Source organism: Lathyrus oleraceus, chromosome 2 (assembly GCF_024323335.1).
Source record: "Lathyrus oleraceus cultivar Zhongwan6 chromosome 2, CAAS_Psat_ZW6_1.0, whole genome shotgun sequence".
Classification (NCBI taxonomy): Eukaryota; Viridiplantae; Streptophyta; class Magnoliopsida; order Fabales; family Fabaceae; genus Lathyrus; species Lathyrus oleraceus.
Window position 1 is genome coordinate 337,679,881 of NC_066580.1, and position 72,089 is coordinate 337,751,969.

At 41.1% G+C, this 72,089-nt stretch overlaps 1 protein-coding gene, 3 long non-coding RNA genes and 2 other non-coding genes across 13 annotated transcripts in view; 5 read left to right on the forward strand and 1 right to left on the reverse strand.

Annotated features, from left to right (window-relative positions):
• Positions 1 to 375: 375 nt before the first annotated feature.
• LOC127124944 (small nucleolar RNA R71) lies at positions 376 to 482 on the reverse strand. The gene has a single exon (XR_007804418.1). It is a non-coding gene; the product is annotated as a small nucleolar RNA R71 (small nucleolar RNA).
• A 14,432-nt stretch (positions 483 to 14,914) lies between these two features.
• On the forward strand, positions 14,915 to 15,631 carry LOC127123119 (uncharacterized). The gene has a single exon (XM_051053376.1). It carries the CDS (start codon positions 14,915 to 14,917, stop codon positions 15,629 to 15,631), a length of 717 nt encoding a protein of 238 aa, XP_050909333.1.
• Positions 15,632 to 44,373: 28,742 nt separating this feature from the next.
• LOC127124946 (small nucleolar RNA R71) lies at positions 44,374 to 44,480 on the forward strand. The gene has a single exon (XR_007804420.1). It is a non-coding gene; the product is annotated as a small nucleolar RNA R71 (small nucleolar RNA).
• Positions 44,481 to 48,321: 3,841 nt separating this feature from the next.
• On the forward strand, positions 48,322 to 51,209 carry LOC127119387 (uncharacterized). 3 transcript variants are annotated; one of them, XR_007802788.1, is made up of 7 exons: positions 48,322 to 48,594; positions 48,748 to 48,848; positions 49,098 to 49,222; positions 49,346 to 50,340; positions 50,467 to 50,644; positions 50,761 to 51,067; positions 51,146 to 51,209. It is a non-coding gene; the product is annotated as an uncharacterized LOC127119387 (long non-coding RNA). The 3 variants fall into 3 exon arrangements; XR_007802787.1 differs by having other exon boundaries at positions 48,996 to 49,222; positions 50,761 to 51,203; XR_007802786.1 differs by having other exon boundaries at positions 50,761 to 51,203.
• Positions 51,208 to 52,927, forward strand: LOC127119388 (uncharacterized). Its single transcript, XR_007802789.1, has 3 exons — positions 51,208 to 51,435; positions 51,538 to 51,944; positions 52,308 to 52,927. It is a non-coding gene; the product is annotated as an uncharacterized LOC127119388 (long non-coding RNA).
• Positions 52,928 to 70,095: 17,168 nt separating this feature from the next.
• Positions 70,096 to 72,089, forward strand: part of LOC127119390 (uncharacterized) — a 4,609-nt gene continuing 2,615 nt past the window's right edge. For 4 of the 6 annotated variants that reach the window (XR_007802790.1, XR_007802794.1, XR_007802791.1 and 1 more), the window contains exons 1-4: positions 70,096 to 70,368; positions 70,521 to 70,621; positions 70,871 to 70,995; positions 71,119 to 72,089. The exon at positions 71,119 to 72,089 is cut by the window's right edge and continues 24 nt beyond it. This is a non-coding gene — a long non-coding RNA (uncharacterized LOC127119390). Of the gene's footprint in view, positions 70,369 to 70,520; positions 70,622 to 70,768; positions 70,996 to 71,118 lie in introns of all 6 variants that reach the window. The other 2 variants (XR_007802795.1, XR_007802792.1) reach the window with 2 other exon arrangements.

Consider the following 72,089-nt stretch of genomic DNA (forward strand, 5'->3'; position numbering starts at 1 on the left):
AAAGAAAAAAAAGTATTATACAACCAAAGACCTCTTAAGAATTTCGCCCAACCATCCAACGAAGAACCTAGTTCTAGTATAGTAAACCCAACCATCCCAGCTAATAATTTCGAACTTAAACCCTCCCTACTAAGACAATTCGCAGGTCTCGCTACTAAGAACCCAAACCAAAATTTAAAAATATTTCTCCAATTAGCAGGCACTTTTAAAACCAATGGAGCTTCTCCTGAGGCGATCCGTTTAAGATTATTCCCTTTTTCCCTCAGAGATAAAGCCATATCATGGTTAGATTCCCTTCCACCCAATTCCATTACGACTTGGGATAACCTTAGAAGAGTATTCCTTGCTAGATACTTTCCCCCGAGTAAGACCGCCGTTCTTCGAAACCACATAACTAGATTTACCCAGAACCAAGGAGAATCACTATTCGAAGCTTGGGAGAGATATAAAGAGTTGTTAAGAGCATGCCCACATCATGGTTTAGAAAATTGGTTAATCATTCAGACCTTCTATAATGGACTTCACTATAACACTAAGATGACCATCGACGCTGCCGCAGGCGGTGCGCTGATGAACAAACCTTACCCTGAAGCTAGTGCCCTTATCGAAAATATGGCTCAAAACCATCAATCATGGGGATTCGAACGAGCGACAGTTGAGAAGAAGGAAGCCCAAGGAGGAGTACATGAACTAAGCTCTATAGACATGATGCAAGCTAAAATGGACGCATTAGCCCTTAAGGTCGAGCATATGTGCATAAACCCGAATACTGCAGCTGCAGTTTCCTCGGATTGTGAGATATGTGGAACCAAAGGACACCAATCTGCAGAATGCAGCCTATTAAATGAAACCCACTTTGAGCAAGTGAACTACACCCAAGGGAACCCATATTCAAATACCTATAACCCTGGATGGAGGAATCACCCGAACTTCTCCTATAAGAACAATAACCAAATCCAAAATAATGCACCTCCGAGACAATCAGGTTATCAAGCCCCAAGATCAAATCAACCTATGCAACCCGTACCACCAAAGTCGAGCCTTGAGAAAATTATGGAAAATTTTATCACTGCTCAAACCCAATAAAATAAAGAGTTCATGAACCAAAACATTCACGTTAATGAACTGATTACCCAGTTAGGAACCAAGGTTGACTAAATAGTTACTAATACCAAGATGCTTGAAACCCAGATCTCTCAGGTAGCTTTAAACCAAGCCCCCCAAACCACACCTGGAGGACAGTTCCCTGGACAACCTCAACAGAATCCGAGAGGGCAAGCCAATTCCATTACCTTATGAAGTGGGAACGCTTATGATGAGCCACCAAACCCAAGATTGAGTGAACCCAAAACTTCTAAGGAATATACCGAACCCACGGACGAAGTAAAAGAACTAGAGGAATCTGAAAACCAGGAAGGTCAATAAAAAGGAGAAGAACCTAAAGATAAAACTTACGTACCACCCCCGCCATATAAACCACCTATACCATATCCGCAAAAACTCAAACAAACCCAGATCAATAACCAGTATCAGAAATTTATTAAGGTTATAGAAAAACTTCACGTAGAAATCCCTTTCACAAAAGCCATCACCCAAATACCTTCTTATGCAAAGTTTCTCAAAGACATCCTTACCAACAAACGTAGACTCGACGATCCGAAACCCTTGGAATACAGTTCTATTTCCGAGAATAAGTTAGCCAAAAAAGATAAAGATCCTGGAAATTTCTCCATTCCTTGTCTTTTGGGTAGTCATGTTATCGAAAAAGCTTTTCTAGACTTAGGAGCTAGTGTGAGCTTAATGCCTTTAGCAGTTTGTGAAAGGTTAAACTTGGGAGAATTACAGCCTACTAAGATGTCACTTCAGTTAGCCGATAAATCTGTTAAGTATCCAATAGGAATTTTAGAAGATGTCCCTGTTAGGATAGGTCAGTTATTTATCCCTACTGATTTTGTTGTCATGGACATCAAAGAGGACAATGAAATACCAATCCTTCTAGGTAGACTATTCTTATCAACTGCAGGAGCCATAATAGATGTCAAGAGAGGAAAGTTGACCTTTGAGGTAGGTGACGAGAAAATAGAATTTATACTTTCGAAATTTCTTATGGCACCTATACTGGGAGACGCATGTTATGCCTTAGATATCATTGATGAATGCGTTAGGGAATTAGAACAAGAAGAAATCATAAAAATAATTAAGTTACCATCAACTCTCATACTGGAAGATGATGACTTTAGGAAACCCTTCATCAATGATAACCTTTACGAATGTTTATCCCTTACCCCAGATCCTATGCCATGCCCTAAGAAACCAACCTTAGAACTTAAGGAGCTTCCTAAGAACCTGAGATATGAGTTCCTCGATGAAGAGATGAACCGTCCAGTTATAGTCAGTGCTACCTTGAGCCAAGAGGAAACAAACCAACTTTTAAATGTTTTACGAAGATATCCCTCAGCCTTAGGATATAATATCTCTGACCTGAAAGGTATAAGCCCATCTGTATGCATGCATCGGATTTCACTCGAAGAAGATTCAAAACCCTCCAGAGAACATCCGAGAAGAATAAACCCTATAATGAGTGATGTTGTTAAAAAAGAAGTTCTTAAGCTACTTGAGGCAGGTATAATCTATCAGATCTCGGATAGTAAGTGGGTGAGCCCTGTGCATGTAGTACCTAAAAAGGGAGGCATCACAGTCGTGCAAAACGATAAAGGTGAACATGTAGCAAAACGGTTAGAAGGAGGATGGTGGATGTGTATAGATTATAGAAAATTAAATAAAGCAACCAGGAAGGATCATTTCCCTTTACCATTTATAGACCAGATGTTGGAGCGTCTAGCCAGACACTCTTACTTCTGCTATCTAGATGGATACTCTGGATTCTTCCAAATACCTATCCACCCCGAAGATCAAGAAAAAACTACCTTTACACGCCCTTATGGAACTTTTGCCTACAGACGAATGCCATTCGGCCTCTGTAACGCCCCAACTTCTTTCCAACGCTGCATGATGTCAATCTTTGTAGATTACCTAGATGGTATCATGGAAGTGTTTATGGATGATTTCTCGGTTTGTGGAGTTGATTTTCATAATTGTCTTGCTAACCTTGAGAAAATCCTGGAGAGATGCGTGGAGGTGAACCTCGTGCTAAATTGGGAAAAGTGTCATTTCATGGTGACCGAAGGAATTGTTTTGGAACATATAATTTCTGAAAAAAGTATAGAGGTAGATAGAGCTAAGATAGAAGTTATAGAAAACCTAAAACCACCCAAAACTATCAGAGAAGTCCGAAGTTTCCTTGGACACGCTGGATTCTACCGGCGTTTTATCAAGGACTTCTCCAAAATAACTAAACCTTTAACTGGCCTTTTAATGAAAGATGCTGAATTCCTTTTTGATGGAAAATGTAATGAAGCATTTAATCTTTTAAAGCAAGCATTAATATCAGCACCTATTATGAAACCCCCTGATTGGTCAGAACCTTTTGAGATAATGTGCGACGCTAGTGATTATGCCGTTGGAGCCGTTCTAGGACAAAGGAAAGATAAAAAATTACATGCAATTTATTATGCCAGTAGAACCCTAGATGTTGCCCAACTCAACTACGCAACAACTGAAAAGGAATTACTCGTTGTAGTTTTCGCTATAGACAAATTTAGATCTTATCTAGTAGGAGCAGAAATTATAGTTTACACCGATCATGCTGCCATTCGTTACCTATTAAGTAAAAAAGATGCCAAGCCCAGGTTACTCCGATGGATTCTGTTACTACAAGAGTTTGATTTAGATATAAGAGATAAAAAAGGCACTGAAAATGTAGTAGTTGATCACCTTTCTAGGCTAGAACATCTAAAACCAGACTTAGTACCCATAAATGATGATTTCGCCTATGATAGACTGATAGCTAGACTAGAAACCATTGAAGATGATAGCCTAGGCCCTCATGAGCACTTCCAAAATTCCTTAGCAGTAAGTAACATACCATGGTATGCAGACATTGTTAATTACCTAGTTGCTGATATCGTACCCCCTGATCTTGACTACCACTGCAAGAAGAAGTTCTTCAACGACGTGAGAAACTTTTATTGGGACGAACCACTCCTTTTCAAAAGGGGTAAAGATGGCATTTTTCATCGTTGCGTTCCAGAAGAGGAGGTAAAAAGTATAATTGAACATTATCACTCTGCACCCTATGGTGGACATGCGAGCACCTCTAAGACATACGCCAAGATTCTTCAAGCTGGCCTATTCTGGCCTACCATGTGGCGGGATGTCCATGATTGCATTGTCAAATGTGATAGATGTCAACGCACTGGAAACATTTCAAGGCGTGACGAAATGCCTCTAAGAAACATTCAGGAAGTAGAACTCTTCGACGTATGGGGTATAGATTTCATGGGACCTTTCCCACCATTCTTAGGAAACAGGTACATCTTAGTAGTTGTGGACTACGTGTCTAAGTGGATTCAAGCTATAGCTGCACCCACAAACGACACTAGGGTGGTGATCAAGTTATTTAAGAACTATATATTCCCTAGATTTGGAACACCACGTTTAGTCATAAGCGATGGAGGATCACACTTCATATCGAGAATATTTGATAAACTTTTAAGAAAATATGGAGTTAGGCATAGAGTAGCAACACCATACCACCCACAGACTAGTGGCCAAGTAGAAGTATCCAATAGGGAGATAAAACAAATCCTAGAAAAAACTGTTTCAATCTCTAGGAGAGACTGGTCTCAGAAGCTTCAAGAAGCATTATGGGCCTACCGAACCGCTTTCAAAACCCCTATAGGAACAACTCCCTACCAACTAGTCTATGGAAAATCCTGTCACTTACCTTTCGAATTAGAGCATAAGGCCTATTATGCCATTAAAACTTTGAATTTAGACTACCTGACCGCTGGTGAAAAGCGTATCCTTGACATTCACAAACTAGAAGAACTCAGGCAATCTGCCTACGACAATGCCAAGATATACAAAGAGAGAACAAAAGCTTGGCACGACAAAAGAATAGTAAAGAAAGATTTCAATATAGGTGACCCTGTTCTCTTGTTCAACTCTAAGTTACGACTTTTCCCTGGGAAGCTACGCTCAAGATGGACTGGCCCTTTCGAAGTATCCAAGATTTTGAGATCCGGAGCCGTAGAAATCAAGAACGAAACCTGTAGTCCATTCATTGTAAATGGACAAAGACTGAAGCTCTACGAAGGAGGAGACATTCCAATAGACTACTTAAGCCACACTCTGATTGATCCACCGATCCCTACTACAGGTGTATAAATTTCGATCGTCAAGCTAATGACGTTAAATAAGCGCTGCTTGGGAGGCAACCCATGGTTTCTTACCTTGTTTTACTTTTTTGCATTTACTTTATTTTATTTTATTTTTATTTTTTATCATATTTTCATCGAGACTAAATATTTGAAATGTTTGTATTTTCAGGATCCCTTTTCCTAACTTTTACAGGATGCAGGACTTCGACGATATGCACGTATCCTATAGAGATGATGCCCAGAGAGAGCGCTACATAGCTCTTTACCAGCGCCCTATGGTGCCCACACATTATCCAGATCAGCACTGCATGGAAGCCCTTGGTATTGAGCCGAGTATCCGATTTATGAGCCACCAGCTCCATTGGGACGAGTTCGCTGACGACCTGAGCAACACCTACAGGAACTTGACATTGGAGTTCCTCAGTTCATTTGATTATGACCCTTACTCTAGACCGGATGGGTATACTGCTTTCAGACTTTTTGGGATCGAGTACTCTTTCAGCTAGAAGGAGTTCGGTGACCTATTGGGCTTCCAGACCACCCTTGACGCTATCCCTGAGACACCGATGGGATACTTTCTGGGGAAGGAAGTGGAAAAGTTCTGGAGTGACATCTCAGGTGGAGGGAGTCAGGATCCTTCTACTCAGTTATCCCAGGCTATACACAACCCTGCTTTTAGATACTTCCAGATGATACTGGCACACTCCTTCTTAGGGAGACCGGATGCTGAGACGTTACTAATTGAGGAGGAGATATTCCTACTATTTTGTGCATCCCAGTCTCGCCCAGTGGCATGTGGGAACTTCCTGTTGTGTGGCCTCAGCGGTGTTTCCAGATCGTCTGAAGGAGTCATTCATGTAAGAGGGATCATCACACAGATCGCCATCACCTTAGATCTATCTCGTAAGTTGTTACATCTCCGGACCTACTGTGGGTACACTACCATGGATATCGACTTTTGCTTGACCAGAGGGTTGATGAGGAGATCCTCCTTCAACCCAAGACAGTTCATATTGCGGGTCGATAGCGAGGCGATTCATTATTTTACACTGCCTGATCCTATGATGACTAGTGTTCATGACCCATCTAACTGGAGTTATGCATTGGAGCGCCAGGGAGAGACTATCGAGGAGCCCAAATCCCCACCTGTTGCTGAGTATACCCCTACACCGCCTTCACCTAGGATCACTGTATTCTCTAACAATTTATCATTGCAGACCCCAGACATCCGCACCCAGATTGCAGAGTGTCGTAGAGAGATTGCCGAGCTTAGGCAGGAGGTGGCGGACCTTACCTTACAGATGGGAGTATTAGATCTCACACACGCTACCGAGGCTGACTATTTATACCAGGAGATCACCGAGCTTCGCTAGGAGATAGCCATGCTCCGTGGATCTACTCAGGCAGACGAACCCCTACTATTTGATTTTACCATCTCATTTTATTTTGTCTCATTTATGCTTATATTTTTCGCATTTATCTAACTTATTTTATATCATTGCATTTGGGATATTTTCTTAACTATGTCAGCACATTGATATTTCCACATCTATATATATATATATATATATATATATATATATATATATATATATATATATATATATATATATATATATATATATATATATATATATATATATATATATATATATGTGTGTGTGTGTGTGTTTTATGTTTGTTTATTATATTTACATTTTTATTATAGTTAAATTATACTAATTATTTATTTATTTATTAGTCTAATGTTTTAAATTTTAATTTTATAAAATTATGCAAGCCTTATGTCAATAGGAAATTACAATGCAAATGCTATCCGGACCCCCCAACCAAAAAGAGAACGAGAAGCCCAAGCCAAATGACCAAAATCCAGTCCAGCCGAATTTAGCCTTGTGGTGCCCGCCACAACGTCTGTATAAGCTCGGGGCAGACTCACATTTTCCATCATTTCATACCTTCAAACCTCAAAAACCCATTTTTCCACCTTGCAAAAACGCCCTTGAACCCCACAAAAGCTCCCACATTTCTCATCTTCACACCATACAAATCATTTTCCAACTTCCATTTTCATTTTCATCCGTCGAATTTCATAAAAATCCCACCTTTTTACAAACCCATCTTCATCTTATTCATCGCATTGCAAGAGCTAAATAATGGAGTTCAATGGATTTATCCTTCGAGGAGGGAAACCGGGAGATAGGCAAAGGAAGATTATCGAAAGATTGCAAAATCGGGAAATTCTTATGACAAGGTATGTGGATAAAAATTGTCTTTACACTTTGGATATCTACCATAGCATTTTTTATTTATTAGATAATTTAGGCTTGCATACTATCTTTTCAAACAAAGAACCTACCTTTGAGCGATTGACAATCGAATTTTTAAGTTCTTTAATTTATATTGTCAATCCTAACACTGCTAGCACAGTTGGTACTGTCAAATTTAGAATGTTTGCTGTTGAATATGAATTCAGTACCGACGAACTAGCAAGCCTGTTAGGTATTCCTCATGGGGACGGTTCTATTTGTGAGGCCCCTTTGGATTCAGATAGGTCGGTCGAGGTGTTTTCCTTCTGGCAGAGATTGTCAAACACTTCCATAAATTCTTTTGGAGGAATTCTTGCCTCGACCATCCATAACCCGGCCATCAGAGTTTTTAGATATATGTTGGCATGTACTATTTTTGGCCGGGAGAATCCAAACAAGGTCAACGCTCGAGAACTTCTATTTTTGCAAGGAAGCCTCACAAATAGAAGAATTAATTCGGTCCCGTTTATGCTCGCTCATATGGCTTTAACTCTTAATAAAGCGGGACCTATAGTTTTCGGAGGACTCATTACGTCTATTACTCGGGCGCTTAACCTGGACAATGAGATAGCTACCCTAGATCCCTTACCTCCTCGCACAATCAACCTAAAATTTCTGAGAGATATGAAATTGTGCCGATTGAGGAGAGAAGGAGGTTATGTGCTTATGGTTCATGGTATAGCTATCCCATCTGTTGTTTTACCATGCACTAGACATACTGATGTACGTAATGAAAGGAATTGGACCTATGTTTTAGATGCTCCACCTGTTTTGGGTCCACTTCTTCCTAATGTTCCTGATGAGGAGGGACACGACACTGATGAAGAATATGATCGGAGAGAGCGATCTCCCATGCCTCATGTGTCCCCCTATCACCCTTCACCATCACACACCGCACCATCTTCTTCTTTTGCAGGTTCTGCTCCTGGCTTTTATATTACAGAGGAGATGTGGCGTGACCACAAGGCTAGAGAGCAAAGGCGTGATGACCTACTCTCTACCATTAAGCAACAACTGGCGGATAACATGAGCTTCATGCAAGAATCGCAGCGGAGGACAGATAGATCCTATGAGACTATTGTACAGTCCCTGCTTACGATCACAAATGAGCAACCCCGTCAGCAGCACTACCACCGTCAACATACTGCACTCATAGAAGCCACTCAGGGTTCCATTTTGGGTAACCTTTGAGAGGTGAGGACTGCTCAGGATGCCTTACAGGCCAGGATGGATCAGAGAGACCGTCGTCATAGCCGATCCCGTCGTCCACCTCAGGATGGAGAACGCACTAGTGGTCAGCAGTAGGATGTCAGGTGACTCTCCCCTTATCTTATTTCGAAACATTGGGGACAATGTTCGATTTAAGTGTGGGAGGAGACTTTATCGCTTTCTATTTTTCTTTACTGTTTTTAGTTAGCTTGTTTATTTTTATTGCTTTTTGTTTACTTTATTTCATTTTGCTTTTAGTTTGAGTGTTTTAGATAATGCATGAGTCTGACGAGTCACCAAGTATAGTGTATCTTTAGTACAGTCTAATCTCCCCACTCCTTTAGCCCTACCAAAAAAAATTTGCAAAAGAAAACGGTGTTATTCTGAAAGTTTTTGAGTTTTTAAAGACGGGTTTAAGTAAGGATGCGGTGACTTGGGAGAACTTTTTGAAACATCAGTATTGTTTTAGAACCATAGACTTCATGAATATAGGAATCACTCCCAAAACCCCATATAGCATGGCCTTAATCATCATTTCAGTATAAGTCCTCAGTAGTTTATTCCAGCAGTCAGCTCCGGCCTACGCATCCTCTACGTAGGGGACCGATGAACATAAGTAAATAATCCAGTGAAATAAATAAAAGAAAGCAAAAAGGAAACTCGGGTATAGGTGACCCTTACAAAGTCATTTAAATCAAAAAAGTTGTAAAAATCTGCTACAAAAAGAAAAATAAAGAAAAAGAAAAACTCACCCGATGTTAGTTGGTTCAGAGGTATCTGGCGCTGAACTCGGTAGGGCGGATTATGATCCAATCCCCCATAACTGCAGTTGGGTCAAATAAACGGGTTTACACAAATTTATGTGTCAGGAACCCCATGTTTGGATCATAATCACTAACAGGTCACTCTGCTATGAAGCATGTACGGATAACGGGCTTAATGTGATTGCGCCTGAATGAAAAGGATACAAAAAGAGATGAAGAGGCAAGCCTAGGTATTGTGGGATAATATGGGTTGGTTAATATAGGAATGGAGTTTATGTCCGTGTTTACAGATAAGTGTCATCATGATACCCTTAGTTCACTCAGTTAGTACCTATCACTGCATTCCGACTTGAACTTAGAAATCTTTTAGCCCAAATCACTCGTTGACACCAGTTTTTCTTCCATGAGCTTTTTAGTGTTTTGCTTGAGGACAAGCAAGGGTTTAAGTGTGGGAGAATTTGATGACACTGAAATTCACCGTATTTTCGACTCCGATTTCGCATGCATTTTAGTTGTTTTCAGGTTTTTAGTCTAATCGGAGCCCCGATAGAGAAAAAGAGTGAAAACGAGCTAAAAACCCTAAAATTCAGCATTTTACACTTGTGGCTCCCACTGTGGCTGGCACCATGGGTCCAGCCATGACGTGTCACGACTCAACTTCTCTCAACTGTCACGTCTCCCACTATCTCCATTTGGGCGCCACACTTTGCTCTTATGGCGGGCGCCATGGGGTTGTGGCGGGCGCCACAAGAAGGAAGTTTTTCCCTCCCAATTTCAAACTGAAGGGCATCCTTGTCTTTTCCATTATTTTACTTGCCTATAAATAGAGACTCGAATTCATTTGTTTAATCATCCAAACTTAGAGCATATGCAAACTTAGAGCAAACTTAGTTTCACTTAGGCATATATTCAGTATATTAAAAGTGGTAATCGCTTCGCATTGAGGTGTTACCACAATTGTGTAATCAAGTCTGTGATCAAGTCTGTAATCGAGTTTGGAGCACTTTGGAAGGAAGTTAATCCTGCCGCCGTTTTCATTTCCGCTTCGTATTTTATTCAACCCTCCGATTGGAGCAGGTTTTTATTGCTTTGCCTTTATCTATTTTATTTTCCCGCACTCGCTTTACTTTATTTATTTTCCCGCACTGTCTTTACTTTATTTATTTTCCCGCACTGTCTTTACTTTATTTATTTCTCGCACTCGCTTTACTTTATTTATTTTCCCGCACTGTCTTTACTTTATTTATTTCTCGCACTCGCTTTACTTTCATTTATTTCTCGCACTACTTTTATTTACTTTCCGCACTCGCACTACTTTTATTTACTTTCCGCACTCGCACTACTTTTATTTAAATTAAAATGCGCCTTTACTTTACCATGTCTAACTAAATCTATAAAGGTTAGAATGTAAGGACCGTAATTGAACCGATAATCCGTACAATTGTTCGTAGAAACACTTAAGGGCTATTTTAACTTTCAACTTAAGTTTTCCTGCACTTAATTTCCTTTGGGTAAGATCGAAAGCCGTCCAACGTCTTTTTAAACTTAGTTGTTTTTAACTATTTCAAATACAGCGAAAGCGTTTTGTTTAGTTCATTAGGAGTTTTTAACTTAAGAAGAAAAGTGATTTTAAAACTATTTTTGGACGCGTTTATAAGTTTAGAGTCTGGTTCGTGAGAACCTCTTTTGGTTAAGAAATCCAGGTTAAAATACTTTTCAACTTAGTCAAGATACTATATTTCTTAAAAATAGGTTTACTACTCTAACGCAATACGCACCTTTTTATAAGTGACAAAAAGAGGGTTTGATTACGGAGTACAACTCGGTTCTGAATACGCGAAAGCGACAGTTCCTGTTAAATTGGTTCTTTTCAAAGTAGGAAACACTGTCCATAAGTAGTTCTATTAGCAAGTACTTGGATTATTAATTGATTATGTGAATTACATTCGAGCCTATCTTTATTAATTGAACTTAATCTAATACTTTACTTTTCATTGCACACTCTAAAAACCCCTATTTTGATTACCTTAGATAAACACCATAACAATAGATAACGATAGATTGAAACTTGGTCTATGTGGATTCGACAATCTTTTATATTACTCTGACGTGTTCGTATACTTGCGAAAAGCACGCATCAACTTTCTCTGTTTAACCACCAAGAACCAACTTGCAAACTTGAAGTTCTCTTGATCTTTTGGAATCATGAAGGATCATATATGCATAAGATAATGTATAATTAATTATCCTTTGATATATTTGATCAAATGTTGAAGAAACTTATTGAGGAAGTCACACAAGATATCCATATGAATTAGGGCTTCCATGGCAAACAAGCTGCAAACTCTTGATGATTTCTTGATCAAAATGATAAATGAAGATCATGGGGATCCATATAGATGTCTATAACCAATGTGAACCATCTCTTAATTGATCTCCTTGCATTGAGGGTCTCAAACCCTAGTTGTGAGCTTGATGAGGCATTAATGGATGCACACACTACCTACAAAAGAAACAAAGCTATACATAGACATATTTTTGGTACTTTGGTTAGTAAACAAAGAAAAAAAGTATTATACAATCAAATGTGCTTGGTTATCTCTCCCAACGCAAACCCAATGAACGAGTGGTAAGGAGGATGCCAAGGTGTGATCCCAAAGCCAATGCAGATGATGAGATAGCATGAGGGATCTTAGGGTCAAAATTGGGGTCTTACAAGTAACTTTGATCTTGGAATCATTTTCATATGACAAAAATTGTAGGAGATAGGGTCTAGGGAACCCTAGTTTTGACTAGTTGACTTTCTCTGGTCAACCTCTTTGAACCAACTCGCAATCTTGAAATTATCTTGATCTTTAGGGCTCATGGAGGATCATATATGCATAATATGATGTGTAATGAATTATCCCTTGATATATTTGACCAATTGTTGAATAAACTTGTTGAGGAAGTCACACAAGATACCTAAATGAATTAGGACTTCCAAGGAAAACAAGCTTCAAACTCTTGATGAATTTTTGATCAAAATGATAAATAAAGAACATGAGGATTCATATATGATGTTTAGAACCAATGGTGAATCATTAACTGATTGATCTCTTTCTGTGAGGGTCTCAAACTCTAGTTGTGGGTTTGATAGGGCATAGGTGGATGCATACACTACCTACAAAAGAAACAAAGCTATACATAGACATATTTTTGGTGTTTTGGTTAGTAAATAAAAGAAAATTAAGTATGATACAATCAAATGTGCTTGGTGATCTCTCCCAATGCAAATCCAATGAATGAGGGGTAAGAAGGATGCCAAGGTGTGATCCCAAAACCAATGCAAATGATGAGATAATATGAGGGTTCTTAGGGTCAAAATTGGGGTCTTACACTATTCATCTAAAGAAATCTGATGTAGATGCTAATCTCACTATCAAAGGAGGTATCAGATGGTTAACTTCAAAATTTATGATTGAGAAAGCCTTTTCTTTTGCTAATGCTGGTAGCATGATGGCCTTTGAAACTATTCTTGCCTTACTCATCTATGGTTTGGTCTTGTTACCTAACATTGACAATTTTGTTGATGTTAATGCTATTAAGATCTTTTTGGTTGGGAATCCAGTTCCAAATTTGCTTGGTGATACCTATTTCTCCATCCATCAAGCACTTCTAAAGGAAGTGGAACTATTGTTTGTTGTGCACCTTTGTTGTACAAGTGGTTTATTTTGAACTTGCCGCAGTCTCCTATCTTCAAAGAACATGTGGGTTTTTTAAGGTGGTCTCAAAGACTGATGTCTCTCACCAATGGTGACATCACTTGGTATTCTTCTATTTACGATGATGTCGAGATTATTGATAGTTGCGGGGAGTTCTCTAATGTTCCTCTTCTTGGTACATAAGGAGGAATCAACTACAATCCGACTTTGGCAAGACCTCAACTGGGATTCACTATAAGGGATCGATCTAATAACACTTTGTTAGAAGGTTTATTTATCCAAGAAGGGAAATACACTTAAGGATTGAAGTCTAGGATGGTGCATGCTTGGCATAAAACTCATAGGGAAAGGAAAAAGTGAGCTTGGATTAAAGAATTATGTAGCTTTGGAGCCTTACACTAGTTGGGTGAAGAAGAGAGCAAAACAAACACAAGAAGCCTTACGCTTATGAGAGCCTATGTCTTTAGTGGTGGTCAAATAACCCACTATTCATATTGAAGGCATAGATGGGTTACAAGAAGCTTTGGTCAGGATGAAGCAAGAATATGATACTTAGGAAGATAAGTTTGACGTTTTAAACCTTGAGAAGATGGAATTGGAGAAGAAGTTGAAGGAAAATGACGACTTGATAGAGTTGCTTGAGCAACATGGTATGAAGAGGTCACGTAACCAAGAGGATTTATTTTCCTGTAACATTTCATCATCTACTCATCTTCCTACTTCCAGTGTTTGGAAAGGCATTATAGATCAACTCGTGATAGAGAAGGATGCCCTGGAGATCAACTATGAGAGAGAGATCAAAAGACTTCACAAGAAGTACCAGCTTGAAGTTAGGTCATTATCAGATATGATTCCATAGACCTAGTTTCTTTTCTCTTATGTTTTAGGATTATTAAGATTGTATTTTAGATCATAACGCTTTCCATTATTAGTAAAATAAGATTTTTAGTATTTTAAAATGTGTTATTTCCTTTAGGATGTTTGCAATTTACTTTCTATCTTGAAATTCCTTGAAAAATTTGCATTTGCATTTGCATATCATGCATCATATTGCATCCTGTCTTGATTTGTGTAAGTTTAATAGGTGTCTTATTTCTTCCTTTTCTTGGTCTTCATTCAGACAAGTTGTCTCACCAGTACAACACTCGTGCTAATCAACTAAAGAAGATGGATCGTTTAGAGTAAGAAAATAGTGAACTCTGCGAGGAAGTGACTACTTTGAGGGACAACTTTGAAAGGCTCACTACTATGACGGAAGCTTTGGTGGCTGCTCAGAATCTGCTTCAGAGGACTGTGATTTCTAAAATCACTTTTGTGCCCATTTCTGTGACTCCAGTCAGTGCTCCGTAACACCAGATGCCTCCTGGTTTCCCTTATGGTATTCCTCATCACTATGTGCCATAAGGATATCAACCAACCGTTGAAGTCCTGTTGCTCAACTTGTTATGTCTGTACCACCTCTCATGGTCCATGCTACTCCTTATGTGGAAGAACTTATTTTCCATGTTGATTAGAGTGAACGTGTTGGTGTCTATGAAAGGATGGATGCATTTCAAGATCAGTTTCAAGCTATGCAGAAAGAGATTCAAGCTCTGAGAGGAAAATAATTATTTGGGAAGAATGCTCATGATCTACGCTTAGTTCGTAATATGAAGATTCCTCAAAAGTCCAAATTGCCAGATTTCGAGAAATATAAGGGAAACTCTTGTCCTTTGAGTCACTTGGTAATGTATGCTCGCAAGATATTGACTCAAATTGATAACCATCAACTGTTGATTCATTACTTTCAAGATAATTTTACTGGTGATACTTTGAAGTGGTACATGGGACTTGATAGCACCCAGATTTGTACTTTAAACGATCTAGGTGAAGCTTTTGTTCGTCAGTACAAGTATAATATTGACATGACGTCGGACCGAGATCAACTTCGTACTATGTTCCAAAAGGATAAGGAAACTTTCAAAGAGTATACACAAAGATGTCGCGAGATTGTTGCGCAAGTCAATCCTCTATTAGAAGAGAAAGAGATGAAAAAGTTGTTTTTGAAGACTTTGAGTCCATTTTACTATGACAGAAGGGTTGTAAGTGCTCCTAGTGATTTTACCGAGATGGTCAACATGGGGATGAGACTAGAAGAGGGCGTCCATGAAGGACGATTGAAAAAGAGTGGTTCGTCTAACAATTCTAGGATATATAGAAATGGTTTGTCCAAAAAGAAGGAACATGATACTAATGCTATTTTGCAAGAGAAGCGTATGAGATCTCTGAGAAGCAATCGACGTCATCAGCATATGGTGTCTGTTACCCCGATTATTAATCCTTCTCTAGTTGTTCAAGTAGCACCAAATTATCAACCACATTTTTAATAGCATACCTATCAACAGAATCATCAACAGAACTGTGTCCACAGACCAGCGCAATTTGATTCGATTCCGATGTCCTATATGGAATTATTTCCTGCTTTGATTCAAAATAATTTGGTACAGACAAGGACTCTGCTAGCTATTCCAAAGGAACTTCCATGGTGGTATAAATCTAATCATCATTGTGCATCCCATAAAGGTGCACCCGATCATGATATTGAAAATTGTTTTGCTTTGAAAGTTGAGGTGAGAAGACTAGTACAAAGTGGTATTTTGTCTTTTAAAGACTCCAATCTTAATGTGCAAGTCAATCTGTGGCCTAAACATGGTGGTGCAACTGTGAATATGGTTGAGGGATGTCCTGGAAAGTACAGTGTCTTTGATGTCAATCTGATTAGAAGATCCTTGGTCGAGATGCATGCGACTTTGTGTGAGCTGAATTATTATGAGCACGAACATGTTTCTTTCCGTATCTGTTCAAGAGACCCTCGAGGGTGTGCTGTGGTGAAGAGAGATTTACAAGAGATGCTGGATAAAAATCTTATTCAGATTACTAGAGATATGGATGAAGATGGGTATGATGTGAATGTCCTAGTTGCTCATTTTAATATCCCTAAACTGGTTGTGATTGCCTATAGTAGTCAAAATTATGTCTTTTCTCCTTTGGTTATTCGTTTGGCGGGTCATACGCCCTATGAATCTGACAGAGTTGTTCCTTACAAATACAATGCTACAATGTTGGAAGATGGAAAGGAAGTTCCAATCCCTTCATTTTCCTCTGTTGTGAATATTACTGATGTAAGTGGTGTAACCCGAAGTGGTCGAGTATTTGCTCTTACGGATCCTAAAAGGATTGAAGATACTTTGGTGGGTAAGCAAGCTCAGGTGGAAACTCTTGTTGTGCAGTTTGGCCAGTCCAGCGGTGTAAACCAGAAATCTAATCATGATGAAGTGCTGAAGTTGATTAAGAGAAGTGAATTTAACGTGGTTGATCAATTATTTCATACCATATCCAAAATATACGTCTTATCTTTGATGATGAATTCAGAAGCTCACAGAGAGGCTTTGCAGAAGGTCTTGGAGCAAGCCTATGTGGATCATGATGTGACAATTGGTCAATTCGATGGCATTTTCGCCAATATTACTGCGTGTAACAACCTGAGCTTTAGTGATTAAGAATTCCCTGAACAAGGGAGGAATCATAATTTGGCTTTGTAGATTTCCATGAATTGCCGAGAAGATGTTATGTCTAATGTACTGGTTGACACTGGTTCTTCTTTGAATATTATGCCAAAGTTTACTCTGTCCAAGCTCTCTTATCAAGGTGCTCTGAAGAAAACTGTTATTAAAGAGGTTGATCTCCCGATGAAGATAAGTCTGTGCTTATTTCAGATTACGTTTTAAGTGATGGATATCCATCACGCCTATAGTTGTCTCCTGGGTCATCCATGGATTCACGAAGTTGGGGCAGTGACGTCAAATCTCCATCATAAGTTAAAATTTGTGAAGAATGGAAAGTTAGTAATTATGGGTGGAGAGCATGCCATGTTGGTGAGTCATCTCTCTTTATTCTCGTACATTTATGCTGACGAAGTTGTGGGAACTCCGTTCCAAGCTATTTCTGTTGTTGATAATGTTGTTAAAAAGAATGGGGTATCCAAGACTTCTTTGAAAGACGCCCAACAAGTTGTAGAAAATGGTCAGTCTATTGGATAGGGTCAAGTTGCCGAACTTGCTGAAAACAAGAACAAAGTTGGTTTAGGCTCATCGCCTGGTTCAACCCATAGAGATTTGAAACATATTTGAGAAGTTTTTCACAATGTTGGTTTCATCCACTCCAAAGATCAATTTGCTGCTGCAATTCTGTAAGATGATCAAGAATAAGAAGCGCCAAAATTTGTGATGCACAAATTGATGTGCCAGAATTGAACTATTGTTGATGTTCCCTCTATTGTTCACTTGTCAAAGTAATATGTTCGATATGCCCAAGGTGAAAGTTAATCTATGTGGGATTTGTTTCAAATTTTATCATTATTAATAAAATGTTATTTTGTTTATCCATATTATGTTTTCTCTTTTTGCTTTTTTCTTCTTCTACAAAATGGTAACATAAAAAACCAAGATAATAATCACTTTTTATATCTGCATAATACTTGTGCATTTATTTGTTCATGTTCTAAAATAAAGCATAAAATAATTGTGCAGATTAATTGTTAAACCCATTGAAAACAATGACTCTATGCCCTCTCCCAACTTTGAATTCCCTGTGTTTGAAATGCAAGAATAGGATGTTGAAGATATTCCTTATGAGATTTCCCTTTTTCTTGAGCACGAGAAGAAGACCATTCAGACTCATAAAGAGCCTTTGGAAGTGATTAATTTGGGGCACTGCTTTTCCCAGATGTTAAGAAGAGAATGGTAGAGCTTCTTAGAGAATATGTGGATGTTTTTGCTTGGTTTTATCAAGATATGTCAAGTCTTGATACTGATATTGTGGAGCATAGATTTACATTGAAGCCAGAGTGTCCGCCAGTTAAACAGAAGTTGAAAAGAACTAATCCTGATATGGCTGTTAAGATCAAAGAGGCGGTTTAAAAGTAGATTGATGATGGTTTGCTTGTTACTTATGAGTATCCTTAATGGGTGGTCAACATTGTGCCTATTCCGAAGAAGGACGAAAAAGTTAGGATGTGTGTTGATTATAGAGATTTGAACAAAGCTATCCCAAACGATGATTTTCCTCTTCCACACATTGACATGTTGGTAGATAATACAACTAAGTTCAATGTCTTCTCCTTTATGGATGGGTTCTCCGATTATAATCAGATCAAGATGGCACCCGAGGACATGGAAAAGACAACATTTATTACACCCTGGGGAACATTCCAATCTAGAGGCTTGTGGCGGGCGCCATAGTCCTCACATGGGTGCCAAAACTGTGTGTGGCAGACGTTGCATGCAGTGTGGTATGCTCCCATGTCTGTTCTAGTTTATTGCTTTGACCATAATTTTTATTTGAATTTTAGTTTACCGGCATGTAATAATGGTTTAATAACTAGTTAGAAGAGAACAAACATAATATATAGGTAGGAATAATAAACATGATAGAGTAAAATGAAATTAAAACGGAAAATTGAAGAATAAAAGAATGGAGTAGACAGGAAAAGATGATATAATTCGTCTACTGGAATAAAAAGAAATGAAGTAATTAAATAAATTCTCAATGTGCAAAAACAAATAACAAGAAAATTCCAAATAAGAAAATAAAATAAATGTCAGTGAACTAGTAATATTCCAATAAATTAGCCATTACGGCGACTGCTGGTAGGAGGAGCGAACGAGTAGAAGTGCTAGTAAATGTGATCCAGGTTCTCTGTCACTACATCCAAAAAGTCGTGGAATCCACACGCAGGGTGCTTAGCTCGCCTCTCAGATTGGCGACGTCTGTCTGAACAGCTTCGATGGCAGCAACATGATCGGTGAGAGGTGCAGTAGGTATAACTGGAGCATATGATTCAGCGTTAGAGAGATAATTGTCATAGTGGTCGTAGATTTGAGGTGTCTCTGGAGGAGAAGGTGGTGCATCTGGTGGTCCAACCAAATCATAGAGCCGGTTATTCCTATCATGTAGACTCGTCCTATGGTCTGGCAGGGTAAATAGGTGTACTACTTGGCGGTTAATTAGAAATTCAAACGCATCTGGACCTAGATTCCTAATGATACTGGTGTTGAAGCAAAAGTCGATATTCATTGGTCGTATTCCACCTAAAGGGTTAAGCCTGATAAGTGGATGTCTCAGTCTGATGGAATTTTCTATCATGGTCACTAAGCCTCCCACTAAGATTGGTCCATAGTCTTCCTGTGCTATATGTTACAAATTAGCTATCATGAATGTAGTGAAGGATAAGGGCGATCCAAAATGCAACATAATTAAAAAAAATCTCCTTTAGTGATCCTTACGAATGGGCATGATCAGTGATAGAATTGTTACTTCTTATGACGAATGAAACCTTTGATGCAGATCTACGGAGCGATCACGAACTTTGAACGGTGACAACGCCTCTACTTAGTCCACATGAACGGATTCCTTCAATCTCAGTGCTAGTTGCTACGAATGAAGGCTTTGAGTGTGTGTGTGTGTGTGTGTGTGTGAGAGAGAGAGAGAGAGAGAGAGAGAGAGAGAGAAATGAAATTGCAACTGCACAAATGCTTCTGCACAAGGGTTCTACTTATAGAACCACTTGTGTGGGATGCAAGCTAAAAAAAAGCCCACTTAAGTGTATATGGCCCATATCTTATAATATGCCAAAATCACTTAAGCGCGTGGTACCTTACCATATTCCGTATTATACTTAAGTACACCGTACCTTACGATGTTCTACAATTCACTTAAGTGCACCATATCTTATGGTGTTCCTTAGTTACTTTATCTCTCATCAATTTTTCCTTTTGTATGTGACCCTATAGGTTTTCGCGGCATTGGAAATCATATTAAATCACGTATTTAACATAATAAACAATGAGCGGTATCAAGCAACACATCACTACTATACAAGACACGAAAATGTCATGTGTTCTGACAAATCCTTTTGTGATAATACTTATGTGTACAATTACCCTTTTCCTCTTATGTCTATATTGAACACAAGGCATATACCATGTCATCCTTGTCCAGTTCAATATTGGGCCCATAGACATTTATCCTGTTACGCGGGATGGAAAAATTCTATCTAGGTCACTCATGTCCCTTAGCATGCTTCATGGAGTACCCATCAACTGTCTTTATGGTCATCCAGTTACGGACAATGTTTGATCAGCAATAAGGCACTCGACTCTACATCTTGGGTCCATAGTGGTTTCAGGTTGAAGGGTGGTATACACCATTATCACCATGAGAATAACTTATGACACTTTGCATAACATTCTATATAGTATTCTCATAGTGGGTCAATCGAGTATAAATATTATTCTTAATATTCATACTCATGTTTAAGACTTGATAACTCCTTATCCATGATCTATGAGATGTGATCATCAGTCTATATACATAATAGTCTTAATGATTTAATGTTATCCCACTTCATAATAAAGCTCGACTACAGATACTTTAAGAATAGTGTCCTTATGTTTAATGTGATATGATGATTAAGTCACACTTGATACATTAAACAGACTAGCTATTCTAGGGACTTTATTAAACAAACATAATAAAGAAAAAGCCTTTTATTATGAATAAATAATTCGATACAAGTACCAAAAGTATTAGCCTCTAGGGCTTACACCAAGAATATACCACTAGCACTAGAGCCAATCAGGCATACCCCTAATGCCCATAGATCTAGTATGGCCATCATGCTTCTGCTGTGTAAGAGGCTTTGTCAGTGGGTCAACAATATTGTCAAGTGTAGGTACTCTGCATATTTTCACATCTCCTCTATCTATTATCTCTCGAATGAGGTGATAACGCCTAAGTATGTGTTTGGATCGTTGGTGACATCTAGGCTCCTTAGCTTGTGCGATAGCACCATTGTTATCACAATAGAGACCAATGGGATCCACAATGCTAGGAACTATGCCAAGTTCACTAATGAACTTTTTGATCCAAACAACTTCCTTTGCTGCACTTGAGGCAACAATATACTCGGCCTTGGTTGTAGAATCAGCAACTATATCTTGCTTTGAACTTTTCCATCTTACAGCGCCACCGTTTAAGCAAAACACATAACCAGATTGCGATCTAAAGTCATCCTTATCTGTCTGGAAGCTAGCATCGGTGTATCCAATTACAGCAAGCTCTTCCTGACCTTCATATATCAAGAATGAGTCCTTAGTCCTTCTCAAATACTTAAGGATATTCTTGACACCTACCCAATGAGCATCACCGAGGTCAGATTGGTATCTACTCATTGCACTTAAATCAAACGAGACATCTGGTCGAGTACATAACATGGCATACATGATAGGTCCTATTGCAGATGCATATGGAATCTTATTCATGCGATCCCTTTCTTCCTTAGTTGAAGGGGATTGTGTTTTTGATAGACACAAGCCATGTTGCATAGGTATGAACCCTTTCTTGGAATCATGCATATTAAAGTGTCTCGGCACTTTGTCTATGTATGTATTCTGACTTAGCCCAAACAGTTTTTGTGATCTATCTCTATAGATCCTGATTCCTAATATATAAGCTATTTCACCCAGGTCCTTCATAGAAAAGCATTTCCCCAACCAAGACTTTACTTGTTATAGGGTAGGGACATCATTTCCAATGAGTAATATGTCATCTGCATATAATACCAGGAAGACGATCATGCTCCCATTAACCTTCTTGTAGACACAAGGCTCATCTTCATTCTTGATGAATCCGTATTGTTTTACTGTTTCATCAAAACGAAGATTCCAACTTCTGGAAGCTTTCTTCAATCCATAGACTGATCTTTGTAACTTACATATCTTTTGGGCTTCTTCTGGTATGTCAAATCCTTCAGGTTGTGTCATGTACACATCCTGAAGAAGATTCCCATTAAGGAAAGCAATTTTGACATTCATCTGCCATATTTCATAATCATGATATGCAGCGATAACAAGTAAAATCCAAACAGATTTAAGCATTGCAACTGGTGAAAAGGTTTCATCATAGTCAACCCCATGAATTTGTTTATATCCTTTTGCAACCAGTCTTGCCTTATAGGTATGTACCTTACCATCCATGTCAGTCTTATTTTTGAAGACCCACTTGCATCCTATAGGGTTAACTCCTACAGGAGGCTCTACCAAGGTCCAAACCTGGTTTGTGTACATGGAATCCATTTTAGATTTCATGGCTTCTAGCCACTTCTCAGACTCTGGACCAGTTATGGCCTCTTGGTAGGTCACAGACTCATCTTGATCCATGAGTAATACTTCACCTTGATCAGTTATGAGATATCCATATCTCTCGGGTAGGTGACGTATCCTGCTTGACCTACGTTGGTCTTGTTCTACTTGAGCAGATTGCTCTTCCACAACTACTTGTGTTTCCTGCTCTAATTCCTCCATAGGTGTATCAATGCTTTGTAATTCTTGAATTTCTTCAAGCTCTACTTTCCTCCCACTGATTCCTTGGAAATAAAATCCTTTTCTAGGAAAACTCCAGTTCGAGCGACAAACACTTTGCCCTCAGAAGGATTGTAGAAGTAATACCCTTTTGTTTCTTTAGGATACCCCACAAATAAGCATTTGTCAGATTTGGGCTCAAGCTTAGTTGAAATTTGTCGTTTCACATAAACTTCGCAACCCCAAATCTTCATGTAAGACATATGTGGTTTCTTACCACTCCATATCTCATATGGTGTCTTCTCAACCTTTTTGGATGGAACGCGGTTAAATGTGTAAGTTGTTGTCAATAATGCATGTCCCCAAAAGGGGTTTGGAAGATCGGCGTGAATCATCATGGATCGGAACATGTCTAATAGGGTTCGATTTCTTCTCTCAGATACACCATTCCATTGGGGTGTTTCAGGAGGAGTAAGTTGGGATAGGATCCCACACTCTTTCAGATGGTCATTAAACCCTAGGCTTAAATACTCACCACCTCGATGTGATCGAAGAGTTTTAATATTCTTACCTATTTGGTTTTGTACTTCATTCTTGAATTCCTTGAACTTTTCAAAGGACTCTGATTTGTGTTTCATTAAATACACATAACCATATTTACTGAAATCATTAGTAAATGTGATGAAGTACTAAAAACCTCCCTTGGATGGTATGTTCAGTGGTCCACATACATCAGTATGTATGAGGGCCAAAAGATCATTAGCTATTTCACCTTTTCCTGCGAATGGAGACTTTGTCATCTTTCCAATTAAACAAGATCTTCATGTCTCATACGATTCATAATCAAAAGAGTCCAAGAGTCCATCTTTATGGAGTTTGGAAATGCGTTTCTCATTTATGTGGCCTAATCGACAATGCCCAAGGTAAGTTGGATTTAACTCATTAGGTTTCATCCTTTTAGTATTAATGTTATAAATAGGCATTTCAATATCAAGGACATATAGTCCATTGTTCATTTGTATAGTAGCATAGAATATCCATTCAAATAAATTGAGCAACAATTGTTCTTTATTATAAATGAAAAACCAAACTTGTACAAACAAGAAACAAAAATAATATTCCTGCTAATAGAAGGTACATAATAACAGTTCTCTAATTGAATTATTAAACCACTAGGTAAAGTTAATACATAAGTTCCTACGGCTAAAGTAGTAACCTTTGCCCCATTGCCAACTTGTAGGTCAACTTCACCTTTTGCCAAATCTCTACTCCTTTTTAGCCCCTGCACATTGGTACAAATGTGAGAACCGCATCCAGTATCTAATACCCATGATGCAGAAGTAGATAAATTAATTTCAATAACAAAAATACCTGAAGTTGAAGTCTCTACTCCATTCTTCTTATCTTCCAGGTGCTTTGGGCAGTTTCTCTTCCAGTGTCCGGTCTTACCGCATTGGAAGCAGGTGTCTTCCTTTGTTATGCCTCCACTAGGCTTCAAAGCAGCAACAATGGATTTGGGTTTGGAAACTTCCTTGCCTTTCCCTTTATCGCCCTGCTTGGTGGGTCTTTTATTTTGTCTCTTTCCATTTCCGATCATCAGAATGGACTTCCCTTTTGACTTCAGAATCTGCTCAGCAGTTCTTAACATGGCTAGCAATTCAGGAAGAGATTTGTCCATATCATTCATATTTAAATTAAGGACAAATTGACTGAATCTATCTGGCAACGATTGCAAGATCAAATCAGTCGTAAGTTCCTTTCCGAGGGGAAAACCCAACCTCTCAAGGTTCTCCACATACCCAATCATCTTGAGCACATGGGGACCCATAGGGGCTCCCTTAGCTAACTTTCCTTGAAAAAGGGCTTTTTAAACTTCAAACTTTTCATGCCTTTCTTGCTTTTGATAGAGCATCTTCAGGTGTTCGATCATATCGAACGCTGCCATATTCTCATGTTGCTTTTGCAACTCTGAGTTCATGGTAGCTAGCATGAGGCAAACAGTTTCATTGGCATCATCAAAATGCTTCTTATAAGCATCTCTTTCTGCCTTAGGTGCATAACTAGGAGGTTCCTCTTCAGGAACAGGTTTCTCCAAGACATACAGCTTTCTATCATGTTTGAGGACAATCCTCATATTTCGGTGTCAATCCAGAAAATTTGTCCCAGACAATTTTTCCTTGTCAAGGATTGATCGCAAAATGTTGTTAGAGGTGTTTGTTGTCATGGTAATCTACATGAAAATAATGAAAATATAAGTATCAATAACATATTTAATTAGGCCTTTAATTAAATATGCTCCCACTATTTTACTCAAAACAAATGACCCTCACCATTTGATTTGGAAAATCCCGTTGGAAGATTTTCTAGTGGATCGAGATCCACATTTCACTTTGTTTTAAGTCCGCGTATGAGGATTACACAAAACTAGGTTATTTAGGTAGGAACTCCTTCCAATTGTATCTAATACAACTCTTGAATATTTTAGTTAGGTGAATAACTCCTTATTCCAATCCATCACATGGATCATTTCCAACTCTTGCTTCTAAACATATATAATCTTATTATAATTTATTTAGTTAAGTTTGACCCATTGTTTTAGCAATTGGATATTACAATTATCCCATCGCACCTTAGTAATATAGAACATGCACCTCGCGTAGGCGAAACCTACATTATTCGATACTAGTCTTCATGAGTGCTAAAACTTGGAAAGCATAAACTTAATATTTAATTTGAGGGAATTTGCAATTATTCTGATCTCACTGGCTTATTTATCATATAAATCGTCTCTCACAGCATCAACATACATTCACATGCATCAACAAATATAATGAAACAGTTATGGCCCCTAGTGCAATTGTTCTCCCAAGCCAATGAGAGAACCTAAGCTAACCTAATAACGATCTAAGCTTCTCCAAGCAAGATCTTCATGGTTTTCCTCCTTTGATATTGAATTCTCTTTATTCATAATATTACATTACATAAAAGAAACTCGTTTTACATACGAGGGAGTGAGATGAGAAAAGAAGTTACATTAAGAGATTAAAAGAGAGGCACGACCTGCAGGTCGTATTTTAAAATCCCAAAACAAAATAAAGGAAAACTAAGGCCATAACCGATCACCACAAGACAATAATAATAAATGCATTATTATTAATTTAAATTCTGTTAATTAATTAAAACCAAATTAAACTTCGGCAACCGATCACACTACGCAAAGTTAGCCGGGAGTTAACCTAATGCACCAATTTCAGACCGTCAAACACACCTCGATTGTTAATTCAGTATGATTGATCAATACGTCATTGCTTCACCATACTAATGTCAGATCAAGAAGCAAATGACCATTGATCGCTCAAAGGAAAATAACCATTAAGTGTTTGAATGAACGAAACAGAAACAGTATATCATATATACTGTATTTTGCATCAGTATTACTTATATCATATATATAACTTGATCGATCTCAATTGTGTAACCTATGGACGATCGATGTATCGCTGCTTCACCATACTAACGTCAGATTCCAAAGCATAGTCAACATCAATCATCCAAATCGTACACACATGATGCCAAATTTAATTACTCATTTATTCTTTGATTCATTTTGTCTTTTAATCATATTAATATAGAAAATACAGAAAATAAACAGCTATCAGATGCATGGTTTCATAAGTGGCTCTGATACCACTGAAGGAGAAGGGCAATCCAAAATGCAGTGGAATTTAAAAAAATTCTCTTTTAGTGATCTTTACGAATGGGTATGATCAGTGATAGAATCGTTACCTCTTATGGCAATTGAAACCTTTGATACAGATCTACGGAGCGATCACGAACGTTTAACAGTGGCAACGCCTCTACTCAGTCCATAAGAACAGATTCCTTCAATCTCTGTGCTAGCTTCTACGAATGAAGGCTTTGAGTGAGTGAGAGAGAGAGAGAGAGATAGAGAGAGAGAGAGAGAGAGAGAGAGAGAGAGAGAGAAAACAAAATTGCAACTGCACAAATGCTTCTGCACAAGGGTTCTATTTATAGAACCACTTGTGTGGGCTGCAAGCTAAAAAAAAGCTCACTTAAATGTATGTGGCCCATATCTTATAATATGCCAAACTCACTTAAGCGCGTAGTACCTTACCATATTTCGTATTCTACTTAAGTACACCGTACCTTATGATATTCTACAATTCACTTAAGTGCACAGTATCTTACGGTGTTCCTTAGTTACTTTATCTCTCATCAATTTGTCCTTTTGTGTGTGACACTGTAGGTTTTCACAACATTGACAATCATATTAAATCACATATTTAACATAATAAACAGTGAGCGGTATCTAGCGACACATCACTGCTACCCAAGACACAAAAATGTCATGTGATATGACAAATCCTTTTGTAATAATACTTATGTGTATAATTATCCTTTTGCCCTTATGTCTATATTGAACACAAGGCATAGTCTGTGTCATCCTTGTCCAGTTCAATATTGGGCCCATAGACATTTATCCTGTTACGCGGGATGGGAAAATATCATCTAGGTCACTCATGTCCCTTAGCATGCTTCGCGGAGTACCCATCAACTGTCTTTATGGTCATCCAGTTACGGTCAACATTTGATCAGCAACAAGGCACTCGACTCTACATCTTGGGTCCATAGTGGTTTCAGGTTGAAGGGTGGTATACACCATTATCACCATGAGAATAACTTATGACACTTTGCATAACATTCTATGTAGTATTCTCATAGTGGGTCAATCCAGTATAAATATTACTCTTAATATTCATACCTATGTTTAAGACTTGATAACTCCTTATCCATGATCCATGAGATGTGATCATCAGTCTATATACATAATAGTCTTAATGCTTTAATGTTATTCCACTTCACAATAAAGCTCGACTACGGATACTTTAAGAATAGTGTCCTTATGTTTAATGTGATCTCATGATTAAGTCACACTTGATACATTAAACGGACTAGCTATTCTAGGGACTTTATTAAACAAATATAATAAATAAAAAGCCTTTTATTATTAATAAATAATTCGATACAAGTACCAAAAGTATTGGCCTCTATGGCTTACACCAACATGTAGCGGTGTTAACAGGTCGGGCATGTGATGCACAATACATTATAAAGAGTTCGTCTTTGGACATGAAGGTTTTGTTCTATTCCTTTCCAAATAAGGTGTGAGCTAGGATCTTATGAAAGTAACGAATGACAAGGTTATGGATGTTCTCTGAATCCATAAGGTCCGGCTCGGAATGGTCGTTTCCTGTGATGTTACCCCAAAGGAGATCTAACTAATGGTCTACAAGCTTTTCTTCCTGGGTAATGGTAAAGGTATCAGAACCATTAGGGCATCCTAAGAGTTCAGCCATTTCTCTATGGGTGTAGCGGTAGTCATTATCGAATAACCTAAAGGTGATGAGGCCTTTGTTAAATCACGTACCATGGTTTGGCAGGTACACTAGGGAGCTTAGGAATTCTAAAGTCAACCTATTGTAGGAACTAAGTTTTTGTTTGATGGCGAAGGTGTCCCAGCCTAGTTGGTTAATTAGGAACATAACACTATCTCTTATATCTAATTTGGTCATGGTGCGTCCATCTAGGTATAAAGTTAGTGTCATTTCTCTCTGAGTTAGAGCCTCAAAATGTCTCCTTTGAGCTTTACCTCTGAAGACTATATCCATGTAATCTACTTGTTGCATTGTGATGGTCAGTATCTAGATAAAATCAAGTAGATAACAACATTAAGTTAGTCATGGTCAATAACAAAGAAAGGTACCGATTAACTTTATGAGAAATAAGAAAGAAAGAAAGAATGAAAAATAAGCAGTAGTAATAATTATAAATTTGGATAATTAAATTAAATAGTTAAAGATAGAGTGTGGGTTGTCTCCCACCAAGTGCTTTGTTTATTGTCGTAAGCTCGACAGAAATAGGATAGGTGTTATTCTTTTGAATGAGCGTGAAGCTCTACAAGCTTTAAATTTGCAATGAAATCATTGTTATCAATGTTGTGCTAATGTTTCAAACATTGGTCGTTTACTATGAATGGTTCGCTTATTTTTCCCTTTATCTCTATTGCTCCATTTGGGAAGATATTGGTAATTTCGAAGGGACTGGACCACCTAGAACGGAGTTTTCCGGGAAAGAGTCTGAGGCGGGAGTTAAACAGAAGTACTTTGTCGCCTTCCTTAAACTTTTTCCTTGATATGCGATTGTCGTGCCATTTTTTAGTTCTTTCTTTATAGATTCGGGCATTCTTATACGCATCTAGTCTAAGTTCTTCTAGTTCATGGATATCTAATATTCTTTTTTCGCCTGCGGCAGTATAATTGAGATTAAGGGTCTTAATGGCCCAATATGCTTTATGTTCTAATTCTACCGGCAGATGACATGATTTTCCATAAACTAGCTTAAAAGGTGTAGTTCCTATTGGGGTCTTATAAGCTGTCCTATATGCCCACAGGGCTTCTGGTAATTTTGAGGACCAATCTTTCATAGAGGTGGCAACCGTCTTTTCTAAGACTTGTTTAATTTCTCGGTTTGAGACTTCTAATTGCCCACTCGTATGTGGATGATAGGGTGTTGCTACGCGGTGCCGGACTCCATATTTCAGTAATAGCTTTTCAAAAATCCTTGAAATGAAATGGGAGCTACAAGTCTCGGCACTCCAAATCTAGGGAAGATTATACGCTTAAAGAGTCTAATTACCACTCATGTGTCATTCGTTGGAGAGGCTATGGCCTCAATCCATTTTGATACGTAATCGACCGCAACAAGGATATACTTGTTACCAAAAGAAGATGGGAAAGGTTCCATAAAATCGATTCCCCAAACATCGAAGACTTCTACTTCCAAAATGCCTTTAAGTGGCATTTCGTCGCGTCTAGATATGTTGCCAGTGTGTTGACACCGATCGTAATTTGTGATCGCGATGTGGACATCTTTCCACAGAGTGGGCCAAAATATGTAGGCTTGTAAGATCTTAGCGCAAGTCTTCGAGGTGCTTGCATGTCCTCCATAGGGAGCAGAATGACAGTGGGAGATTACATTTTCTACCTCATCTTCGGGGACACATCGACGGAAAATGCCATCGGCGCCTCTCTTGAAAAGCAGAGGCTCATCCCAATAGTAATGTTTAAGATCGTGGAAGAATTTTTTCTTTTGTTTGTAAGTCAAGTCTGGTGGAAGCACCCCAACTGCTAAGTAGTTGACGAAGTCAGCGTACCATGGTAATGTGGTTTTAGTGTAAATTGCTTCCACTACCTCGTTTGTTTTGGTATCCTTATGGGTTAACGCATATTTATCTATATTGCTTTCCAGTTAGGTTATGAGTCTTTCGTATGGGAAATCATCGTTTATAGGCACTCGTTCAGGTTCAATACCTTCCATTCTTCACAAGTGATTGGCCATAATATTTTCAGTGCCCCTTTTATCCTTGATATCTAGGTCAAACTCTAGTAATAGTAAGATCCACCTTAGGAATCTTGGTTTGGTGTCCTTTTTGTTTAACAGGTACCTAATTGTAGAATGGTCGGTATAGATAATTATCTTTGCTCCTACTAGGTAGGAACAGAATTTATCCAGAGCGAACACTACAGATAAAAGTTCCTTTTCTGTGGTGGCATAGTTCATTTGTGCAGGGTCTAGGGTTTTACTTGCATAGTATATTTCATGAATATTGCGCCTACAGCATAGTCACTAGCGTCACACATGATTTCAAAGGGTAGTCTCCAATCGTGTGGTTGCATGATAGCTGCGGTAATAAGAGTTGTTTTCAGTTGTTCAAACGCCGCTAGGCATTTGTCATCAAAGATGAATTCGGCGTATTTCATCAATAATTCAGTCAGTGGTTTTATGATTTTTGAGAAATCTTTAATGAATCGTTGATAGAAATCGGCGTGTCCTAAGAAGCTTCGTATTTCTCTTATGGTTTTCGGAGGCTGAAGCTATAGACGATACTTGTTGTCTACTAGATATCATTGACTTATTTTGGCCTATAACTTCTATATGCATTGACTATTATTCAAATTGACTATTACAGGTCTAGGAATTCGTACCTTAGATTTTTGGGTAACGTCTTAAGTTCTAGGGCTGGTGCCTTTAGGAATTGCGTAAAAATGAATTCGATTTTTTCCTCACCAACTTCAAAGGTTATCTTACCTTTATTAACATCTATAATAGATGTGGCTGTAGCTAGGAATGGTCTTCCTAATGTGATATGGATGTTGGAATCCTCTTTTATATCCATGATTACAAAATCAGTAGGAATATAGAATTGTCCTATGCGTACCAGACCGTTTTCTAGCATACCTATGGGAAATTTAATAGAACATCCACAAGTTGTACGGACATCCTCGTAGGTCTTAGTTCTCCCATTTTTAGCCTTTCGCATATGGACAATGGCATTAAACTAATATTGGCTCCTAAGTCGTATAGTGCTTTGTCTATAACAAACTTTCTGATTACACAGGGTATGGAGAAACTACCTGGGTCTTTCAGCTTATAAGGCATATTGTTTTATATTATGACGCTACACTCAGTAGTAAGTGTAACAATTTCGTTATACTCTATCTTCTTTGTCGCAACCTGAAAAATGGAATGCGAAAAAAAAACCGGCGAAGAAAGACAGGAGAGTCGTCACCGTGCGTTATTTATCCCAAAGGAGGGAAAGAAAACGTTCAAAGTAAACCTGAAAAAAGGAAATGACAAGACAGGGTCTCGCAACCAAATCTTGGGTTCGGGAGTCGATTATGCGAAGGGAAGGTATTAGCACCCTTACGCATCCGTAGTACTCTAAGGGATCCACTTTTGTAGTTCTTGTCTAAAGAGTCTTCGTAGCTCAGCTACCTAGGGGTTAAGGGTATGTGTGCTTGCTAAGACATCGCGTCTTATGCCTACGTATCTCATCTGGAATGAGAATCAGAGCAAGCCGTAGTTCGGCTAACTACGGGGTTATGGATTGGGTTTTGAACGAACGACGTTACTACGGAATCTACCGGATGCTCGACCTTTGGAGACTTACTCACCTGTAGTAGAAGGAGTAAACGTGTGTTTAGGAGAAGAAAAATCAATGAAGGGTTAGGGTTGCTCATACAAAAGGAGTCCTAGACAAAGGAACCTGAAAAAATAAATAATACACACACAAAAACATTGCCTCATATCGAGGTCTTCCAGCTAGGAAAGAAGTAAAATGCGGGAAAAATGTAAAAGTACCACGCGGATAAAGATTCGAAGTAACAACAATTAAAGGAATGGGAAACCCAGGGATCCTTCCAAGCTAAACACCATCAAAGAAAGTGAGTCAGTACAGGTAATCGGAATGAAACCTCCAGGCGGTATCCCACAAATAAAGTGGAACACCAGGCAAACCATCTCTGCAAGAGTCATATGAGCCCTCACAAAACAAAACTCAACAAACAGGTTAGAGAAACAAAATAGGGTAACCAAGAGTTGCCCCCAAATCAAAATGTAACCACATGAATCATGCCATTAAAATTCACAAAAAGCTCACAAAAAGCAACCAAGGGTAGGAGGCCTAAACCTCTTGTCAAACACATGCATCAAAAGGGTATCAAATTCACCCATAATACCTCATACATTTAGAGCATTCAAATTAAAGGCATAAAGATGATTGATATAGGGCAAACCTGATTAGAGAGATCGGTTGAAATCAAATGGCACGGCTGGATTTGCAAACCAATGTTAGGGTTTGCTTGAGCTGAAAGTGTGTGAGTCAGAATGAACCTTTCAGAGTTGCCTGGAGGTTGCTGCAGATTAATTCTCACTCTCTCTGTCTATGTTTCTCTCCAGGTTTTGTCCAGGGTTTTGTTCCAAGAAAACCTCAGAGTGTTTTGCTTCTCTTCCTTTTCTGTCTGTTCTCCCTCTTTTATAACCTGATTTTCATGGCTTTGTGGGCTCAAATGAGAGAGGTTCAAGTCCAAGATTTTTCTATTACATTTTATTTATTTATTTAATTAATTAATTTTTTATTTTTTTTTTCGTTTTTTTTTGCATAACACGTGGGCTTCGCCTAGCGAGCATGACAGCTCATGAACAAACCTCTGCTCCTTCAAGATTAACGTTTTGGCTGACGAATAGACCCCTGTTGGAAGTAACTCAAGTCTTTCCCTTGTGTTGACTGATCATCTAAATGGAACCCACAAAGTGTCCTGGATGATGTTCAAGCTTCTTGGAGCTAATCCCGATTGACATGATGAAATGCAATGTATCTAATGTTAAATGACCTAAAAATGAATGCGTGAATAAGGAGGGCAGATTTTGGGGTGTTACAGCTGCCCCTATTCAGTTATCAGCTAACCCGAGCAGGATGAAAGCGAACAGCTTATCAGACAAACAGGGTGAGCTGTGATTGAATACCAAAGACAGACCGAAAATTTGCGCTCCGAGAACACCACAAAAATGCTGAAATACACTGCGCTGTTTATTTCTCTTCCGATCCTCTGGCTGAATCTGAATCAGTCTTCTGACTTAATCTGGAGTTTCGATCCTCTGGCTGAATCTATACTCAATTTAGTACTCTGGTTGGATGTTAATTTTGATCCTCGGGCTGGATACGGTTTCAATCTTCTGGCTAGATCTTCTTCGATCTTCTGGCTAGATCTTCTTCGATCTTCTGGCTAGATCTCATTTGTTTCGATTCTCTGGCTGAATCTATTTTCTTTGATTCTCTGGCTGAATCTACTTCGATCTTCTGGCTATATCTGAATTGTTTCAATTCTCTGGATGAATCTATTTCCGGTCCTCGGGCTAGACCTGACTTCGATCTTCTGGCTAGATCTTCTTCGATCTTCTGGCTAGATCTCCTTTGTTTCGATTCTCTGGCTGAATCTATTTTCTTTGATTCTCTGGCTGAATCTACTTCGATCTTCTGGCTAGATCTGAATTGTTTCGATTCTCTGGATGAATCTATTTATTTTTCGGTCTTCGGGCTAGACCTAACTTTGATCTTCTGGCTAGATCTGGATTGTTTTGATGATAAATTCCCATCATCAGGATCTCGCATCTAGGGCATGCGCTGGTTGACCCTCTTTCGAAATCTACAATCTTCATGTTAGATATGCAGCTTCGAGAATATCCCACTTTTGGGCTTCGTACATATTCTTCAGGCTAGAACATGTTATAACGACTCTTCGATTAGACTTTGTTTTTTAAATACGATCCGCGGGCTGGATCCTCTTGTAGGTTTATTTTCTGTTGAGCTGTCAATCTATTCCTCCAGCTGGCTTGCTGGGGAAATAACGCTCGTAGTCGACTCTCTGGCTGAATCTTCGAAATGACCCTCAGGCTGGATCTCTGGAAAACGATTCTCAGGCTGAATCTTCGAAATGACCCTCATGTTGGGTCACACACACACTTGATCCTCTGGCCGAATCTCATGACTTTGGTTGTAAAGTAATTTTTCAGTTTGCTTTGAAGAACCTGTTTATCAGCTTATGTGTATGTTTGATATGCATGCAAATGCAAATGCAAATGTTATGCATGGTGCAAAAGAAAAAAGAAATCTGCTTGGGGAAGCAACTCTAGCAGGGAGCGAATCGCTGTATCAATCCTTGAATGCTCTGTGGGGAACGATCCATCTGCCGGGACCGGGGAGCCACCGAAAATAAATCGGCCTTTTTTGAAAAGTTGACCTTGCTGGAGAAGTATCAACTATTGAAACTTTGCTTGGCGAGGCTCTGCGAGGAGAGTCTGTGAGGAAAGCACTTCCTGGGGAAATGTCGTAGGAATCGACCTTTGCTGGGGATATGAACTTGCTAATCATCCTCAGGCTGGGATTTAAAACAAATCTATTAAAAAAATAATCTGCTGGGGACGAGATGAACACTGGGAACACCACCCTCTTGTCTGGGTGGTATGCGACTACACCGCTGTCGCTGGGAAGATACAGTCTGGCACTGTCGACTCTGCTGGGGATATATAGTTTGGATACTGTTAACTCTATTGGGGATATACAGTCTGGATACTGTCAACTCTACTGGGGAACCTGCTCTGCAGAGGAGAGGCTTTGTCAACCGCTTGGGGGTGAGGATTCATGACTTGGCATCCGGTTCCTGTGACCTGTAACCAAAAAATACACGTATGCCCCGAGGAATTACTCGGTTTGAATTCACCGTCCGGGATTAAGCACATTCAAAGCAATTTTGACTGTTTTCTTGCACAAGTCATCTGCAAAAGTCACCATTACATTCAGATGCAATATGTTTCCTCAAGAATTCAGACATCTTTTGCAAACAAACTGATAAATGAAAAGTAAAGAGGCTTTTTAACTGAACTATTCGACTTTTGTTGGTTGAAAAATTTGTGCCAGGAATAGGCGAGTACATCAGGAAGCTGATCCCTGGAAAGAGGCGATCGCTATAAATTGAACAAGAGAAATTATCCTAATGGCAATATGGAAACGGGGCCCCACCGAGTTTCGACTCTGCTATGGCTCGTATGTCCTCAAGACACTCTGCTCATCTTGCTTTCTGAAGTGGATGATTAGTCGATCTTTTACCTTCGAAGATTGCCGGATTGAATGAAACGGTGATATAACACGGATGAACTCAGATCGCAATTACTCGCTTATTCCCTAACTTTTGCGTGGACCGCCCTTTTGGGTTTTCAATCCACCGGGATACCCTTTTTTGCCTTAGCCGCCCTTTCGGGTTTTCGACTCACCGGGTGTACATTTTTTTTTATATCCCTAATTTTTGCCCGAACCTCTTCATTCTTTTTTTTGGTTCGTCGGGATGCCCCTTTTTTGCCTGGACTATTCTTTTTACTGTCCAGCGGGTCTATTTTATGCGAAGTATTTTTCAACTGCGTTTGAGTTTACAGGGGACGGGAAGTCTTCGCCATCCATGGTTGTTAGCATCAGAGCTCCGCCAGAGAAAACTCTTTTAACCACGTATGGACCCTCGTTGTTCGGTGTCCATTTGCCCCTGTGATCTGTGTTGGGAGGAAGAACTCTTTTGAGTACCAATTCACCGACTCGATACTCCCGAGGGCGCACTTTCTGATCAAACGCTCTCTTCGTCCGTCTCTGATATAGCTGGCCATGGCATATAGTTGCAAGTCTCTTTTCCTCAACTAGGCTTAGCTGATTGTATCGAGAACGGACCCATTCTGGTTCGTTCGGCTTCATTATTGGTGCAGGGAAAAGTTATTCTGGCACAAAATGGCATATGAACCCCCTCCGGTGTGATCAACACTGCACCAACTCCGCAACCATTGACGTTGACCGCCCCATCAAACATCATAATCCATTTGGATTCAGGGTCAGACCCCTCCTCCAGGAGTGGTTCCTCGCAATCTTTCGATTTGAGAAACATGATGTCCTCATCAAGAAAGTTGAACCTCATAGGTTGGTAATCATCAATCGGTTGCGCGGCAAGATAGCCTGACAAGACACTTCCTTTGATGGCTTTTTGTGAAGTGTATTGGATGTCATACTCTGTCAGCATCATTTGCCACCTAGCAACCCTGCTGGCTTTTCAAAAATATACTTGACTTGATCCATCTTTGATATCAATAGAGTCGTGTGAGTCAACATATACTGTCTTAGTCGGCGAGCAGCCCATGCCAAAGCGCAGCAAGTTTTCTCGAGCAGTGAGTATCTTTGTTCACAGTCGGTAAACTTTTTGCTAAGGTAGTATATTGCATGCTCTTTTCGACCTGACTCGTCATGCTGACCGAGCACACAACCCATTGACCTTTCTAACACAGTCAAGTACATGATCAACTGTCTTTTCCTCTCGGCCTGTAGACTGGCCCCGATCTTGATCTCTTTCTTGTCGTCTTCGGTACCAATGTTGATGGTCTCAACCACCTCCTGATAAGGTGTGATAGCTCGGTCCTCCTGTTTCAACAACCTGGCTAACTCCTCAGGCAATTCACAATCTTCCTCAACCCCTTCTTCAGCTTGATAGATAGGATTGTCGAAGTCATACTTGGCCATAGCAGTGTCGTTAGCAGTGAGATCCGGGTGATCAGTTTTACGAGGTGTTTTTTAGAAAGAAAAACGAAAAAGAAACATGAAAAAGAAACATTGCCGTTTTTGTAAAAGTAAAAATAATTGAAAGAAAGAGAACACAAAATTGTTTGCAAAAGTTGTCCTTTATTGATGATGAAAATAATTGCGAAATGTAACTAAATGGATGGCCCTACAGATGAGTCATTACACCTTGGTCAAAGTGTAAGACTTTGTTATGCATGTGATAAAAGGAAAACAATAAAAATTACTCCTTCAGTAGAGTAAACCGGACGACTTTTTCAGACGACCAATTGTCGAGCTTTTCTCTTGGGACACACGGGCGAATCCAGCTATCTAAGTCACAGTCGATGTCAGCCTCGTCTTCATCTGCATCATTGACGGTGTGGGGAGAAACCAAACCCCCGCTGGAGAAACTACCGGCTTCATTCTTCTGAGACCCCGGAGTATACCCCAATCCAAACTTGTCTTCTTTTATGATTGACTCCACAAATTTGCCCCAGCCTTGGGCATTACCAGCCTTAACCACTTCAACAGCTTGCTTGTATGAAGAGATAGAAGTCCCGACCTTCTCAGACTCAGGTGAAAAGACAGTTTCGGGCGCGACCTCACTGATGTTTATGGCTTCGAAGCCCTGACACAGCATCTCATACATCTCGCCATCCATCTCCACATACTTAAATGTAAACCGGTGGCTAACAAAAATATCCTCTTCACCACAGACGGTGACGATCTGACCTTCTAGTCCATATTTGAGCTTCTGGTGGAGAGTAGAAGTAACAGCACTGGCAGCATGAATCCAGGGCCGACCTAGCAGACAGCTATAAGCAGGCTGGATATCCATCACATAAAAGGTACTTTTGAATACCTACGGTCCAATCTTAACTGGAAACTCAACTTCGCCACAAACAGCTCGCTTAGAGCCATCAAAAGCCCTAACAACTAAATTACTCGGCCTCAGGGTGGCGTCATCGCAATCCAACTTCGTTAAGGCTTTCTTTGGGAGAACATTCAGAGAAGAACCTGTATCAACCAAAACATGGGAAAGCACCGTCCCTTTGCATTCCATTGTGATATGCAAGGCTTTGTTGTGATTCCTGCCCTCAGATGTTAGGTCATAATCGGTGAAACCTAACGCATGGCTAGTGTGTACATTCGAAACTACCGACTCCAGCTGGTCAACAGTTATCTCTGGGGGAACATAAGCCATATTCAGTACTTTCAATAAGGCTGCTCTGTGTGCCTCAGAGCACATCAATAGTGAGAGAATGGAGATCTTTGAGGGTGTCTGATTTAGCTGGTCGACTACCTTGTAGTCACTTTTCTTGATAATCCTCATAAACTCATCCATTTCCTTCTCGAATGCGGTCTTAGGAGGAGCTTCCTCGGTAGTAACCTCTTTGGTGGATACCTGTTTTCCTTTAGCCTTGGCAGCTGCCTCAGCTTCAGCATTCGTGCGCAATGTTGATGGTGCAAATAGGCGTCCACTGCGAGTTAAGCCACCAATTCCTCCAACATTGTCTACAGAGGAGCTACCAATGTCAATGTCTTCTTCGTTAACTTTCTGCCCCTGGCAGTAGATATCAGCCCCATAGTGCCACGGGATAGCACTGTCTTTCTCATACGGAACAGGTCCTGGTACTATGATGGTAACCGGACCAATCAAAGTCGGTTGAGGGTTGTCAGAGTAAATTGGTGCTGGACTTTCTGGGAAATATATTGTTGTCGGAGTAGGTCTCTCGGGAACATATATTTCTTCAGGAGTGAAATAAAACATTACAGTCGACACATCATTCTTCACTGGACGAGTCTGATCGAACTGAAGACAACCTTCATCTATCAGTTGCCGAATACCCCTTCTCAAACTATCACATCCGTTCTCAGCGTCTTGACAATTTCTGCACTCTTCCCCACAGCCCGGGAAAATCCGTCCTTTCAAGAGTCGGTCTTTGACCACCGATAGCGAAGTCTTCACTTTAGTCACATCAGAAACCAAATTCAAAGTTTCCCCACTATCAACAGCATTAATCCTCTGCCCGCCGTGAGTTGGCATCGGGTTTTGGATAACATTAGGCACCGGAGAAAAATTGATGGCCTGGGCATCTCTCAAATCTTGTACCTTTAGCTAGAGAGCCTTGCAATTATATGTAGTATGGCCAGGTGCGTTGGAGTGAAAAGCACATCTGGCGTTGACATCATAACCTCTAGGCAGATTGTTGGGATCGGCCGGTGGGGCCAGAGTTCTCAACGTAACCAGATTCATGTCAATCAGCTTAGGAAGTAATACAGAATAAGGCATTGGGATTGGCTCAATGACCCGGTCCGCCTGCCTTGGACGTTGTTGATAGGGTCTCTGCTGACCCGGATTACCTCCTTGTTGTTGATTGTTGTACCTGGGTTGCTGTTGCGGATGATACTGCGGTTGAGGAACAGGTGTTGGAATAGTGACTGCGACCACTTGATCTTGATAATAATTAGGGCGTCCTCTGCCCCTGCCTCTGCCGGCATATACAACGCTCGTCTCACCTTCTCTTCTTCGCTGACCGTTACCAGCAAACGGTTTCTTGAGAACTGATGAGTTGGAAGCACTGTTGTCTTGAATTCGGCCCATCTTCAACAGACTCTCGATCCTTTCTCTAGCAATCATTATCTCTGCAAAGCTGATTGACGGGCAAGCAGCCAATCTCTCGATATAATTGCCTTGAAGAGTGTTCATGAACATGTCTGCCATCTCCCTTTCAGACATAGGGGGTTGGACGGATGCAACAATCTGTCTCCAACACTGAGCATATTCTCTAAAGGTTTCCTTGGCAGTCTGAGACATTCCTTGCAACAAGGTCCGATTTGGAGCCATGTCCAAGTTGTATTGATATTGCTTGACAAAAGCCTCTGCCAAGTCTTTCCAGCTCTTGATGGTAGTACGAGACAAATGAGAATACCATTCACGAGAAGCTCCAGTTAAACTGTCTTCAAAATAGTACATCCACAACTTTTCATCTTCAGTGTGAGCTCCCAACCTTCCCAGATAAGATTGGAGATGTGTGCGTGGGCAAGAAGCCCCGTTGTATTTCTCAAAATTAGGGGGTTTGAACTTGTGAGGGATCCTTACTCCCTGAACCAGACCAAGATTGGTGACATCAAAACCTAAGGAATTTAGAGACTCCAAAGATTTGAGCTTCTCAGCAAGCTCATCCATACGGCGAGTGGTCTCGAGGGCCTCGTCGTGCAAAGAAAATTGATCATACTGACAATCTTCAGTAACGGGGCACCCGTTAATCCGAATCCCTTGATTCACATTGTACCTTCCGCCAATACCATTCCCAACATTTCCCGTGTTGCCAACATTACCCGGGTTTCCATCAACACTTGCGTTACCCACGTTTCCAGTGTTCACAGGGTTATCAGCGTTCCCAGGGTTACCAGGGTTACCGAGGTTCCCCTCAGCACTTGGTATTTCCACCTCTAGATCGATCCTCGGTTGCTCAACCAATTCCTTCAGCTTCGCATGGCCTTCTGCCATACCAGTCATCAATGTCATGAACTGATCCATCCTTTCACGCATATTAGCCAGTTCTTTCTGTATCTGGTCCATTGCTAGTCGTGGACGGTTTTCCTTTGTCGGGTACCTGTGAACTCGCTTGGGACCAATAACTGATTGCAACAGGGAACAAACATTAGACACTGCGGTGACACCTGCAAAACAAACAAGGGTTAGTATGTATGGTATGCGATGCACTGCTTATTCGATTTTAAGGCCCCCCCTTAAAAGGGGAATACCCTGCAAATGAATAAGCATGAGATGTTGGATGCAAATATGCAGATGATGCTATGCAATGCAATGGCATGTCAATCAGAATTGCTGGATCCGCTTGAACATCTGTCAGGTTGCACTGCCTGGAGAGAAATTAAGAGGATCAAGCAAAGCACACCAAACAAAGGTCATGGGATGGATCATGTTATCCTTAATATCAACCATCCATTTTTGGTGGATTATGGTTTACACCTTATTAACACCCAAGTTTCATTGATATTAAGGATACCTGAACGGATCAACCATGAATCAAGGGTTTGTTGCAAGTCACGAGCATGGAGTTTAGGTTAAGAACCACCCAAAGGGAGTGTAATAAGGTTTAAACCTGTCAAACATGTTCTACAAAAGGTTCCCGTAGTCATAATCCCATCTTTCAGATATTATCGGAGGAACGACTACTCGTATTCCAAAAATATTCTCAAGAGAGACTCTTATGAGTGTAGTATCGCGTAATAATCGTATCAAATCTTACACTTGAACGACTTTCGCACTACGTCCTACGAATAGGCCAAGATGGGTTTGGTAAACTAAGGTCCTTGGCTTCTAAGGTCTATATTGGAAAAAGTAATGTCTAACCACAACTTACTTGTGTGACATTATTGATCCCAACATGACCTCCACCAAGTGAATGGGCTTGCAAGTCAACTTGCTAAGGAATAACTCCACACAAGTCAACAAGACTATGCCATTCTCCTATCCTAAGTGCACTCGAGTTCGGGTATAGAACTCATCTCACAAACAGAACCAGCAGATACGGCAGTCATATGTACACAATGCAATAAAGTAGGTAAATGCTGAAAGATAAATAACTGTACAAAAGAATAAACACCCAATAAACAAACAACCTACAAAAGCTAGGAGGGACTCGCTTAGGGAAACCGGGTCCCCAACAAAGTCGCCAGCTGTCGCAACCTGAAAAATGGAATGCGAAAAAAAAACAACCGGTGAAGAAAGACAGGAGAGTCGCCAACGTGCGTTATTTATCCCAAAGGAGGGAAAGGAAACGCTCGAAGTAAACCTGAAAAAAGGAAAGGACAAGACAGGGTCTCGCAACCAAATCTTGGGTTCGGGAGTCGATTATGTGAAGGGAAGGTATTAGCACCCCTACGCATCTGTAGTACTCTACGGCATCCACTTTTGTAGTTCTTGTCTAAAGGGTGTGAGTTTATCTTGTGTTGTTTACTAAAAAAGGGGTTTAAATGAAAATGACTCACGCGGATGTCGCATCCACTGCATACGTATCTCATCTGAATATGAGAATCAGAGTCTTCGTAGCTCGGCTACCTAGGGGTTAAGGGTATGTGTGCTCGCTAAGACATCGCGTCTTATGCCTACGTATCTCATCTGGAATGAGAATCAGAGCAAGCCGTAGTTCGGCTAACTACGGGGTTATGGATTGGGTTTTGAATGAACGACGTTACTACGCAATCTACTGGATGCTCAACCTTTGGAGACTTACTCACCTGTAGTAGAAGGAGTAAACGTGTGTTTAGGAGAAGAAAAATCAATGAAGGGTTAGGGTTGCTCATGCAAAAGGAGTCCTAGACAAAGGAACCTGTAAAAAAAATAAAAAAAAATAAACACACAAAAACATTGCCTCCTATCGAGGTCTTTCAGCTAGGAAAGCAGTAAAATGCGGGAAAAATGTAAAAGTACCATGCGGATAAAGATCCGAAGTAACAGCAATTAGAGGAATGGGAAACCCAGGGATCCTTCCAAGCTAAACACCATCAAAGAAAGTGAGTCAGTACAGGTAATCGGAATGAAGCCTCCAGGCGGTATCCCACAAATAAAGTGGAACACCAGGCAAACCATCTCTGCAAGAGTCATATGAGCCCTCACAAAACAAAACTCAACAAACAGGTTAGAGAAACAAAATAGGGTAACCAAGAGTTTCCCCCAAATCAAAATGTAACCACATGAATCATGCCATTAAAATTCACAAAAAGCTCACAAAAAGCAACCAAGGGTAGGAGGCCTAAACCTCTTGTCAAACACATGCATCAAAAGGGTATCAAATTCACCCATAATACCTCATACATTTAGAGCATTCAAATTAAAGGCATAAAGATGGTGGATATAGGTAAAACCTTATTGGAGAGTCGGTTGAAATCAAATGGCACGGCTGGATTTGCAAACCAACGTTAGGGTTTGCTTGAGCTGAAAGTGTGTGAGTCAGAATGAACCTTTCAGAGTTGCCTAGAGGTTGCTGCAGATGAATTCTCACTCTCTCTGTCTAGGTTTCTCTCCAGGTTTTGTCCAGGGTTTTGTTCCAAGGAAACCTCAGAGTGTTTTGCTTCTCTTCCTTTTTCTGTTTGTTCTCCCTCTTTTATAACCTGATTTTCATGGCTTTGTGGGCTCAAATGAGAGAGGTCCAAGTCCAAGATTTTTCTATTATATTTTATTTATTTATTTATTTATTTATTTAATTCTTTTTCTTTTTCTTTTTCTTTTCTTTTTTTTTGCATGACACGTGGGCTTCGCCTAGCGAGCATGACAGCTCATGAACAAACCTCTGCTCCTTCAAGATTAACGTTTTGACTGACGAATAGACCCCTGTTGGAAGTAACTCAAGTCTTTCCCTTGTGTTGACTGATCATCTAAATAGAACCCACAAAGTGTCCTGGATGATGTTCAAGCTTCTTGGAGCTAATCCCGATTGACATGATAAAATGCAATGTATCTAATGTTAAATGACCTAAAAATGAATGCGTGAATAAGGAGGGAAAATTTTGGGGTGTTACATTCTTCTTGTTAGATAAGATTTCTTTGAGAAACTTAGCATATGAGGGAATTTGAGTGATGGCTTCTGTAAAGGGTATTGTGATATTCAATTGTTTTAGAAGCTCTACGAATTTTTTAAATTTCCCTACACTTTTAGATTTAACAAGTCTTTGAGGATAAGGGATATGGGGTTTATACGGTGGTGGAGGAACATAAGGTTCTTCTTTCACTACGACCTCCTCATTTTTATCTTCCTCTTTATCGTGTTCCTTCTCAGTTTCCTTACCAGGGTCTTGGTGCATGGATGGGTTTTGAATTCTAGGGTCGGCCGGTCCGTCTAGTTCTGTCCCACTTCATAGTATAATAGCATTTACATGACCTTTCGAGTTTGGTTGCGGATGTACAGGGGATGTGCTTGTAGGAGCAGCAGTAGGTGCTTGTTGTTGAGCCACTTGCGAGATTTGTGTTTCCAACATTTTGTTGTGGGTGGCTAACACGTCTACCTTGTTTGCTAACTGCTTGATTTGCTCACTAGTGTATATGTTTTGATTTAGGAAATCCTTATTTGTTTGGGCTTGGGTATCGATGAAGCTTTCCATCATTATTTCTAGGTTTGACTTCCTAGGCGCATTTTGAGTATTTGTGGCAGCTTTATGATATCCTGGTGGTACAACAGGTACTTGGTTAGGTGTATACAATGCATTATTGTTTTTGTACGAAAAGTTAAGAGGGTTCTTCCAACTTGGGTTATAGGTGTTTGAGTAAGGGTTTCCTTGAGCATAGTTCACCTGGTCTGTGGAGGTTCCTGTCAAGAGTTGACATTCTGGGGCATCATGCCCCAAAACTCCGTATATCTCGCAGTTTGGTGCTATGGCAACCTTGGTGGTTACGGGTGTTATGGTCAAGTTGTTTATCTTTTGAGTAAGAGCATCTACCTTGGCATTAATATGGTCAAGACTGCTCAATTCGTACATGTCGCCTTTCGTTAGAGGTTTCTCTACAGAGGTTCTTTCATTTCCCCACTAGTAATGATTATGGGCCATACTTTGGATGAGTTGATAGGCCTCATTGTAGGGTTTATCCATCAGTGTGCCACCTGCAGCGATGTCTATTATCAATCTTGTTTTGTACAAGAGACCGTTGTAAAAGGTATGGATGATCAACCATTCTTCTAGACCGTGATGTGGACAAAGCCTCATCTTGTCTTTGTATCTCTCCCAAGCTTCAAAAAGTGATTCATTATCTTTTTGTTTAAACCCGTTTATTTGGGCTCTTAGCATAGCCGTCCTACTAGGTGGGAAATATCGGGCTAAGAAAACTTTCTTCGACTCGTTCCACGTAGTGACAGAGTTGGATGGTAGAGACTGGAGCCAAGCTTTAGCTCTATCTCTTAATGAGAATGGGAAACGACGTAGTCTTATAGCTTCTGGGCTGACACCATTCGCTTTCACAATGTCTGCGTATTGCAAAAATAGTGACAAATGTAGGTTCAGGTCCTCCGTGGGACTACCTGAAAATTGGTTTTGTTGTACAACTGACAACAGCGAAGGTTTTAGCTCGAAATTATTGGCCTCGATGGCAGGGGCAGCGATGCTGTAATGTGGTTCATCCTGCGAAGGGATTGCATAGTACTTAAGAGGACGGTCTTGCACTCCTTCGGCCATCTCTGGTTGAATAATTGATTCAGAAATAGGGATGTTAAGGTCGGGAAGATTTAGCTTGATACGATGTTCTCATATCAAGTCTCGTATTTTGCGTTCTAATCTAAGATAACGCTCAGGTTCTTCAAACGGTAGCTTTAATTTCTCGCCTTGAGAGCGAGTACTTGGCATACACTCGACAAATGTAGAAAGGGAAAAAGAATTGTTTGCCTTAGTCTATACTGGGCAATATCGGAGTTACGATATCGACTAAATTAGTCTCCGACAACGGCGCCAAAAACTTGACCACGACTTAGTAAGTCTATGGGAATCGTGACTACAAGTGCACAGTCCTATCGTGTAGTTTTAAAGATTATCAAACCCATAAGGACTAATAATCGAACGTATCGTTGTCTAATGTTACTATGTAAATCTAAGGTTGCTGATCGTTCTAAGATTGGAGAGATGAAGAGAAGAAACTATAGCATAAAGAGAATATCAATAAGGATATGCGATAAAAAGATATTGGTATATAACGCATCAAACTTCGGGGATTCGATAGATGTTTGGTGTAATCTTATTGGTCAAAATGTTCTTCAGTAGAAATTATTTATAGAAAGGACTTAGTCTCACACTCTCGTTTTTATTGACTCTAACCATACTCCTAAACTAGAATGATTGGCTCTCGCGGTCTCATTTTGAATTTAAAAGTAATTTTTGAATATGAATAAATTCTAATTAATGCTAAAGCGCTCTCGTTGTGTTTAGGATTAATGCCTAGTTTCAGCTATCCGGTTAAAATCTCAAACTCTCGTTCTTGTTGACCTTAACCTTAGTTTGTTTTGTACTCTCGTACGTAATTTTTTTTTAATAAAATAAGAAACTAAAACCGAAAAAATAAGTTTTATAAAAATCAATGTCGCAACCCGAAAAATACGGTCTGCGAAAAAACAACCGGCGAGAAAGAAAACAGAAGAGTCGCCACCGTGCGTTATTTATCCCAAAGGAGGGAAAGGAAACGCTCGAAGTAAACCTGAAGAGAAAGGAAAGGAAAAGACAAGGTCTCGCAACCAAATCTTGGGTTCGGGAGTCGATTATGCGAAGGGAAGGTATTAGCACCCCTACGCATCCGTAGTACTCTACGGGATCCACTCTTGTTTGTTCTTGTCTAAAGGGTGTATGTTTATCTAATGTACTATTTACTAAAAGAGAGGGTCAAAGAAAATGACTCGCACGGATGTCGCATCCACTGCATACGTATCTCATCTGAATATGAGAATCAGAGTCTTCGTAGCTCGGCTACCTATGGGTTAAAGAGGAGTGTGCTCGCTAAGACGTCGCGTCTTATGCCTACGTATCTCATCGGGAATGAGAATCAGAGCAAAACGTAGTTCAGCTACACTAACGGGAACAAAAGTCTCGATTGCAACTAGGGCAAGAGAAAGGGAATGTCTCGATCGCAACGAGGGCGAGAGAAAGGATCGCAACAAAGGCGAAAGCGAACAAGGATTAGTTGTTAGTCGTTAGTCAAACTCGGCAAGACATCGCATCTTGTGCCTACGTATCTCATCTGAACATGAGAATCAGAGTTGCCGTAGTTCGGCCACATAGGGATTGCCATCTGAACATGGCACCTACACACAAAAAGGTGGCAAACATGGAGCCCGACTGCCAATCACTGGACTTACATCAGCATCCGAACCAAAACACACACAAAGGGCAAACGTGGAGTCCGACTGCCAATCACTGGACTTACATCAGCATCCGAACCCAACAAACCCACACTGGAACCCGAATGCCACTCGATGGACTTACATCAACTTCCAAGCACACAACAAGAACAACAAACAACAGATTGCCAAGGAGTCGGGAACTCGAGCCTAGCAATTGTTAAACAAACACACACAAAAAGGAAAAAAGGTGCCCGGAGTGGTCTCGCACGACCACCTGCCTACATACCTCGTCTGGAACAAGGATCAGGGCGATGTAGTTCCCCTACATAGGGGATTGAAACACACGCAAAAAAGAAAAGGGTGCCCGGAGAGATCTCGCACGATCTCCTGCCTACGTACCTCATCTGGTATGAGAATCAGGGCGACGTAGTTCCCCTACATAGGGGTTGCCATCTGAATATGGACTTAGAAATGAGGACACCAGTTGTGTCAAAGGAGAGTGGGCGATGTGTTCACATCCTAGCAGTAGGTGTCGCAGCTCGCTGAATCGAGTCTTAGGCAGTTACCTCTTTGCAATAGAACGGACTACATGCCACAAGATCGGAGACGCTCGGAAAGGTCTAGAAGTGGGGGAAGCTCTGCCCTAGAGTTGTCATGCAATGTGTACTTAAGTGTTAGGATTTACAAATGGGAATATCTACCTAATGTTGGCATGCAAAGAATATGGGACTCCTACCTATGTTATCATACAAAAAGATATGGGAATCCTACCTATGTTATCATACAAAGGGTTCTATCTAATGGGTGCTACCTAATCGGAACAAGAATCGACGAATGGAGCGAGGAGAAGCGTTAGGGATAAGGGTAGATGGCGATGCACGAAGCAATCGACTTACAAGGTTGATGGCGATGCATAAAGCAATCGACTTACAAAAGGGTGGATGAATACGTGCTGGTTCTGTTAGGTTTTGGAAAATGATTACTCGACGTTGGATCGAGGTTTTGGTCTTGTTTTGAAATGGTTATCGGGTGTTCATTTTATTTCTTGTATTAACAGATGAATAAAGAATGAAAGAATATTATACATTTCATGGGAGAGGGATACATTTGTTATGAATGGGGATTGACATGGCAATCAAGCAATATAAGTATATGCCTCATACACCATACAAGTAGGCCACAGTTAATCACACAAGTAAAATATTTAAACAAGTATGTGATCAAATCAAATAATCAAAGAAAAGAAATGAATGAGCATTAAACAACGTGTAAGTGTAAGGGAACCGGCTCATTGTAAGAAAGCCCAAGAGTAAGCTATGTGAGGTTGATGGCGATGCTTAAAAAGCAATCGACTTACAAGGGTGTAAAAAAATGGGCTCGATATTAAATCGAGAAAGTATGATTTTTATAGTTTAATAAAAAAAAAATGGTTTTTGAACTAAATTAAAATACAACAACTATGCATTATTAACAAATGAAATTATAATAAACATAAAAAGGACATTAACAAAATACTAAAGGAAAATAAGATCAAATAAAAGCAAATAAAAGCAAAAAGTTCCACATATGAGTATTGAACCCTCTCCATTTAATACTATGAAACTAACTTCTTTCCACTAGACCACTCAACAATATTTGCTACTGATATACTATGTTAAATATATGAACCGGGCTAAAAAAAAGATTTAAAAAAATAAAAAAAAACAAAATAAACATTTTTATGGTTTTTTTTCTCTCTGTTAAAAACAAAATAAGCTAAATAAATAAAAAGTAAATAATAATAATAAAAGAAAAAAAGAAAATGGAAACAGCAGAGAAACAGCTTCATCGTCCTCCTCACTCTCTCTCACCTTGCGAACTCAACCTTAGCTAGCAATGGTAATCTCACGCACTCGAAACTCATCCTTCTTATGACATCAACAAAACCCTCTCACGCTCTCAACGAACCCCTCTCAATCACTCTCAGCTCTCACAATATTTCCAACAGCAAGCACATGAGAAAGATAAAAAAGAAAGAAAAAGAAGTACTCACAAAGCGTCACGGCGGCGATGGTGAAGGACGCGAAGAAGCTGGCCTCCAGGTAATTGATTTTGGGATTTTAGGGTTCCTCTGCTTCAGATTTTTGCCTCCAGCTCTCTGTGTTCAGTGGCCGCCTCTCACTCTTTAGAAATTAGGGTTTTTTTTTTGTCCCTCACTGATTTCTCTCCTTCTCCTTTTATATTCTATGTATTAGGGTTTCCAATGGGGTCTTTGCTGTTCAAAAGGAGTGTTTCTGCAAAGCACTTTGGATGCTCAGACACATAATCACCCTATCCATGTTAGATTCAAGAAAAGGTATCCTTTCTTCTCTGCTTTGACCTCATATCAATTTGGGATGTTTTTTTGACTTTGCCCTCTGACTGTTGGTTAATGGTTTTGCACTTTAGGTTTTGCAAATTGACTGATTAATGTGTTTCCCCCTTTGTTCATTTTTTACCGCAGTGAAAATTGGTTACAAGGAGGTTGTGGATGTTGGTAACATATTGTAGTGACAACTTGTGTTTTGTCATGACTTTAACTTGTTTGTGCATGAACTGCTGCCAGGGTCTTGAATGGAACATACACATCTCTGTCATGGTCTGCTTCATGAAGTAGCAGGATATGGTCTTGATTTGGACTTGTCGATGCAGATTGTTGGTTGTTGCTATAGCAGTTGATGGTTGATGCAGGTACAGCAGGGGTTAACTCCATTTGGTTCGATATGGCTTGACTTGTGTTCACGGTAGATTGGTCATTGACACACACATTCATGAATTATGCATTGATGCTTCTGGTTGGTTTTGTTTATGTAGGTTCAATGACTGGGCTGGTTCAACATATCTGCTTCTGCCTTCATTGGGACTTAATGCAGGATGGTATTTTTGCTTCCTGATTGTACATCCTTGGATCCTTCAGGAAGGCCCATCTTCTCTACCAAAACCTTCAAAGCTGCTTCAGTAGGCATTCCATGGGCAACAAACTTATGCTCTGACTGTGACACTCCGGCATCATTACAAACAGCAGCAATTTTCGCTATCATCTGAAGATTAGCATCCAATCGACCAGCTGGCAAAATTCTCTATTTGACCATCAGATGGATTATACGTAGTTCCTTCCACCTTAGAGGCTCGCAGGGTATCTACATTAGGGCCACTAGCTACTAGTTTTGAAACAGCCATCCGGTTTGTTGTCAATGTACCAGTTTTTATCAGAGCAAATCACAGTTGTACAACCCAGAGTTTCGACACTAGGTAGTTTCCGAACCAGGGCATTCTTCTGGGTCATTTTGCAAGTACCAAGTGCAAGGCAAGTCGTGATGACAGCGGGCAATCCCTCCGGAATAGCAGCCACAGCCAATGCCACAGCAATCTCAAAGTAATACGTACACTTCTCAAATGAAAACTTGAAGTTCCACTTTGAGCAATAGTTCCAAGACAGTCAACTAGTTCTTGCTTAGTCATACCAATGCCTGTATCAGTGATAGTGATGATCCCCATTATCCTTATCAGCTTGAATTCGGATATCAAAATCAATTGCATCCTTCATCAGGTCAAGCTCTGTAACACTAAAAAATCGCAGCTTATCCAAGGCATCACTTGCATTACTGATAAGTTCCCTGAGAAACACTTCCTTGTTACTGTATAAACTGTTAACAATAAGGTCCATGAGCCGACTAAACTCTGCTTGGTATTCAAATTTTTCAGCTGGTGGGGAACTTGATGCAAATTGTTGGCAATGCTGCAGGATCGGTGCCGACTACAACGCTCAATTGCGTACCGGTTTGAGGCAGCTCACGTCATAACAAATGGTAAGCTTCCGAAAGCGGTTTCAGTTTTGATCACTACTCTAGTTTGATGCCTATTCCATCATGGGCGAATTCCATCGGTAAACCGGCAAATTAACGCATTTCCTTAAACTCGTTCTGTTTCCGCAGGTTCGGTGGTTCCCTGCGGAGTAGCTCTTGGTTGCATCCACCTTGGAGGAAAGTCTGAGCAAAGTGCATCCACCACCAACTACAATACCCTCTTCAACAGCTGCCTTTGTAGCATTAAAAGCGTCTTCAACTCTCAATTTCTTTTCCTAGAGTTTTGTCTCAGTTTGTGCACCAACCTGTATGACAGCCATGCCACTAGACAGTTTTGCAATAACAACATCAGGATCACTTTGAAATGAGACAGCAGCTTCGAACTTTCTTCTTCGGATATTCCTAACTCTTTTTTTTTTACAGGAGCAATTGAGCCATCGGAGTTCTTTAAGGGCAAAGGGATATCCATAGTAACCAGTTTTCCAGATTTATGAGAAGCGATACAGTTACTTCCCAAATAGAATCATAACTGATGGACCTTTAGCATGTCCCTTTAAAACCTCATTTCAATCACACAATTTAAGGGAAATAAAGAGGATCGTTTTGCTTCCCATGTTGGGTATGTTCAAAGCTGCATTTTCACTGACCGTGTTATGATTGAATAACCGCAACGAACGTTGTTGTTCCATGTAGCAGTGCAGTAGCAGTACATGAGTTTTTCGCCTTCTTGGTCAGTTTAGAGTGAATTACCAATTGTCAAAGCTAGTTAACATGGAAGGTTATAACAATTGGATACTTTTGGTTACAGAGTTCACTCTTAAATCTTTGCAGTCATGGCAGTGGGCTAGCAACAGTGTATACTACCTGTTGGGTTGTGGTCCAGATTGGCGGTTTCTGTTCCATATTTGAAGGGTGATACACCAAGCTTACTTGGTGAAATGTTCTTAAGATTACGGAAAATGTCATCACGTCAAGATTCAATCATGTGCAGGTTGGATTGGTTGCAAAGTTGTAGGCTCATTTGACTGTGGTGCTGCTACAGCTTATTATTTGGTGGCTATGTGGAGTAGCAACTGGTGTTCACGAAGAAATATACAAGTAATCACACCGAGAGACCCTAAAACTAATATGAATTTCACAAGTTCATCTTTAGCTGCAGACACTGATCTTTTTTTCTCTTCCAACAAAATTCAAAAGCAGTTCATGGATGCATGCGTATATAGATTCTTCTTCAATGCTTAGCTTGGCTCCTTGCCGCACTTCGTCTCGCATAGCATCCAACAAAGTATATGATAGACAAAACAGAAAATAATACGACATTGAATATCGCAACAACTCTCCACTCAGTTTTCATGTATTGCGCCACGCCGGCCTTGCAAGAATCACAACAATAGCATTTGAAAGCTCGAGAATTTTTTGTACCGCTTGCAGTCATGGTTAGGACTAACTGGATGAAAGCTCAAGTCATAGTAAGATGCATTTACAGCAGGATATCCACACTCAGAAGGCGGCCGACAGCAACTAGATTCAATTGGACTCAAATCTTCAATCTCTGCAAAATAGGTGACTGCCCAAGCAATGGCAGGAAAGCCATCCAAATTCAACCGGTAAGTTAGAGATCCATTTGTTCCCACTACTGCTGTTATGTTAATTTGAATTGGATTTGTATTTTTTGTTTAGAGTATTTCAATAGGTCATATCGTAGTGACGTATGTAATGTGACATTGGTATTGTAACTTGGTTGAGCAAGAAGTATGATTGAAATTTGAATGTATGGTTTGAATCTCTAACAGAAAAATATACATTGAAAAAGCCAGCAATTGATGTTCCATAACTTGTTGATGTGGCCTACTGCTATGCTGATTGTTCAAGGATGGTTTTTTATAGGTCTGCTGCAACATGATGCAGGTGGAACTCCATTGAGCTAATGCAAGCAAATCCCATCTGATTTTCTGTTGATTTTATTTCAGGTTGCCATGCATTTTGCAGATGAATGCCATCTTAGGCATGCAACATCAACATGAGCATTGCATCTTGTTGTGGTTGATGTGCTGCCAATACTTACCTTGCTGTAGGATTTTATTATCGACATGGATGAACTGCTGTCATGCTGCAGATTGTGTTGTTCTGCAAGCCTAAACCAGTACTTCATGGCTTGTGCTTTGTAGGTTTGTGATAGTGGTCAAGGCATTTGCAAGGTTACTTGTGAGCGAAGCAACAAGGTGAAAGCACAATCAACATGTCTACTGGATGATTAATCAAGGCAAAGTAACATGGGATTATGTCCAAGTTTGGGAAATCAGGGCTTCAGAATTTTAGGGTTGACTTTGGTCAAAGTTGACCAAAAAGTCAACTGTTGACCAAAGTCAACAAATGGTCCAAACTCATTTTCTTGGCACTTTCTTTGTAAATGGACAATGTATTGATAATCATGGTGAAATTTAGGGTATTTGGATTTTGGGTGACTTTGGTCAAAGTTGACCAAAAAGTCAACTGTTGGTCAAAGTGTCAATTTTTGTGTATTTTTGTATGGAATCAAATGTAATAAAATTGAAATGGATTAACAAAATGGTTTGAAGTTGGTTTCCAACTTGTTTTGCCTTATGACTTGAATATTTGACTTTGAAAAGAACATGACTGATAATGCACATGAACAAGGCCATGAACTGAGACCATAAGGTCAGGGTTTTGACACAGTATCCATGAACCAATAACATGACTAGCAAGTGGCTCGAAACACAAGAAGCTTGATCGTTTAGATGACCCAGACCATAGAGGTATCCACAATCACAACACCCTGACTTTGAATCAAAACCAATCCTCATGTAAAACCAAAGCAAGGTTAGGCCAAACATGCCAAACAAACATGAAAAATTCAGGAGCAAAATCGGGGTATGACAGTTGCCCCTATTTAAGCGTCTTCAACTAGAGAATATGAAGCAGGACGTTCTTCATATGATCGTAGTGGGAGATGGTTAAATACTAAGAAGACCCGGATTTTGATCATGAATCCCTATGAAACAATGCCTGTCAGCATCGTCAAAAATGCAATCTCGAAAGAAAAAATCCATCTGTTACGGTGAAAATCGGCCTGAGTACTGAAACAGAAAGTTGACCTGGATACCAAAATAAATGGTAACACAGGAATACCCATGGCCTGAACGCCGCACTAAGCATCGTAATACGAGAGTATCAATGTTGGTCTGATCACCGGAAATCTGGTCTGAACACCACTTTGATCTGAATATCGGAAAAACTGGCCTGAATGCCACTTCGGTCTGGATACCGGGAACTCTGGCCTGAATGCCACTTCGGTCTGGATACCGGGAAAACTGGTCTGGACACCACAAGTTCTTCGTCCTGACTGTTGAGAACTTCTTCGATCTGGAAATCGGAAACTGGCCTGAATGCCACTTCGGTCTGGATACCGGGAAAACTGGCCTGAATGCCACTTCGGTCTGGATACCGGGAACTGGCCTGGAACGCCACTTCGGTCTGGATACCGGGAAAACTGGTCTGAACACCACAAGTTCTTCGTCCTGATTGTTGAGAACTTCTTCGATCTGAAATAGGAAACAGGCCTGAACGCCACATCGGTTTGGATACCGCCTCGGTCTGAACACCGGAATGCTGGTCTGAATACCATAAGTTCTTCGTTCTGATTGTTGAGAACTTCTTCGATCTGGAATCGGAAGCTGGCCTGAACGCCACATCGGTCTGGATACCGCCTCGGTCTGAACACCGGAATGCTGGTCTGAATACCATAAGTTCTTCGTCCTGACTGTTGAGAACTTCTTCGATCTGGAATCGGAAACTGGCCTGAACGCCACATCGGTCTGGATACCGCCTCGGTCTGAACACCGGAATGCTGGTCTGAATACCATAAGTTCTTCGTCCTGATTGTTGAGAACTTCTTCGATCTGGAATCGGAAGCTGGCCTGAACGCCACATCGGTCTGGATACCGCCTCGGTCTGAACACCGGAATGCTGGTCTGAATACCATAAGTTCTTCGTCCTGATTGTTGAGAACTTCTTCGATCTGGAAATCGGAAACTGGCCTGAATGCCACTTCGGTCTGAATACCGGGAAAACTGGCCTGAATGCCACTTCGGTCTGGATACCGGGAACTCTGGCCTGAATGCCACTTCGGTCTGGATACCGGGAACTCTGGCCTGAATGCCACTTCGGTCTGAATACCGCCTCGGTCTGAACACCGGAAAATTCTTCATGTCTATCAGCATCGGCGAAGATAACAAAACAGTGATACGTGAGCCGGCATGCATGCCAAAGATGACCAATCAAAAGAGGATAAAGTTGCTGACTTGGAGCAAATACCCAAAAGAAAGGGGAAGACCCAATGGGGATAATACTGCTTGATCAAGGCAAGTATCCAAAGGGGATAAGACTATCAATACCACAAAGAGGGGATTACATCTACCGGTTTGTAGGCAGAAAACCACAGAAAAGCAACCAGTCATCGACCAGGATGAGCACAAAGGGTTAACTCTGCTAGGGATGAAAGTGGGATTTTACAACTACCAACTAGTAGAAAACCACAAAGATAGGACTTACAACTACCGGTTTGTAGGTAGAAGCCAAAAATTCCGCTAAGGATGAGATGAATGAGTGTCGGTTAGTGAGCAACCATTCATTTATGCCCCAGGGAAGCACGGGAGACAGCCAACAGGAAGCCAATTTAGGATCGATCCAAAAAGGCAGACTGAAACAGGACTCATCCTAATGAGGAAAGAACTCAATAGGGAAAACCCATCCCGTTAGGGAGGGAACGGAAACAACCGTCATCCACGAGGATATAACTCAGTGGGGAGCGCAGAAGGAAATGGTAGACACTTTCTGCTTAAGGGGTAGACTCTACATGGAGAGATCAGACACACCCACATCCGCTAGGGAAACAGACCCAAGTTGGCAAGTTGCTGACAATTGGGGAGTAATACTGCTGGGGATACCCACTCGACTAAGGAGTCACTTGCTGGGAAAACATCAACTTCTCAACCATGCTGATGAACCCAATTCTGAAGCCGATCCAATGGTGCGATGCTAAACTCTTTCCAACAACCCAATCTCGGCTGGTCACCACGGCCTAGGGCTAATGGATATGTTTGCAATGTTGATGCATGAGTTTTTTTTTTTTTTTTTTTTTTTTTTTTTTTTTTTTTTTTTTTTTTACACAATGCCCCATGATCATGGAAATGCTATGCACTAATGATGCGATATGCTATGCTTATCTAAATGATGAATGCATAAACACACGTCTCCTCCAGAGACAACACCGGGGAACTCCAGGAACTGTGCTGAGGATCTTATAACCATGTCGACTTCCACCCTGCTGGGGAAAGACAAACCTTGCTGTCAACTTCCACCCTGCTGGGGAAAGACAAACCTTGCTGGGGATGATTTTCTCCAAACCCGATCCGCTTGGGGATAATAAGTCATGAACAAACTTCAGTCTGAGCACTGGAAACAAACTTCTGGCTTGTCACTTGGAATGCCGAGAATGTTTTATGCTTGCATGCGTATGTTTGAATTTTACGATGGCGTAATGCTCCGTGAAAACGGAAGTGCTACGCGATTTGGGAGGATGCAATGCAATATGATTCTACATGCAGGGATGCGAAATGCTGGGGAAAATGCCAAGCTGAAGCAAGGAATCCCGTTGGGGAAATGATGATAATCTTCCGGACCCTGGCACTACTGTTGGAGATGCACAGCATAATGAACTATGTGGGGAGATGACCGGCCGCGCGGTGTTCTAGTAATGGCGAGATACCGAGGCTCTGACTGGGGAGAGAACGGCGCTGTAAACCTGTTGTTGGGGAATCAATAGTGGTTCTGGCAACCATAATCTACGGGAGATGACTTAGCAGGGGGAGGGAAACACCGATACGGTACCGAGGTTATGCTTCCAGGAAAGAGATCACCGATCTGGGATTGAAAACATCGATCTGGCATCGAACTCTGAGGAACAGCTGCTTCTGCTGGGAAGCTACAGTCTGGTACTGTCAACTTCGTTGGGGATATACAGTCTGGCACTGTTAACTCCGCTGGGGAGTGTATAGTCTGAAACACATGCTTGGGAAGCACCGTAGTGAGAACCTGCTGGGAATCTTTAAGGAAATGCCCCGAGTGCACCGGTTCTGAATAGACGATCCAAAGCACTTAAAAATTTACAGCAATTTTAAATGTTTATTAAGCATGTACCTGTAAAGCCCTTATGTGTCATGATGCAATGTTTATCAAAAATTCGGACGTCATTTTTGCAAACAAAACAGTAAGATGAAAATGAACACAGAGATATACTGAATAACATGATTTTATTGATTGAATGGCCTCTGAATAGGCGTTTACATCAGGAAGCAATCCCTGGAAAGAGGTAATCGCTTAGAAGATAAAAAAAAAAAAAAAAAAAAAAAAAAAAAAAAAAAAAAAAAAAAAAAAAAAAAAAAAAAAAAAAAAACAGAAATTAATCTAATGGCAATGTGAAATGGATTTCTATTGGGTTCCAATTCTGCTATGACTTGCTCGTCTTCAAGATCCTCCAGATGATCAGCCTTCTGAAAAAGGTGATTGGACTGTTTCCTACCCTTCTGAAAGTTTCCAGTCATCGACACAAGATGAGATTCAGAACTAACTCAGAGCGCAGTCATTCGCTTAATCCCTAACTTTTGCCTGGATCGCCCTTTCGGGTTTTCAATCCACCGGGATACCCATTTTTGCCTAAGTTGCCTTTTCAGGTTTTCAACTTACCGGGTGTACTATCTTTTTTATTTTTAATCCCTAATTTTTGCCCGAACCTTTTTCATTTTCTTGGTTCGTCGGGATGCCCATTTTTTGCCCGGACTGTTCCTTTTACTGTCCAGCGGGTCTATTTTATGCGAAGTATTTTTTAACTGCGTCTGAGTTTATCGGGGAAGTGAAGTCTTCACCATCCATCGTTGCAAGCATTAAGGCACCTCCATCAAAAACCTTGGTGACAACATAAGGTCCCTCATAGTTAGGAGTCCACTTGCCCCTGTGATCTGTCTGAGGAGGAAGGATCCTTTTCAACACTAAATCTCCGACTTGGAAACAACGAGGACGCACTTTTTGATCAAAGGCCCTCTTCATCCGACTCTGATACAACTGCCCATGACAAATGGCTGCCATTCGCTTCTCTTCGATAAGACTCAACTCATTGAACCTTATCCGAATCCATTCAGCTTCGTCTAGCTTGACATCCAACAGGACTCTTAGAGAAGGAATCTCCACTTCAACAGGTAGGACTGCTTCCATACCATACACAAGGGAGTAAGGGGTTGCCCCGGTCGATGTACGTACTGAAGTGCGGTACCCATGCAAGGCGAAGGGTAGCATCTCATGCCAATCTCTGTACGTAACGACCATCTTCTGCACAATCTTCTTTATGTTCTTATTTGCTGCCTCAACAGCACCATTCATCTTAGGACGGTAAGGGGAAGAATTGTGATGCTGAATGTTGAAGTTCTGGCACAACTCCTTCATCATTTTGTTATTGAGATTGGAACCATTATCAGTAATGATTCTTTCAGGAATCCCATAACGACAAATGATTTCTTTCTTGATGAAACGGGCAACCACATGTCTGGTGACATTCGCGAATGACGCTGCTTCGACCCACTTGGTGAAATAGTCGATGGCAACAAGGATGAAGCGATGCCCATTGGAAGCAGTCGGCTCAATCTTTCCAATCATGTCAATACCCCACATAGCAAACGGCCACGGCGAAGACATCACATTCAGAGGATTCGGCGGTACATGCACCTTATCAGCATAAATCTGGCATTTATGACACTTCCGCGCATATTTGAAACAATCTGATTCCATGGTCATCCAATAATAACCCGCTCTCAACAATTTCTTAGCCATTGCATGTCCGCCGGCGTGAGTACCGAAGGAACCTTCATGAACTTCCTGCATTAACATGTCCGCCTCGTGTCTGTCCACGCATCTGAGCAAAACCATGTCGAAGTTCCTCTTATACAGCACATCGTCTTTATTCAAGAAGAAACTGCCTGCCAATCTTCTCAAAGTCTTTCTATCATTGTTGGATGCCCCTACAGGGTACTCTTGATTCTTCAGAAAGCACTTGATGTCGTGATACCAAGGCTTGTCATCAACTACTAGTTCAGCAGCAAACACATACGCGGCCCTATCAAGGCGCATTACATCGATCCTGGGAGCATGGTTCCACCGAACCACCTTAATCATGGAGGATAGAGTAGCAAGAGCATCTGCCATCTGGTTCTCATCACGAGGTATATGATACAGCTTTACTGTTGTGAAGAAAGTCAACAGTCTTCTCGTGTAATCTCTGTAGGGGACCAGAGTGGGCTGGAGAGTATTCCAATCACCATTCACTTGATTGATCACTAGAGCTGAATCTCCAAAGATGTCCAGAGTCTTAATTCTCAAATCAATGGCTTGCTCAATACCCAAGATACAGGCCTCGTACTCAGCTTCATTATTGGTGCACTCGAAAGTCAGACGAGCGGTGAAAGGCATGTGGGCACCTTTCGGAGTTGTAATGACAGCACCAATTCCACTTCCTCTGGCATTGACAGCCCCATCAAACGTTAAAATCCACTTTTCATCTGGATCAGGTCCCTCCCCAACAACTGGCTCTTCACAGTCTTTCATCTTGAGGAACATGATATCTTCATCTGGAAAATCAAACTTCATCGGCTCGTAATCTTCAATCGGTTGTTGAGCAAGATAGTCTGACAGAATACTCCCCTTGATGGCTTTTTGGGATGTATACTGGATATCATACTCTGTTAGTACCATTTGCCAACGAGCAACCCTTCCGGTGAGAGCTGGCTTCTCGAATATATACTTGACTGGATCCATCTTGGAGATCAGTAAGGTTGTGTGAGTCAGCATGTATTGTCTCAATCGCTTAGCAGCCCATGCAAGTGCACAACATGTCTTCTCAAGCATTGAGTATCTCGACTCGCAATCTGTGAACTTCTTACTCAAGTAGTAGATGGCATGTTCTTTCCTACCTGTCTCGTCGTGTTGACCGAGAACACAACCCATAGAATTGTCAAGTACTGTCAAGTACATAATCAGCGGTCTCCCTGGGACTGGAGGCATAAGGATAGGAGGATTCTGCAAATACTCTTTTATCTTTTCAAAAGCCCTTTGACAATCGTCGTTCCAACTGATAGCCTGATCTTTCCTCAACAATTTGAAAATTGGCTCACACGTGGCTGTTAGGTGAGAGATGAACCTTGCAATGTAGTTCAACCTTCCTAAGAAACCACGGACTTGCTTCTCTGTTCTTGGCTCAGGCATTTCTTGTATTGCTTTCACTTTGTCAGGATCCACCTCAATCCCTTTTCCACTAACAATAAAACCCAGTAGCTTTCCAGATCTCACCCCGAAAGTGCACTTGTTCGGATTAAGCCTCAGCCTGAATTTCCTTAACCGTTCAAACAATTTCTGCAGATTCACCAAATGTTCTTCTTCTGTCTGAGATTTGGCAATCATGTCGTCCACATAAACCTCGATTTCATGATGAATCATATCATGGAATAGAGTCACCATAGCTCGTTGATATGTTGCCCCAGCGTTTTTCAGACCAAACGGCATCACCTTGTAGCAGAAGGTGCCCCACGGGGTTATGAAAGTTGTCTTCTCCATGTCTTCTGGTGCCATCTTGATTTGGTTATAGCCAGAAAAGCCATCCATGAAGGAGAATACCGAGAACTGAGCTGTGTTATCCACCAAAACGTCGATGTGAGGTAATGGGAAATCATCTTTAGGGCTAGCTCTGTTCAGATCCCGGTAGTCGACACACATCCGTACCTTTCCATCCTTCTTAGGTACTGGAACGATGTTTGCGACCCATGGCGGATAATTGGTAACCGCTAGGAACCCTGCATCCAACTGTTTCTGCACTTCTTCCTTTATCTTTACAGCCATCTCTGGTCTTGTTCTTCTGAGCTTCTGCTTGACCGGAGGACAACCTTCTTTGAGAGGTAAACGGTGTACCACAATATCTGTGTCAAGCCCCGGCATATCCTGATAAGACCAAGCGAAGACGTCAACATACTCTCGCAACAGTTCAATCAACCCCTTCTTTACATCATCTTCCAAAGCAGCCCCTATCTTGATTTCTTTCTTGACGTCCTCGGTGCCAAGATTAATCACTTCAGTAGCCTCTTGGTATGGTTGAATGACCCTTTCCTCCTGTTTTAACAGCCTGGCAAGTTCTTCAGGGAGTTCACAATCTTCATCACCCTCTTCTTCAGCTTGGCAGATTGGATTTTCGAAGTCGAAGCGAGCCATAGCAGAATTGTTATCAATAGGATCCGGTGGTGTGCATCTGCATGAGTGATGGTATGTGCTTATGAGTGTGAACAGTGAGTGAAAACTAAACAAAACATTGCCAAATATTATTTATTTTTTTGAATTTTTTTGAAAACTGTAAAAATAGAAAGACAATGAACAAAATATTTGAATGCAAAAGACGTCCTTCATTTATGATAAACAATGCAGGTATCCACATAGATGAGCCCTACAATGAGTCATTACGCCCTGGGCGGAACGTAAGACTTGGACATGCATGAATAAACAAGAAAAATTACTCCTCTAGCAGAGTGACTTGGACAATTTCCTCCGCAGACCAATTGTTGATGACTTCACCCGGATCCTCGGACGCACCCAGTTGTCGATGTCGCAATCACTATCCCCATCTTCATCGTTGATTGCAGAGATCTGGCCATATTGGATGACGCCAGCACTGGAGAAAGTGATCGGCCCCTGACGAGTCTGAAGTGCTGAAGTTGTAGAAGTCAGCGCTGGTTGATACCCAATCCCAAACTTGTCATCTTTCATTGGTAACTCCAACAAACGTCCCCAACCGGGAGCAACACCTGAATCCACCAAAGCCTGTGCCTGCTTGAAAGATGAGATAGGGGCACCTGCTTTAAATTCTTCCACCGGAGCTGCATCCTTGATCTGAACCGACTCAAAGGCTTGACAGAGAGTCTCATGAATTTCACCTTCTACTTCTACGTACTTGAAGGTAGACAGGTTACTTACCAGTATGTCCTCCTCACCACAGACGGTGACAATTCTTCCATTGACTGGGAACTTGATCTTCTGATGTAGTGTTGAGGAGACTGCCCCAGCATTGTGGATCCAAGGACGACCCAAAAGGCAACTGTACGAGGGACTGATATCCATCACATAGAATACGGTGTTGAAGGTTTGTGATCCAATATGAATTGGCAATTCTACCTCTCCAAACACCGACCTCTTAGAACCATCGAAGGCTCTCACCATGAGATCGGAAGGTTTCAAGATCAAACCTTCTACTTCCAACCTTGACAGGGCTCTCTTGGGTAGCACATTGAGAGAAGAACCTGTATCCACCAGAACATGAGATAACACGGTGTCTTTGCATTCCATTGAAATATGCAAAGCCTTGTTATGGTTGCGTCCAGCTGGTGTTAAGTCAGAATCAGTAAAGCCCAGCCCATTGCTCGCATGAACATTTGCAATGATCCCTTCTAGCTGGTTTACTGAGATCTCCTGAGGCACGTATGCAGCATTAAGGACCTTCAGAAGTGCCTCCCTGTGTGCCTCTGAACACAACAGAAGTGAGAGAATGGATATCTTAGACGGCGTCTGAATCAACTGATCGACTACCTTGTAATCGCTTTTCTTTATGATTCTCAGAAGCTCGTCCACATCCTTCGCAAAAGTGGGCTCAGAGCCGGCTTGGGGTGCAGAGGTACCCTCATTTACAACTTGCTTGCCCTTGGCTTTCGCCGCAGCATCAACATTATCATCTTGGGTAACCGGTGGTGAGAACAGTCTGCCACTCCTAGTGAATCGCCCGATTCCACCAACATTATCCACTGCGGGACCTCCAACTTCGAGTTCAGACTTTCGACCGTCTTCTACCTTCAAAGGTCGTTCCACCCCATGATCATGTGTGTATACACTCCCCCCATAATGCCACGGAATGGCCCTTTCACTGGCGAAAGGTAAAGGACCAGGGGTTGTGATGGTCATAATAGATCGTCGCACCGGTGGCACTGGTTGTGCTTCTGGCACACTGATCTGATTAGTCGGGTAGAAGATGGTGATAGTAGCGACATCAAAGTCATACTCGGGAACCTCATTCATTGAAACAAAAACATCCGGAATACCGGAATCAAGTTCAGTTACATCACAATCAGGCACATTGTTTGGTATATCATCAACAACATTTGGAAAATTAAATACATCGATGGGCAATACACAATCAGCAGGAACAACATCTGTGAATTCTTCAACATCATCTTCAAACACCTCTTCAACTACCCCTTCAGCAAACTCTTTGACAGACAAGTCTTCAACTTGAAGGGTACCATTGTCAAGCAAGACCTGGATACCCTGTTGCAGTTTCAAGCAACCCTTACCCTGTGTAGCACATTCCGAACAACCTTTCCCACAACCGGGGAAGACATTGGCCTTCAACAAGCATTCCTTAATTTCCAGCAACGGGGTCTTCAGCTTCAACACATCCTTAACAGACTTGGCTTCTTCTTCCAGCATATTAACGTTCGCACCACCATGCTGTGGCATGGGATTGTTGACAACATTAGGAGCCGGTGCAAGGCTGATAGCCTTTGAATCAATAAGGTCCTGAACTACGTGCTTAAAAGCTTTGCAGTTCTCAATATTGTGGCCAGGTGCCCCAGAGTGGAAGCTACACCTAGCGTTGGCATCGTAACCCACCGGAAGTCTACCAACAGGAGGGGCCAGAGTGCGTAGCTGCACCAGTTGTAGCTGTTGAAGATTGGCAAGCAGTTGAGCGCACGACATTGGAAGAGTGTCGAAACGCCGATCCATCATCCTCTGCCTCTGTTGATAGGTGGGTCTGTTACCTGGTTGTTGTTGTTGTTGATACTGAGCCGGTTGACGTTGTGGTTGCTGTGGTCGGTATTGATTCTGTTGATGTTGTGGTTGCTGTTGTTGTAGTGGTGCTGCAGCCGGAATGGTCACAGCCGCAACATACGGTTGCTGACGATAGCTTTGAAAATTATTCCTCCTGTTTTGATATGAAGATGCAGAATTCACACCCCCTTCCCTCTGCTTCTGTCCTCCCATAAATGGCTTCTTTACTCCTGATGAAGATCCACCTCCATTGTAGCTCTTGTAGGTCTTCAGATAATTCTCTACCCTCTCTCCGGTAGCGACCACATCGGCGAAGTTGGAGGCATTGCAACCCACCAGACGCTCCAGATAAGGTCCAGGCAACGTATTCATGAACATGTTGGCCATCTCCTTTTCCAACATGGGAGGTTGAACACGGGAAGCTGTCTCCCTCCAGCGTTGAGCGTATTCCCTGAAGCACTCATTGCTTTTAAGAGACAGGTTCTGGAGTTGAGTTCTGTCTGGGGCCATGTCTGCATTATACTGGTATTGCTTCACAAAAGCCTCTGCCAAATCCCTCCAGCAACGGATATGGGCTCTATCCAATCTCATGTACCATTCCAGGGATGCCCCAGCTAGGCTGTCCTGGAAGAAATACATGAGTAGCTTCTCGTCATCAGAGTACGCAACCATCTTCCGGAAGTAGGCTTGCACGTGGGTCTTCGGGCAAGAGTTGCCATTGTACTTGTCAAAGATTGGGACTTTGAACTTTGGTGGGACCCTCACGCCTGGGACCAATCCCAAGTCAGAAACATCTACCCCCAGAGGGTTTTGTCCTTCTACCGCCTTCAGCCTCTCCTCTAATCTCCTGAACATGGGATCCATGCCATGGCCCATGCCAAAGTCTTCTGGCAGCAAGAACTGATCATCTTGATCATCGTGGATGGGTTGTTGATCAGGATTGTTATGTGGGATCGGGACAGGCCCCGGTCCATTAACCTCTACATTTGGAGGATCAGTCACGACCTCTGGTTGAGTAGTTGCGGGATTTCTTTGTATCATTTGTCTAATCTCTTGCTGTCCCTGCGCTACTCCCTGGACCACGTCCATGAACTGGTTCATGCGGACCCTCATCTCTGCGAGCTCTGCTTGTAGATTCTCCATTGCTCTTTGCTGGTTTCTGCGGGTACCGTATCGGTGAACTCCTGAATCGGCTATCCTGCTGATGGAACACCAAATAATATGAGAACACCGCGGCGACACCTGTTATGCAAGAATATGCAAGAATGAAATGTTAATGCAATGACATGTTTATCACTTCAAAAAGGTATTCTACCCCCTTGATTCCAGTCTCACGAGAAAATCGAGCCATAAACTTCGGAGATCAAGATGCAATAGGGAGAAGGTGTTCATACAGATAAATTCAAAGAGAAAGGTCTTAGCCAATAGTACATCAAAAGAGGATCTCCACAACAAGCCTGTGGATCATCACTACACAACAACAAAGCAATAAGTAAAGGGAGGAACAAGAATCAGGACTCAGCCTCCTGTGTACAAACCATAAGGACTGCTCCTCACTTCAGCCAGTAATGCTATCGTGTCAGGATGATCTGGGAATTCTATCAAACGCCGGATAAGCAGATTTCTTTGGTGAATAACCCCATCCAACTTGTTGATGTGTTCTCTGTAGTAATTCCCATCATCTTCTCCGAATACCTCTTCAAGTCTGGACTTCTTCAAACCTGCCAACACCTTAAGTTCTTCAATCTGTCCTCGAGCCTCATTGAGTTGATCGGTGATGTAACCATTGGTAGAACGGGCACACAGAAGCTCATGGTTCTTCTCTTTCAACAAAGTCTTCAATTTCTCCATCTGGCCAGTCAGTTCGGTCACCATCTCCTCCTCCTTTGCCTTCCGAGAAGTTGAAAATGCATCCCATCGCTCTTGCCACCCAGCTAATTTACCATGAGCATCCATTAATTGTTGCTTGACTCGCTTCAACTCAGAACTGGATGATCCCAAGGCCTTGTCTGTCTTCCTGAAGAAGTCCACCTCCACAGCTAATTTCCTTTCTGCTTCCCCTTGCAATCTGACGGCTTCCCCCTTCTGATATTCTGCCTCATGGAATTGATGCATATAGTCTTGCAACTTCGCACTTAACTCCGAGTTCTCGGTTTGAAGTCCCTCCATGGCATTCTTCAATTTGTCATACTCCTCTCGGCTCACCATTGTTGACCGCGCAGGAGTCGGTGGATACAAAGGTTCTTCTATAGGAAACGGCAGACCCAACTCTTCGACTCTTCCTTGAAGCCACTCTTCATACTGAGGATAAGTCCTACAATCTCCTTTTCCAAGCACAACTCTTCCTCTCTTGATCACCTTGAGCCAGGCCTCAGCTGCCTTACGGGATACAGTCAAATCAGGCGAAGAATGAAAAAACAGTGATTCTTCCACGTCCTTTTCCAAAGGCGGAGTTCTTAAAGCATATCCAAACTGTCTAACTGCTAGAGAAGGATTATAGTTGATTCCTCCTCTTCTTCCTACCAACGGTACATTTGGGAAATTCCCACAACTGTGAATAATATCTGCCCGAAGCAAACTCCTGTCAGACCACCAAGAAATATCTTCAGCCCTCAACCCCATCAATCTCTTCGACCAACTCAACGAGTCCTCGACATCAACGAACGCTCCTGATTTGGGTAGGTGAGAACTGAACCACTTATAAAACAAAGGCGCACAACAATTCAACAATCCTCCTTTTCTATTCTCATTCCTGTGGTGCACCGAATGAAAGAAATCTCCCAACAAGGTCGGCACTGGATTACCCAACACAAAAAGGCGTATTGCGTCTATGTCCACAAATTTTGCAACATTAGGGAACAGGACAATCCCATACACACAAAGAGCCAACACAGCATTGAAACTCCTCTGGTCACCATCTTCAAGCTTCTTCTTTGCCTCTCCCAGTAAGAAACTCAAATGAAAACCGCTGACTCCTCCCTTCTGACACATATTAGCCTTCAAGACTGATTTCCCCAAATATGTGGCCGAAGCAACCATGCTGAGATCGGGTAGAAGCTCAGAACTGTAGAATAACAACTGTGACTTGATAGGAACTCTGAGAAAACTGGAAATCTCCTCCAAAGTAGGGACCAAAATAAAATCCGGGAACGTGAAACACCTCAATGGAGGGTCATAGAACTGCAGCAGTGTGAAGAGAGCATCATGTTGATCTTTGGAGAGAACCGTGACGAAGCTTAGAATCAAACCGTAATCCTTCCGGAATCCTTCTAGAGAATCGTGATCCATTGACTTCATCAGTTGTTGAATAGGCTCCAAACAAACCACTGGAAACTTGTAAGCGACGTGTCTCTTTCTGCCAATATCCATCTCAGGAGAACCAGAAAACCCCGACCGGAATCAAGAAGAAGATGTAAACCCCCCTAGAAATGGATAAACATGTGTTAAATGATATGAATGCAAAATGATATGATGCAATGTAATGACATGGTGATCAGAACTGCTGTATCTGCTTGAACATCTGTCGGGTTGCACTGTCTGAAGAGAAACCCACTGAGGAATATAATATCAAAACTCTGCTCCAGAAAACCGGGTTGGTTGGAGGTTAAGGTTTCCTGAATTTAGCCCGCCCCTCACTGGTAGGTTCTAAGAACAGAAGTTTGTCAATTTCAGCCCTTCAGTCGAGAATAATACGTTTACCACTGAAGGTTTGGCATTATTACGGGATAAAAGACCTCTACTGACTCCCCTCAACAGGACATCCTAAAGCAAGTTCCCAGTCTCGGGGTCCTCGGATTGATCAGCGAGAATGCGCCCACCAGAGCTAACATAATCACGTCTCGGAGGAGAGGCCTCGACTGAGTTCTCGGGAAATGGTCACCAGAGTCGATGATTTCTAAAGGAATATCTGTCGTTATGGAACACCCATAGGACAGAATATATCCAAAAGAAACCTCGTCTGGAATGTGGGTCTCATGAACGACTTAACGTAGCAACATACCACGCAAGCCTCATGACTATCCACTCTAGCACCTATGTGTACACTCAAGCCTGGGTAGTGGGCTTATCTCTCATAGAACAGTCCCAACCCAACAAACAAACAACTCACAGATACAGCAAGCATATGTACATGAATGCAATAAGGTAAAGCAGGTAAATACGGAAAATAAATAACTGTACAAAAGAATAAACACCAACAAACAAGAAACCTACAAAAGCTAGGAGGGACTCGCTTAGGGAAACTATTGTCCCCAGCAGAGTCGCCAGCTGTCGCAACCCGAAAAATACGGTCTGCGAAAAAACAACCGGCGAGAAAGAAAACAGAAGAGTCGCCACCGTGCGTTATTTATCCCAAAGGAGGGAAAGGAAACGCTCGAAGTAAACCTGAAGAGAAAGGAAAGGAAAAGACAAGGTCTCGCAACCAAATCTTGGGTTCGGGAGTCGATTATGCGAAGGGAAGGTATTAGCACCCCTACGCATCCGTAGTACTCTACGGGATCCACTCTTGTTTGTTCTTGTCTAAAGGGTGTATGTTTATCTAATGTACTATTTACTAAAAGAGAGGGTCAAAGAAAATGACTCGCACGGATGTCGCATCCACTGCATACGTATCTCATCTGAATATGAGAATCAGAGTCTTCGTAGCTCGGCTACCTATGGGTTAAAGAGGAGTGTGCTCGCTAAGACGTCGCGTCTTATGCCTACGTATCTCATCGGGAATGAGAATCAGAGCAAAACGTAGTTCAGCTACACTAACGGGAACAAAAGTCTCGATTGCAACTAGGGCAAGAGAAAGGGAATGTCTCGATCGCAACGAGGGCGAGAGAAAGGATCGCAACAAAGGCGAAAGCGAACAAGGATTAGTTGTTAGTCGTTAGTCAAACTCGGCAAGACATCGCATCTTGTGCCTACGTATCTCATCTGAACATGAGAATCAGAGTTGCCGTAGTTCGGCCACATAGGGATTGCCATCTGAACATGGCACCTACACACAAAAAGGTGGCAAACATGGAGCCCGACTGCCAATCACTGGACTTACATCAGCATCCGAACCAAAACACACACAAAAGGGCAAACGTGGAGTCCGACTGCCAATCACTGGACTTACATCAGCATCCGAACCCAACAAACCCACACTGGAACCCGAATGCCACTCGATGGACTTACATCAACTTCCAAGCACACAACAAGAACAACAAACAACAGATTGCCAAGGAGTCGGGAACTCGAGCCTAGCAATTGTTAAACAAACACACACAAAAAGGAAAAAAGGTGCCCGGAGTGGTCTCGCACGACCACCTGCCTACATACCTCGTCTGGAACAAGGATCAGGGCGATGTAGTTCCCCTACATAGGGGATTGAAACACACGCAAAAAAGAAAAGGGTGCCCGGAGAGATCTCGCACGATCTCCTGCCTACGTACCTCATCTGGTATGAGAATCAGGGCGACGTAGTTCCCCTACATAGGGGTTGCCATCTGAATATGGACTTAGAAATGAGGACACCAGTTGTGTCAAAGGAGAGTGGGCGATGTGTTCACATCCTAGCAGTAGGTGTCGCAGCTCGCTGAATCGAGTCTTAGGCAGTTACCTCTTTGCAATAGAACGGACTACATGCCACAAGATCGGAGACGCTCGGAAAGGTCTAGAAGTGGGGGAAGCTCTGCCCTAGAGTTGTCATGCAATGTGTACTTAAGTGTTAGGATTTACAAATGGGAATATCTACCTAATGTTGGCATGCAAAGAATATGGGACTCCTACCTATGTTATCATACAAAAAGATATGGGAATCCTACCTATGTTATCATACAAAGGGTTCTATCTAATGGGTGCTACCTAATCGGAACAAGAATCGACGAATGGAGCGAGGAGAAGCGTTAGGGATAAGGGTAGATGGCGATGCACGAAGCAATCGACTTACAAGGTTGATGGCGATGCATAAAGCAATCGACTTACAAAAGGGTGGATGAATACGTGCTGGTTCTGTTAGGTTTTGGAAAATGATTACTCGACGTTGGATCGAGGTTTTGGTCTTGTTTTGAAATGGTTATCGGGTGTTCATTTTATTTCTTGTATTAACAGATGAATAAAGAATGAAAGAATATTATACATTTCATGGGAGAGGGATACATTTGTTATGAATGGGGATTGACATGGCAATCAAGCAATATAAGTATATGCCTCATACACCATACAAGTAGGCCACAGTTAATCACACAAGTAAAATATTTAAACAAGTATGTGATCAAATCAAATAATCAAAGAAAAGAAATGAATGAGCATTAAACAACGTGTAAGTGTAAGGGAACCGGCTCATTGTAAGAAAGCCCAAGAGTAAGCTATGTGAGGTTGATGGCGATGCTTAAAAAGCAATCGACTTACAAGGGTGTAAAAAAATGGGCTCGATATTAAATCGAGAAAGTATGATTTTTATAGTTTAATAAAAAAAAAATGGTTTTTGAACTAAATTAAAATACAACAACTATGCATTATTAACAAATGAAATTATAATAAACATAAAAAGGACATTAACAAAATACTAAAGGAAAATAAGATCAAATAAAAGCAAATAAAAGCAAAAAGTTCCACATATGAGTATTGAACCCTCTCCATTTAATACTATGAAACTAACTTCTTTCCACTAGACCACTCAACAATATTTGCTACTGATATACTATGTTAAATATATGAACCGGGCTAAAAAAAAGATTTAAAAAAATAAAAAAAACAAAATAAACATTTTTATGGTTTTTTTTCTCTCTGTTAAAAAACAAAATAAGCTAAATAAATAAAAAGTAAATAATAATAATAAAAGAAAAAAGAAAATGGAAACAGCAGAGAAACAGCTTCATCGTCCTCCTCACTCTCTCTCACCTTGCGAACTCAACCTTAGCTAGCAATGGTAATCTCACGCACTCGAAACTCATCCTTCTTATGACATCAACAAAACCCTCTCACGCTCTCAACGAACCCCTCTCAATCACTCTCAGCTCTCACAATATTTCCAACAGCAAGCACATGAGAAAGATAAAAAAGAAAGAAAAAGAAGTACTCACAAAGCGTCACGGCGGCGATGGTGAAGGACGCGAAGAAGCTGGCCTCCAGGTAATTGATTTTGGGATTTTAGGGTTCCTCTGCTTCAGATTTTTGCCTCCAGCTCTCTGTGTTCAGTGGCCGCCTCTCACTCTTTAGAAATTAGGGTTTTTTTTTGTCCCTCACTGATTTCTCTCCTTCTCCTTTTATATTCTATGTATTAGGGTTTCCAATGGGGTCTTTGCTGTTCAAAAGGAGTGTTTCTGCAAAGCACTTTGGATGCTCAGACACATAATCACCCTATCCATGTTAGATTCAAGAAAAGGTATCCTTTCTTCTCTGCTTTGACCTCATATCAATTTGGGATGTTTTTTTGACTTTGCCCTCTGACTGTTGGTTAATGGTTTTGCACTTTAGGTTTTGCAAATTGACTGATTAATGTGTTTCCCCCTTTGTTCATTTTTTACCGCAGTGAAAATTGGTTACAAGGAGGTTGTGGATGTTGGTAACATATTGTAGTGACAACTTGTGTTTTGTCATGACTTTAACTTGTTTGTGCATGAACTGCTGCCAGGGTCTTGAATGGAACATACACATCTCTGTCATGGTCTGCTTCATGAAGTAGCAGGATATGGTCTTGATTTGGACTTGTCGATGCAGATTGTTGGTTGTTGCTATAGCAGTTGATGGTTGATGCAGGTACAGCAGGGGTTAACTCCATTTGGTTCGATATGGCTTGACTTGTGTTCACGGTAGATTGGTCATTGACACACACATTCATGAATTATGCATTGATGCTTCTGGTTGGTTTTGTTTATGTAGGTTCAATGACTGGGCTGGTTCAACATATCTGCTTCTGCCTTCATTGGGACTTAATGCAGGATGGTATTTTTGCTTCCTGATTGTACATCCTTGGATCCTTCAGGAAGGCCCATCTTCTCTACCAAAACCTTCAAAGCTGCTTCAGTAGGCATTCCATGGGCAACAAACTTATGCTCTGACTGTGACACTCCGGCATCATTACAAACAGCAGCAATTTTCGCTATCATCTGAAGATTAGCATCCAATCGACCAGCTGGCAAAATTCTCTATTTGACCATCAGATGGATTATACGTAGTTCCTTCCACCTTAGAGGCTCGCAGGGTATCTACATTAGGGCCACTAGCTACTAGTTTTGAAACAGCCATCCGGTTTGTTGTCAATGTACCAGTTTTTATCAGAGCAAATCACAGTTGTACAACCCAGAGTTTCGACACTAGGTAGTTTCCGAACCAGGGCATTCTTCTGGGTCATTTTGCAAGTACCAAGTGCAAGGCAAGTCGTGATGACAGCGGGCAATCCCTCCGGAATAGCAGCCACAGCCAATGCCACAGCAATCTCAAAGTAATACGTACACTTCTCAAATGAAAACTTGAAGTTCCACTTTGAGCAATAGTTCCAAGACAGTCAACTAGTTCTTGCTTAGTCATACCAATGCCTGTATCAGTGATAGTGATGATCCCCATTATCCTTATCAGCTTGAATTCGGATATCAAAATCAATTGCATCCTTCATCAGGTCAAGCTCTGTAACACTAAAAAATCGCAGCTTATCCAAGGCATCACTTGCATTACTGATAAGTTCCCTGAGAAACACTTCCTTGTTACTGTATAAACTGTTAACAATAAGGTCCATGAGCCGACTAAACTCTGCTTGGTATTCAAATTTTTCAGCTGGTGGGGAACTTGATGCAAATTGTTGGCAATGCTGCAGGATCGGTGCCGACTACAACGCTCAATTGCGTACCGGTTTG

Coding starts and splice junctions, on each gene's coding strand:
- LOC127123119 (XM_051053376.1), top strand. CDS start 14,915: ATGAAGATTCCTCAAAAGTCCAAATTGCCAGATTTCGAGAAATATAAG.